The sequence below is a fragment of the Dipteris shenzhenensis genome, chromosome 21 (genome assembly GCF_047967505.1).
Source record: "Dipteris shenzhenensis isolate YYH24624 ecotype China chromosome 21, Dip_SZ_1.0, whole genome shotgun sequence".
NCBI lineage: Eukaryota > Viridiplantae > Streptophyta > Polypodiopsida > Gleicheniales > Dipteridaceae > Dipteris > Dipteris shenzhenensis.
Genome location: NC_141616.1, coordinates 16,232,115 through 16,304,203, shown reverse-complemented (window position 1 = coordinate 16,304,203; position 72,089 = coordinate 16,232,115). Strand labels below are relative to the sequence as shown.

At 40.9% G+C, this 72,089-nt stretch overlaps 1 protein-coding gene across 1 annotated transcript; it reads left to right on the top strand.

Annotated features, from left to right (window-relative positions):
• The first annotated feature begins 37,117 nt into the window (after positions 1–37,117).
• LOC147888553 (tropinone reductase homolog At2g30670-like) lies at positions 37,118–38,515 on the top strand. The gene is made up of 5 exons (XM_087392852.1): positions 37,118–37,265; positions 37,380–37,587; positions 37,696–37,918; positions 38,012–38,118; positions 38,223–38,515. The coding sequence occupies exons 1-5, from the start codon at positions 37,174–37,176 to the stop codon at positions 38,394–38,396; spliced, it is 804 nt and encodes a 267-aa protein (XP_087248978.1). The 5' UTR covers positions 37,118–37,173; the 3' UTR covers positions 38,397–38,515.
• The last annotated feature ends 33,574 nt before the right edge of the window (positions 38,516–72,089 follow it).

The following is a 72,089-nucleotide window of genomic DNA, read 5'->3' as shown; positions in this document are numbered from 1 at the left end:
TTTGCCATCTTTGATATCTCCACAAAAAAGCGTGCGGGACAATTCACTACAATCCTCGCCTGGCAGGTGCGGTAGTAGTTCTTTCTTTGGGCCGTGCTGTTATCATCATTAGATGTGAATATTTTAGCAGCATATATTGAATGTTGTCCAGATAGTATCCAGTAGTGGCACTTGGTTAAATCCTTTTTATCTACCCTTTCCAAGGGCTGCTTTGTTTCAGGATTGAAAGGCATTAAATCCGCTACAGCAGCAGGAGGCCTAGAGTTATAACCGAAGTCTGCAGCAAGCTTCTCCACATGCTCTTTGTTCAACCCTCTATATACATAGCTTGGAGGAGCTTTTTGACATCTTGTAACTGGAATTGAAAATGTTGCATGCAACCCGAATGGGTAGTATTTTTCATATTCCACCAAGCCTGATGGTTTCTTTTGCCCTTTCTTTCCTATGACCTTTCCACTTGGCTCCAATTCACTACCACTGCTTCTTTCCACAACTGCTAGCATACCCTCTGGAGGTGTTCCTTCTTGTGGTACATCAACTATAGTTAGCTTTCCTTTCTTTGCCCCTTCTCCGCTACCACCTGGTGCTTGAACCACAGTCGATTTTCCTTTCTTTGTTCCTTCCCCACTATCTTCCCCACTCTTACGCTTCTTTAATGTTGCTGAAACTTTGCGATATGATTCAATGATTGTTGTCACTGTGTCAATTTCATTTCCATCAATTGATTCAACACTTATCCAGCCTCTTGAGTGCATGTTGTCATCTACATCAGACTTCATACGAGATGCTTCATAATCATTGGGATCCAAGAGAAACTTCTTATTTTGATTTATAATGATCAACAATCCAATATCTCCCTCTTTTCCAACCACATCTTCAGTGATTTGATGTACTGATCCAACACAAGTGTATGCACTTTTATTAGGTAACAAAACAAATAAGTGAACTCGTGTCAACTGTGCTCCCTCAATACTATATATGTCAAAGTACCAAGGTATGCTTTCTTCTGCAAATCCACTTATAATTTTCTCAACCTTCTTCACATTTGTGTCTTTCCTGTAAAAAAACCCAAGCAATATATAAACTATCATCTTTATAATCTTTAATGTTAGACAAAACACATTATCGATAAACATATCTGAAATAGAATCTAGAATTGACACTAGACATAGTAGTAGATTTGGAAAGCACCAGATTCTAGGGAGATTTGGCCGTGCGGCCAAATCTTATGGGCTTCTTTTAAAGCACTGGAAGGGGAGGTTTGGATGTGTGGCCAAATCATATGGGCTTCTTTCAAAGCACCAAAGTTTGGGGAGATTTGGCCTTGTCTCCAGATCTTGTGGGCTTCTTCCAAAGCAATAGGGTCTGGGGAGATTTGGCTATGCAACCAAATCTTGCTAGCTTCTTTCAAATCAGTTAAATCTTTCTAGCTTCTTTTAAATCACTTGGATTTAGGGAGATTTGGCCGCACAAGTTTGGGGAGATTTGGCCTTGTCTCCAGATCTTGTGGGCTTCTTCCAAAGCAATAGGGTCTGGGGAGATGTTGCTGTGCAACCAAATCTTGCTAGCTTCTTTTAAATCAGTTAAATCTTTCTAGCTTCTTTTAAATCACTTGGATTTAGGGAGATTTGGTCGTGCGGCCAAATCTTGCTAGCTTCTTTCTAATCACGAGGGTCTATGGAGATTTGGCCGTGCAGCCAAATCTTTTCAAAGCACCAGAGTTTGGTGAGATTTGTGTGTGGTCAAATCTTGCTAGCTTCTTTCTAATCATAAGGGTCTATGGAGATTTGGCCATGCGGCCAATTCTTTTCAAAGCACAGGTTTAGGAAGATTTGGCCATGCAGCCAAATCTTTTCAAAGCGCTAGGTTTGGGGAGATTTGGCCGTGCAGCCAAATCTTTTCAAAGCACCAAGTTTTCAAAGCACTAAGGTTTGGGGAGACTTGGCTACGATGTGAAATCTTTCTAGCTTTTTATAAGTCATGAGGGTTTAGGGAGATTTGACTGTGCGGCTAGCTTCTTTCTCATCATAAGGGTCTAGGGAGATTTGGCCGTGTGGCCAAATCTTTTCAAAGCAACAAGATTTGGGGAGATTTGGTTGTGATGCCAAATCTTTCTAGCTTCTTTTAAATCACCTAGGTCTAAAGAGATTTGGCCATGTGGCCTAATCTTGCTAGCTTCTTTCTAATCACGAGGGTCTAGAAAGATTTGGCCATGCGGCCAAATCTTGCTATCTTCTTTCTAATCATGAGTATCTAGGAAGATTTGGCTATGTGGACAAATCTTTTCAAAGCAGCAAGGTTTAGGAAGATTTAGTTGTGATGCCAAATCTTTATAGCTTCTTCAAATCACCAAGGTCTAGGAAGATTTGGCCGTATGGCCAAATCTTGTATGTTTTGAAAGAAGCCAAGAAGATTTGGCCGCATGGCCAAATCTCCCCATTTAAAATTCAAAATTCAAATCTTAAGATTCAAATTTCAAATCTGAAAATTTCAAAACTCAAAATTCAAAATCTGAGATTCAAAATTTAAAATTCAAAATTCAAAATTGAAATTTTGAATCTTAGATACAAAATTCAAATTTCAAATTTCAAGATCTGAAAGTCAAATCATATAATAAAGACCCTACTTTCAAATCACACTTCGAGATTCCTACTTTTACAAGACTCTTTCTTTCAAATCGTGGTGTTTCAAAATGGAAAAAATGGAGAAGATGCAAGAATTAGGTACACTTTCGATTTCTTTCTTTTTCTTACTTGGATGATTGAGTAGCCATTGTTGTTCGTGAGCTTGTGCTATTTGGATTTCAAGCAATTGTAGGAGCTATAGAGAGAGTAGCTCTAGCAATTGTAGGAGTTTTCTTTCTTGCTGGCAAACGGAAGAGGAGTCGAAGGGGAGAAGCACGGAGAGGAGAGCACCAGAGGGGAGCGAATGTCCGCTTTCGATTTGCAGCTCAGTCTGGAAAGATAAGTCCTAAATGTATGAAGAGCAACTTGTCAAAAGCATACGGAGCGAATGTCCACTCCGGGGCACGCAAAAATTTTCGTCAAGAGGAGCGGCAGAAAGTTTCATCAAGAGGGCGTACAAGAGGGGATGGACTAGGAGAGGGGAGCGCAAAGAGGGGATTCCATGGCACATAGAAGGTTTTGCCAAGGGACAGGCAGAAGGATGAAGGAGCGGCAGAAGGATGGAGGACGCGTAGAAGGATGAAGGAGCGACAGAAGGATGAAGGGCGCGCAGAAGGATGAAGGGCACACAAAAGGATGAAGGAGTGGCAAAAGTGATGGTGGATATTCGAGGAAGCAAGGGGAGCAGCAAAAGTGGCAGTGGAGACCTCGAATCAAGGAAGCAAGGGGAGCGCAGGGAGCGCGGAGGCAAGGGGAGCACAGGGAGCACGGAGGCAGGACAAGAAGCAAGGGGAGCACAGAGGCAGAAATCTGGGCCGAAGATGAGGTCGCAGTTGGAGCGAAGAAGGATTTGGGCGGGCCGAGGAAGAAGAAGCAACCCCCCCCCAAAAGCATGTTTTGGGGGGAAGGAGCAATCCACCCAAAAGCATGTAGAGTTAAAAAAAAAAAAAAAGACCTCTTTCTAATCCAACTATTGTGTGTGGAATCTATGGAGAGTTGAATTGGTAATGGAATTTTAAAACCTACATAGTTAAGTACACATTGTTAGGACAAAACTGGGATGGGGAGCCTCCCGGGACCTCTCATTTTGACATAGTTTTGAACTTTTTTGCTTGCAATTAGCTAAGCAAGGGTGGAGGAGTGTTTTCCAAGAACTACCCCATCTAAGACGTTGTCCTAAAGCTCTCAAACCACCCTACATACACATTGGAGATCTAGGAAGGGAGAGAACAAGGTGAGCCTAGCACTTGATCCCCCATGAAGACGAATTCAATTCCTTCTCATAGGTTTACTTTTTATGCTTGGTTTAAAAGGTTTGTTTAGATTTGCCTTTTAAAGTTTTGGTTTTTTAATAGTTTTAGATTTTCTAGTTTGCTTTTACAGTAATAGTATGATTTTAAACTGTAATAGCGTGAATCATGAAAAGCATGTCCGATTTTTTTGAAAGTAGGATCTCTAGATTTGAATTTCAAAATTTGAAACTTGAAACTTGAAATTTGAATTTTTTATTTTAAATTTTGAATTTTGAATTTTGAACTTTAAATTTTAAATTTTAAAATCTAGATTTTCAATTTTTAAATTTAACGTTTGAAGATTTGTCCATGTGGCCAAATCTTCCTAGTGATTTGAAAGAAGATTTGGCCATGTGGCCAAATCTTCCTAGTGATTTCAAAGAAGCTGGCAACATTTGGCAGCATGGCAAAATCTTCCCAAACCCTAATGCTTTGAAAGATTTTGTGGCCAAATCTCCTAGAACCTGGTGATTTGAAAGCAGCATGCAAGAGGAGGTTGCACGGCCAAAACTCTCCATACCCTAGTGCTTTGAAAGAAGCCTACAAGATTTGGCCACATGACCAAATCTCCCCAAGTTTGAAAACAAATCTTCTCAGTGCTTTGAAAGAAGTCACCAAGGTCTCTAAGGATTTGGCCGTGCATCCAAATCTTGCTAGCTTCTTTGAAAGCACCAAGGTCTGAGCAGATTTGGCCGTGTGGCCAAATCTTATTGCTTCTTTCAAAGCACTACTGTCTTAGGAGATTTGGCCATGTGGCCAAATCTTTTTGGCTCCTTTCAAAGCACCAAGGTCTGCGGAGATTTAACCATGTGGCCAAATCTTGTGGGCTTCTTTCAAAGCACCAAGGTCTAAGTAGATTTGGATGTGTGGATAAATCTTGATGGCTTCTTGAAAGCACCAGCATCTCGGGAAATTTGTTTGTGTGGACAAATCTTGCTATCTCCATTTCAAAGCACCATGGTTTGTGAAGATTTGGCCATGTAGCCAAATTTTGCTGCCTAAAATTCAAAGTACCAAGGTTTAGGAAGATTTGGTCTTGCAATGAAATCTTGTAAAGCATTTTCATCCTAAGTCACAGCATCAGATATCAATATTGAACTATAACAAATGCTAGGTACTATGCAGGTGCCACATTGAAAGTGGGGGTTAAAGTCAACTTGCTTGTCAGTGGAAAGATTGTTGCCATTGGGACAATATTCTCTACATCACATGATGACATGTGCCAAGGTGTGCCCTTGGGAGAAAACAATGTATGAGTGGCGATCGATATTTGTATGGATGAAAGTGCACTTCTTCCATTTCCTACAATGGATGCATTCTTAGTCTATGAGGCTTTGGGTGGTGTTGTTCGTTGGAAAGCACGATCAATGAGTTGTGTGGACAATGTCAATGGAGCTATTGTACCAATGAATGATATAACATTAGATACCATTGACGTTGAACCTCTATGTGAATATGATGAGTTTTCCATTCGAGAATCATGGAAGGACAAGAAAGTCTTAATATGGGATGAGCAGAAAACCAAGAGCATTGCAGAGGGTGTTGTTTTGTATGTCTACCCATTTGAACCTATAAATTTTGAGATGCTTGGTGAAGGTAATCTAGGTGTGGGAATTGAAAAGTATCATAGTGATGTATCAGGCATCAATACTATCCACTTAATAAAATGGCCCATTGCACAAATAACCTTTTTAGATGGAACTTCATTAAGAATCGATGACACCATGAATTCTTCAAGTGGTTCTGGGAAAAAGCACATGGAAGATGAGGACCCAATGGAAAAATCCACAAAAAAGAGGCATTACTGCATGATAAAGAGAAAAGCTAAAAAACATGGCATGCCATTAGCATCATGTAGACTCACAAGGGATGCAGTCATAAAAGTATCTATGATTGATTGTTGTACACAAAATTGTTGTCAATTTGCCGATCGTCAAATGATATCCAAATTACGCATAGAGTATTGGGGCCAAAGTTTGGAGGCTTGCACCAATTATGTATATGACACTCTTGGGATTGCTTGTCGAAAAGATGACAATGGCTCGGGGGGGTCACTCATCATATGTAACCCTATCACGTGAGTTCAACAGAAGGATATTTTTTATTTCTAAAATTTACAGAAATAAATATACATAAGGGACTATTTTAAATAGTTTTGGAAAAAATTTACAGATTTGTATAGAAAAGGGGTACATTTTATTAATGAAAAATTTACAGATAAGGGATTTTAGAAATATGCCTTGAACGCACGTGGTATAGAGGGTTTATACATAGTGACCCCCCCGAGGACAATGGGCAGTTCAAATATGTCTTTTCATTGAATGGTATTCAAGTTTGTTGTAGAGCATGGTATGAAATGCATGGTATTCCAAAAACAACATTTTATCGATACAGGGAGCAATTTGAAATTGGTATACGAAGGTGCATACATGGTAATAAAGGAATCGTGCGGAGAGGTTGGGACCACACAGAACTGGGTAGAGCCATAATCCAAGATTTTGTGGATAACAATTCTGAGCATATGCCACACAAAAGTAGAACACTTCAGGATGGATCAAGGGAAACACAGTTGGTGATACCGGATGTATACAAGCAGGTTGATATTCTCTATGAAGTTAACATGCAATTAAAGCATAGTTTGGGTTGTAAAGAGATGTCAACTTCCACATTCAACCGCATATGGAACTCTGAATTCAAGCATGTAACTTTGTCAAAAACAAGTGAATTCTCTAAGTGTGGTTTATGTAGTGCAATCAAGGCTCAGCTTGCAGCGACAAAATGCCAAAATGAACGTAATAAGTTGATGGAAGATAGAAGAAAACACATGTTACAACAAAAAAGTTGTAGAAATGTGTACTACACTTGGCGCAGATTTTCTGAAATGTATCCTCAGACATACTTGTGCATTATCCATGATAAGATGGACCAAAAGAAGATAGCCATCCCTAGATTACGCAATCGTTCAAAGGACACAGACAAGTCCTTTCAGCTCCCAGTGGCTTTGACTAGCATGATAACACATGGACATGGTCAAGGATGTTATGGTCACTTTTCTTTATCCTTGTGGCCGTCGGATCCTAACTTCACGATTGGTTCATTGGCTTTGTGTTTGAGAAATCTTGAAACATTTGATAACCATGCACTTGGAGATTTAGTACATGATGGGATGCCAAGGTCTGACAATGCTCTGCTAAATGCATTAACCTCAAGAGAAGCATTGGATTCTTACTATGTTCCTAATGGCAAGCAACAACTTCATCTTAGAGCAGTGGGTGGAACATTAAAAGACCTTGGACTTGGAAGTTCCCATCAAGAAAATCCTTATAAGAAACTACCCGAACACCTATTGTTGCAGTTGGATAATTGTGGTTCTGAAAACAAGAATAGGTACTTGTTTGCATACCTATCATTACTTGTTGCTCGAGGGATTTTCAAGTCAATTCAATTGGGATTCTTGATGGTTGGGCATACACATGAGGATATTGATGCAATGTTTAGCAGGTTTTCAGAGAGGTTAAGAACTAGCCAAACATTGACATTTGCACATCTCATGGATACTTTTAGACAATGTGAGGAGTCTTCTCCAATGCCATTTTTGGTAACGGAAGTCCCTGATTTCAAGAGCTATGTTGATGGATGCCTATGCGATGGGAAAGATTCTTTAGTGGGACACTCAAAGCCTCTCCAATTTCGGTTCTTTATGCGAAATGAAGTTCCTATCATGCAATATGAAGTGCATCCACGATCATTAGATTGGCAACCAAGTGAAGGTGGCATTGAGTTGTGGAAGAGACATCCGGATGGTCATCCAATGCTACCAAGTGGAGAGCCGCCTTATGTAACCATGTTCAAGTATGTGAAGGATCACTTAGATGTGATAGTTGGTATCAAGGAGTATGTACGCTTTTGGGAAAAATGGGCACACCTGCAAGGTCCAGATGCATCTTTCACAAAGTTTTACAAGCCAGTAGTGAAGTATTGGAAGAACATGATTGATGAGCTTGATAAACCAAACAATAGTGTAGAGGGCATGTACGAGAGATTTTGGCCAAAGACGCAACATATTGATTGTGTGCAAGTATTTGATAATGAAAACGATGAGTTTCAAGGAATTGAAGAGTTGAATGATCATTACTATGGACCTCAAAGGAAAAAGCCAAAACAATCATTTGATCCAATGGTTGACGTACAAAAAGGACACTTTCTTTTGGTCCGACCAGCAGAAAAAATTTACCCAATTTGGCTAGGCATTGCTCAAACTGATGTACAGAAGGATAATAAATCTAAAAATTTCAAGAAGGTTTTCATACAATATTGGGCACCTATATGCAAAAGACACAATGCAGAAATTGAGGAGGTGTATGCAGATTGTTGGAACAAGATTTGGATGTGCAATAAAGGTGATCCTCCACGTTGGGAATCTGTTGATGCTATTGTATGGTCATGGGTTCCAAAATGTAACCTCTCAAAGAAGGTTTCCTCGAAAAGCAGCAACCTCCCCATCAAGGTGAAGATACCAACCATTGCACGCAAGCGAGCTTTATCCAATTTGGCTCATAGAACAGATTCTGACTCTGATGCTGACTCCATAATGGAGTGAAGGTACTTGAAAAGCATGACTTTTTTTTCCTTGCACAACAATAATTTATTTGAATACTGACAAATATTTGGAAGGTATGACATTGATCTTTTTTCTTTATCTTTTTTTTTGCAGACCATTGCTTTGTGGTTGCAAGTTTTGCACACTCGACAAAATATCAAGGACTAGTGTTGCATTCTTACTTTTTCTCCAACTAAACTAAAATGGTGTTTTTGAACACCACCTATTTTTGAGAAGAGGCAAAAAATGCTTCATTAAACTCAAACATATGATGTTTTTTTCTCGGCTAATGCAGAACAGGCACACTCCAAATTGTGAATTTCATATACACGGCCAAATCCAGGGAGAAAGTCAATGGAGTGCACTCAATGCATTGTAATTGTAACCCCTAAAAAAATACCATGCATTGGTCGAAACCTCAACATTTGACATTTTATTTATGTTGATGCAAACCATGCACATTTGCAAGATTTGGATGGACTCCCAAATCTATGGGAAAAATCAATGAAAAACATTGAATGTTACATAATTACAACCCCTCAAAAGTTCCCAAATTATCAGGATTTTCCCAAATTCTCTAATATGGTGTTAGAGGAGAAAAAGAGAGGAAGTGAAACTAGAAAAAGTGGGATAAAAGAGAGAAAAAAAGAGAAGGAAAGAGAGGAGAAAAGAGAGGAAAATAGAGGAAAAGAGAGGAGAAAAAAGAGAGAAAAAGAGAGGAGATAAGAGAGAAAAAGAGAGGAGAAAAGAGACGAAAAGAGAGGATAAAAGAGAGTCACAATTCAAACATACATAGGCTTTGAATAATGATGATTCTCAAAAAAAAAAAACCAAATAATGCATCAAATTAATGTAGGAGCTAACCTCACTAAGACTGAGACACTTGTATCTGACCACCCATACTTTGCTTGTAGATTTAAGATTGAGATTATGCTTATGCTCTTTTCCCCTCTTCTTTTTCTCTTCTTTGAATCTCTTTTCCCCTCTTCCTTCTCTTATTTTCCACTCTCTTTTTTCCTCTCTTTTTCTCCTCTTTTCATAAGAATATGTATTTGCCTATGCTTATGCTTATGCATGAGCATTTGCTCATATGGTCATGCATAAGCACAAGCTTATGCTTTCTCTCTTTTTCTCATATGCTTATATGCTCATGCATATGCTTTATTTATTTTTCTCTTATGCTTATGCTCTTTTGCCCTCTTCCTTCTCTTATGCTTATGCACTTTTCCTCTCTTCTTTTTCCCTTCTTTTAATCTTTTCTCCCCTCTTTCTTCCCTTCTTTTTCCCTCTTCTTTTCCCCCTCTTTCAATCTCTTTTCCCCTCTTCCTTCTGTTATGCTTATGTTCTTTTCCCCTCTTCTTTTTTCCCCTCTTTCAATCTCTTTTCCCCTCTTTCAATCTCTTTTTCCTCTCTTTCAATCCCTTTTCCCCTCTTCCTTCTCTTATGCTTGTGCTCTTTTCCCCTCTTCTTTTTCCCCTCTTTCAATCTCTTTTTCTCCTCTTATGCTTATGCTGATGAGTATGAAAACCCTCGTAGGAGGAGACATCATGATCTCTATTCTCTAGAGGACTTTGATTCCACTCAAGCAACAACTCAGGGGCCTACCCCTATGACTACCCCTAGCCCGACTCCTCTCGGACATAGCACTGTGACTACCCCTTAGAAAATTCTTTGCTAGTAGCCCATGGCTTTGTCAAAAGTCCCGATAAGTTTGTCGCACAGATGACCGGTATAGAGGCAGCGAGATTCTTTGCTCTACTATCCCAGAGGACCTCAGCAAATCCCTCTCCTACATCGACGGTTGGACCTACTATCCAGCCGTCTCCTCTAGCCCCTTCGACTAAGGGATCATCACTTAGGCATGCCCGTCATAAGGGAAGGAAGAGTAGGAGGGGTCGCTTATGTTGTGTTGACTTGAGAGATGTAGACGAGTCAGCACACTCACATCCCTATAGGTCTCCACTTGGTCCCGAGACCCACTACCAGTTAGGTCCCTTGCCCTCTCCTACTCCCACTACTACTCCTCGCTCTGTAAGTGCTCGCACAAATACCACTCGCTCTGACTTTGCCACTACCATGAGTCCTCCTTACTTGGTCAAGGACATGTCCTATGAAATCACGGTTGCTGGAGAGATAATAGAAAATAAAAAGGGCTCAGCAGTCATGGCCACCATGAGGCGGTTGATGAGCCACCACTTCAAGAGCGGCATAGCTACTGATTGGCAGTACCAAGTTGAGGGAAAGAAGCAGGCGATGATTTGAAAAGACAATATTCTAACCCTTCCAATTGAGAGTTCAATTCAGATTACATGAAAGAGTGCATGGGGGTCCTTTTGAAGCATCGCAGGTCAACCTTGCATACTTCCATCGCAAAGGGGAAGGCTAAACCTAGCCGGGTAGATAAAGATGATTGGAATTTTTTCAAGAAGCTATACAGGGACCATCCCAAACATTTCAAGGGTCAGAGAAGGGCTGCAAGGAGACAGTTGGACTCCATAGGTACTTCACACTTTGGTGCAGGTGGATGATTGGCATTTGAGGCAACCATGGTAAGTCTACTTCTTCTCATTTAATGTATTATTCTATTTGTTTTACTACATATTGCATGCACTTTATCTAACTCTTGTAAATTAGGCCCACAGCAAGCTACGATGGGTTTCCTTCTTATAGACACAGAGACGAGACCCGTATTTTGCATAGGAACAAAGCCGTGGTTTATTGATGGGCAGGAGGCACTGGGAGCGATGGTTGATTGGGCTGAGGTGGCTACTCACATGGTATAAGTCTACTCCTACTTGTAATCTCACCTTTTAAACTGTTTTATTCTTTAAGTTCCAATCTAATTTCCAATTAATATGGTTTTACTCTTAGAATCAAAGCTCGAACTTCCCATCAGCGGAGGTGAGCAGTGATGATGAGGGATTAGGCTTACACAGCTTCGATGAGGGCTAGGGATCAGGCGCAGCTCACGAGGGCCAGGAATTAGGCAGAGCTCATGAGGGCCAAGGATCAAGCCAGTGTGATAAGGATGAGGATGAGGATGAGGATGACAATTCGGATGAGCAATAGTAGTAGTACTAGTATTACTAGTAGTTTGCATATACTTTGCCATGTATATGCTTTTCTATATCGGCTCGTTTGAGCAATTTTCTATCACCCTTTTCGAAAGGATAATTTTGTAGCAAACAATGTTGTATATCTTCGACATGTATATGCTTTTGTTGCTCGGTTCATTTGAGCAATTTTTTATCACCCTTTCCACAAGGGAAATTCTATTTAAAAAAAAATTCTTTTGTAATTACTAAATAAAAAACATTAGTGGGGCGATTGCTGTGGCCCTTTTTAGCCCCACTAATGTTTTTTTAAAGCTTTTGTTAACTGTCGCTTTATAGCAACACTAATAAATGTCGCTATATAGCGACGTTTGCAAGTGTGGCTATATAGCGACATTTATTAGTGTTGCTATAAAGTGACTGTTCTTTTTGGACACTTATAGTGACGTAAATACCGACCTTTGCACCCATTAAAAAAAAACTTTTTAGTGCAAAAAAGGTTGGTATTTCCATCAAAAAAGGGCCAATGCCTTGTAGTGACACCTTCCCCAATCAATAATGATCACCCGCATATAGATTTCCCATCTGGTGTGAAATCCAGCACATAGTTTATGACATTTAAATTAGTGTTTTTGAACCCCCTGTCATGCACTGCATTCATTGCACTAGTAACAGCTGCACAAATGGCAAGAGCATTCTTATAGAATAGGTGTGCTTGCATTTGACTCCGTGTATCATGCCACACATTGCGAGGTTGCTCACGAGGGTTGCCTCGCCTTGCCCAATTCAGATAGTCATGATACATGGAAGGTAGGCTCATGAGCATGTCATGAATATGACCTCCATTGAAGTATGGACTGATTAACCAAAGATCACTAACGTGTGTGTAACCAATTGCGTGACACACGGCCCTATGCATTATAGTCATTGCAAGCTTTTTCTTCAATGATCTATGTGCATGTGTAGTATCATGCCTCAACTTCTTGCCAGCATAAGATAGGGTTGGCTTGAAACCTGGCACACCCTCTATCTTAACCCAGTACACTTTTCCTTCCACTCCCCTGCCTAATTCCTTAAGAATTGTCAATGCAACTTGTGGGAAGTGTACCGTTGTAGAGCACATGGTGGCAAACTTCTTGCATAGGTCTATTTGTGCCTTACTGTCTTGACTTCTCGTGTTTATTCTTTTTGAGGAGCCACTAGCAACTTGGGTATAATTTGATAGTCTACTAACCGCACCTTTTTCCTTTTGATTTTTCCTATGAATGGAAGCGTGGGATTCTTTCCATTCTACAAGCCACCTATCCCACTTCGACCTTGCTGCATTTGTCAAGGGCTCTAACTGCTTTACCATTTCCCATTGTACAACTATATCACCTAGCACTCTAGGTAGGAAATTTAGTACAACCTCTTTCTCCTGTGTCTCCTCCACATCTCTATGCCTCATCTAGCTATAGTCAAATTGAGCAAGTATGCGCTGATGCATTTCATCCAGCTTAGACTTGGTATGTGGAATATCTCTTATTTGCTCCTCACACAATGTGATAATATGTTGAACGCACACCCTATAGACAAGGTGTTGCAACTCGATTCTCCAAGTGTCTCTCTCTCTCTTTGAAGGGGTGGCTACCATGAGGAACGGAGAGGTATAGATCTCATTCACACAACAATCATTACGTAAGCACTTGTGAGGTTCTGCTACCACAATGGGTCACGATGTGTACATACAATGCATAACCGTTAAGTAATTGAGACATCTAGGCCCATTCATAATGCATTACATTAACATTCAACATTCATTACAGAAACAAATGTGAAAAAATCAAGAACTAAAATTGAGATCTACGAACATTCTAACATGAATTTCTAATAGATAATTATAACATGGACCCTAAAAGCAATAGCGCGCCTCATACAAATTACTCCAAGAAACCCTATCAGGCTATCGAAGAAGGATAGGCTATAAAAGATGAAACAAGAAAACATATAACAGCAATCATGATGTAATGAACCAAGATGATCTAGATCAACATTGTGCGATCACACATCTTGAGCTCGTTGGAAAGGTTGTCGTCGAGATGAATCTAGCTGGCCAAATCAAGCTATCATTCGGACAATAATCGGCTCTATTGACAACTACGTACTATACACATACATAATATAATGTCACTCGAGGCAAGATGAATCCAACCGGCCGAAGCGAGTCATCATCCGGCCCCAATTGATAAACATCACACATGGAAATACATATAAGCAAGCATAAATAAGCATCACACATATTCCTCTCTCTCTATTCCTCTCTCAAAAGGGACGAGGTGAATCAAGCCCGTCGAAGCGAGCCATCACCCAGCCTTAATCATGATACTACTAGAACATCATTCAAGGTGAGATGAATCCAACTGGCTGAACGACTCATCATCTGGCCCCGAGTGAAACACATGATGCAAGCACACACACAAAAGCAAGCAAGCACAAACATATGACATGTTTCTCTCTCTTTTCTCTCAATTGAGGCAAGGTGAATCTAACCGGCCAAAGCGAGCCATCCTATTTAAATATAGCCATTAGTTTAGTTACATGAGAAGTATAAAGGTTGCTTTGTACAAAACATGAGAGTATTTTAGCCCATTTATATTAACATAATGAGTATATTAATCTATTTACATGACAATTGTGGAGGCTGCTTTATATATAACAATTTTGAGTTTACTTAGGAGTTCATGTTGCCTATTTATGATGACCATACTAATTAAGTACTTCAAAGAAAAAAGCTTATACTAAAAGCATTTGTTGATGCTTTTTGTAAAAAATCATATGTGCGCATCAACCTAAGGGGAAGAACTACGTGTTGGTTTCATTGGGAGGTGTGGAAGAGAGGAAATCATTTTTTGTTTCCCCTTATTTTGTTATTGAGTAAGGGCTCCCCTCAGGGAGGTCACTCACAAATATGTATGCATAGCATGCGGGTTCAACCGAAAGGATTTTAAAACTATTCTTTTTTCATATTTTAATAGACTCAAGAATACCATTTAAAGGGGTATTCACATGATATTGAGAATGTTAAAGGGGACTTTTAAATTAGGCCTTGAATGCACATGATATTGAGGATTTACATGTAGTGAACCCCTCGAGGGGCTCCCCCATACACCCACCTCCCCACCCTTATTTTGTTATTGAGTGGTGAGCTTTAGAATAACCATGGGTATCTTAAAATTTGGGAATAAATTTTTATGTCATTTATTCAAGATGGTTTTTGAATGCTAGGAGGGGGTGTGCTAAAGATACATTTCCACGGGTGGGGATATGTGACTTTCCTTGGGGACTAGAATAGAGAGTGAGAGCAAGAGACATCATGGCCAAGGCCATGTAAAGCATTGCACCTTGTTTAAAGAGGCATCGCAAAGCTTCACATGGCCTTTGCCACGAGTGAAAGCCACAAGTGGTGGGGCAACTACCTATGGGGGCAACAATGCACATTCAATCCTCTTTCTGCCTAGGGTAGGGTGCCCCTAGATGGGACTAAATGGGTGGGTGAGTGGGTGTGTGAGTGTCAAAATGAAAACAAGGTTGTAGTCCCACTAAGGCCCTGCTTTTGGAATGTTATTGTAGCTGTAAGTGTAAGTAGCTGGATAAATATTTCCAATAACTTGTAAAAGGGAAACAAAGGTGTAAATTGAAAGGAAAGGGAAAGAGGAAAAAGCACTTAGTGAACGTGAATGAATATGGGATGAGTGAAAAGAGAGGAGAGAAAAGAGGAGATGGACCATTAAATATGAGTGCGGACTCAATAAGAAACCTTCCTTTAAAGAATATTTATTGAAGGTGGTGTGATACAAGCTAAAAGACAAACTAATACACTACCTCTCCCAAACTTGATCCACACAAAGTCCTAAGGCCCTCACAAAGAGACAAAAACCTAAACTTAAAACTCACCTAAAGTACCACTAATCCTAACACTAACCACCTATAGGTTAACATGCCAACTTAACCAAAGGGCAGTACTAAGAGACAATGAGAGTAGTCATCTCTAGAGATAAATTTCCAGCAAAAGACAAAAGCACATAGGATCTTCACAAGAGGACCCAAACTTGACCTTAAGAACACATTAGAAATCCCTGAACAACCACTAACCCTAAGATTAATCAACATTTCAAATGGTCAACTAGACCAAATGGACTAACATTTGCAACTTGGACCTAGTTAGCAATAAATAAGCACATACATCCCTTAGGACCCTTTCAAGGGCCCAAAAAGAGGGGATGCTTTAATGGTGAAAGGGGTGGTGCCAACGATACATGTGGCTACCTTTTGGACTAGATGAGAAGGTAGAGACATGTGGCCATCCCTAGTGGCTAGAACATGTCTGAGAGCAAGAGACATTTCACATGGGTAGGGATATGTGGGTATCCTTGGTGAAACAGGGTGTACATTTTTGCATGGGTAGGGAAATGTGGCTATCCCCAATGAAACGAGGTGTACATTTTCACAAGAAGATAGACTAGAGAGATTCATACGAAGAGATCTCTTTGTACATTTTCAAATTGTTTAAAGAGCGGATGCATTTTGATGAGAAGGTCCAAAAGTTGGCAGTCACTAAATTAGGCAGGTGATCGAACATTTTTTTTTTCAAAATTCGTGTCAGATTTGGCTGGAGTTTTTAGAGCACGAGCAACGGCTCATACTATCTCTTATGCAATCATCCTTCCTTTAGCTTTAGCTCTATGTTATTCCCCCCCCCATCCCATCTGCACAGGCTCTCTGTCCCCCTAAAGGAGCTCCACCTCACCATGGGTGAGGCAGGCCCTTCCACAGAGATGTTGGAAGAGTCTCCTGCTTCACGCCATCCGCCAAGTACTCCCACAGTCTTTTCCCCTCGCCTCGACTTGGAGCATGAAGCCTTCCAAGGTTAGGAATTTCTAGGAGATGACATCTCCTACAAAGCCAAAGAGGCTGACTACCCTAGCTTGAGACTCTAGCCCGATCCAAAACGATGGCGGCCATGGAAATTCAGCCCAATATGATGTTTGGAACCTCCCTCAGGAATCCTTGCATACCTGGGGATCCTTCCTTCCCTCCTCTAAAGGGGAACCCTGTGTTCCAACCCTTTTTAGCCCCTTTGAGACCCTTCTATAATTCCCAACCTTCGCACAATGATAGCTTCCTCTTCAACAGCCCGACACTTGGGAGCTTCAAGACTCCAATCCCACCCTAGCCCCCCTTCTTGGGTGAAAGCCAACAAATTCATTCCAGGACAGCAGATGGCTATTCTATAGGGAATCTCCAAGTGAACATGTACTCTGCATCAGAAGTCTCCCAAGCTCAAGGAAAATATACAACGAGTAAGCAAGCCTGAGGAAAGAGCAACGAACCTGCAACATCGAAGGGAGGTATGGCTTCTGTTCAAATCCCTTCCAACCTTCTATTCAGCTGGTCCAAAATGTACCAGGAACGTGCACTCGTTGGTCTATGCCATGGCCCTTGCCCTCTTGCGGAAGTCGTTCGTCAGTGGACTCGACAAAATCAAACTCTTAGAGGAAACAAGGTATTATCTACATAGTATTTGCCTAATAACTTCTTCCTTTTTCTATTTGAGAGCCAAAAAGTTGTGCTGAATGTGTTGGGGGGGGGACAGTGGATGGTTTGCAATTCCCCTATGTCTTTGTTCAAATGGAACGAAGATTTTGACCCTATGGGCCCAAAACCCACCCGAATGCCACTCTGGGTAGAATTCCCTAATTTGCTATCACAATTTTAACACTATGAAGTGAAAATATGACACCATATGAAAAGAGTTTGTTGAATTCAACATATAAGTGGTGTATAGATACACCATTTTTTTGAAAATAAAGAGTTTGTTGAATTCAATATATAAGTGGTGTATAGATACACCCTTTTTTTGAAAAACAAACCATACAATAAATTATCTTATTCGTGGTGTATAGATACACCATTTGTATGGAAAAAATCATACAAAACATTATCTTATGCATCTAAATCTCGTTCAGAGTCATCAAATTCATGTAATGTATTTGCACTTGATGGGTCAAGTCTTGCCAAATGATGTTTAATATGGACACGACTTGGATCAAGGATTGTGATACATTTTTCAACATTGTATCCATGCTTCTTTTTAAAACTTCATGTCCTCAATTTCCAGCAATGAATAATGCTACTAACTTCCACCTCTGTTAATCCCTCATTATTTGGAACCCATTCACATTTCTTTTGCAAGCATCCCTCATAGAGTTGTTTTATTGTATATCTTCTCGGGAGATTTTTCAATGGCTTTGGTTCATACCATAAAGCTATAAATGTTATAGGAGTTCCCTTGTCATCCCTTTCTATCTTAGGAACCTTTGCAACCCAAATTGGGCCACCTTGGTCATCCAACTCTGAACCTGGATCAGATGCCCAAACTGCAACAAATAGACCCTCTTCAATCTCATTAGATGGTATAAACTCTGGTAAGGGTTTGTCTCCCTTGTTGCCATAATATTTTTGAGGTGAAAGGCATTCGTCTACTTCCTCCATATCTACTAACATATTTATATCCAAAGGAAAACTTGGTGACCTAAAAGGATTCACAGTATTCAATGCTCATTAAGTTTTCTTGTCTTTCTAAAGATTGGATAAGTGCTTCAATTGATTTAATTGTCTCCAAATTCTTAGTTGATTGCTCACGATATTTTTGCATCATACTTTGAAGATGCTTAAAGGCTTTCAAGCCTTTCATTTCATCTATGTCAAGTGATTTGTTTTTTGCAAGAACAAATCTAGTTTCCTCCAATGGAATTATTCGTTGTAATAAAGCATATGACTCACTCCATAAATGATCTCCATCTACTGAGTAGTGCTTCCATTTCATCACTGGAATATTGTTATGCATGCACTACAAGGCATAGGCCATTTTTCGACGGAAATACCGACGCTTTTTACATTAAAATTTTTTTTTTTCACGGGTGCAAAGGTCGCTATCAAAGTCGTTAAAATCGTCGGAAAAGGAGCGTCGCTATAAACCGTCGCTATATAGCGACGCTGATAATCCTCGCTATATAGCGACGATCCAAATGTCGCTATATAGCGACGATAAAAACGTCGCTATATAGCGACTCTGTTAATCGTCGCTATATAGCGACACTGGTAAACGTCGCTATATAGCGACGATTAACAGAAGTTAAAAAAAAGGGTTAGTGGGGCTAAACAGGGCTTCTTTTTTGGCCCTGTTTAGCCCCACTAACCCTTTTTTTTTTTTTGTAATTACAAAAGAAAGTTTTTTATAACAAAATTTCCCTTGCTTGCAGGGTGATACAAAATTGTTCTTGTGAACGATGAGGAAGAAATGCATATACATATACAACTGTGTTTGAAACAAAATTACCCTGTGAAAGGGCGATACAAAATGGCTCTAACGAGCGGATATACAAAATGCTACTACCACTACTAATCCGAATCCGAATCCGAATCGTCTTGTTGGGCTGTTCCCTGGTCCTCGGCACCTGCATCTTCTCCCTCGTCCCCGACACCTGCGTCTTCTCCCTCGTCATCGGCACCTGCGTCCTATCCTTGCCCCTGTTGATCGCTCGTCTCTGATGATGGGACGCTTGAGCTTTGACCCTGAGAGTGAACCATATAAATCGAAAATTAGATTGGAACTTAAATTAAAAAGTGAGATTACAAGTAGGAGTAAACTTATACCGTGCGAGCAGCCACCTCAGCCCAATCGACTGTCGCTCCCATTGCCTCTTGCTCAATGAACCACGGCTTGGTTCCTATCCGAAATGCGCGCCGCGTCTCTGCATCCGTAGGAAGACGACCCATCGCAGCTTGCTGTGGATCCAATTTACGAGAGTTAGAGTTAGCTAAAGTGCATGTAATATGTAAGTAAAACAAATAGAACAATACATTAAATGGAAAGAAGTAAACTTACCACGGTTGCCTCGAACACATACCGTCCGCCTGCACCAAAGTGCGAAGTACCTACGACATCCAGCCATATCTTCGCAGCCCTCCTCTGACCCTCGAACATTTCAGGATGGTCCCTATGTTGCTTCTTGAAGTACTTCCAATCAGCTTTGTCTGCCCAGCTGGGTTTAGCCAACCCCTTTGTAATGGAAGTACGCATGGTTGATCTGCGATGCTTTAGGACCAAACCCATGCGCTCGAGCATATAACTGTTATTAAACTCCACATTTGGCGGATTAGGATATCTTTGTTTTAACTCATCGATCATCGCCTGCTTCTTTTGGCCATCTTGATACCGCCAATCGATATTTATGCCGCTCTTGAAGTGATGACTCATCAACCGCCTCATGGCAGCCATCACTGCTTTGCCCTTTTTGTCTTCTATTATCTCTCCGGTAGATGTGATTTGATAGGAGAGATCCCCTGATGAGTAAGGGGGACTGACGGTAGCAGAGTCTGAAGGAGTGGAAGCTGCGCGACCGCTTCCGGATCGAGGAGTAGCTGTGGGAGTAGGAGAGGGAAAGGGACCTGACTGATACTGTGTCTTCGGACCAAGTGGAGACCTAAAGGAGCGTGAGTGTGCTGACTCGTCTACATCTCCTGAGTCAGCACACTCACACTCCACCCATCCTACTCTTCCTTCCCTTGCGGGAGGCATGCGCAGGTGATGATCCCGTGGTCGAAGGGGCGCGAGGGGATGGCTGGGCTGTACGTCCACCCGTCGGTGTAGGGGAAGAAATTGCGGAGGTCCTCTGAGAGAGCAGAGAGAAGAATCTCGCTGCCTCCTCATCGCTCATCTGCGCTACAAACTCATCGGGAGTCCCAACAAAGCCATGCACGGCTAGCAAAGGAGTCCCCTGAGGGGTAGTCGCAGTGCTACATGGAAGAGGGGTCGGACCAGGGGTAGTCACAGTGCTAGGACCGAGAGGAGTCGGACCAGGGGTAGTCCTCGGGGTAGTCGCCTGAGAGGAATCAAAGTCCTCTGGAGCATATAGATCGTGAGCTCTCCTCCTACGAGGCTGTCCGTACTCGTCCGATGAGCGACATGATCCCATGTCTAACATAGACACAAACACGAAAACAGAAAACAAATAAACAAACATGAGCATTCTCATAGGCATAGGCATAGGCAAGAAGAAAGAAGAGGGAAAGGAAAGAAGAGAGAAAGGAAAGAGGGAAAGAAGAGGGAAAGATAAGAGGGAAAGAAGATGTAAAGGAAAGAAAAGAATGAGAATGAGGAAATAGAGAATGAGAGAAAGGGAAAGAGATGAGGGAAAATAGAGAATGAGAGAAGGGGGAAATGAGAGAAGGGGGAAATAGAGTGGGAAATAGAGAATGAGCTTATGCAGAAATAGAGAATGAGCTTATGCTTCTCTCATTCTCTATTTCTGCATAAGCTCACGCATAAGCATGAGCTTATGCGGAAACTTAAGCATAAGCTCATGCACATGCATGAGCATAAGCATGAGAAGGATGAGTTTCCGCATGCTTATGCTCATGCGGAAAAAGAGAAGGAGCTTATGCAGAAAAAGAGAAGGAGAGAAGCATAAGCTTCTCTCATTCTCTATTTCCGCATAAGCTCCTTCTCTTTTTCCGCATGAGCTTATGCTTATGCTCATGGGTGAGCATGAGCTTATGCTCATGTTTCCGCATATGCTCACGCAAAAGAGAAAGAGAAAGAGCTTATGCGGAAAAAGAGAAAGAGCTTATGCGGAAACTCATTCTCTATTTCCGCATAAGCTCCTTCTCTTTTTCCGCATGAGCTTATGCGGATGCTCATGGGTGAGCATGAGCTTATGCTCATGTTTCCGCATATGCGGAAATAGAGAAGGAGAGAAGCATAAGCTCATGCTCATGCATAAGCTCTTGCAGAAACTTGCGGAAACTTGCGCATAAGCTCTTGCGGAAACTTGCGCATAAGCTCATGCTCATGCATGAGCATAAGCATGAGCATAAGCTCATGCTCATGCATGAGCATAAGCATGAGCATAAGCTCATGCTCATGCATAAGCATAAGCATAAGCTCATGCTTATGCTCATGCGGAAATAGAGAAGGAGCTTATGCGGAATGAGAGAAGGAGCTTATGCGGAAAAAGAGAATGAGAGAAGCATATGCTTCTCTCATTCTCTATTTTCGCATAAGCTCTTGCGGAAACTTACGCATAAGCTCATGCTCATGAATGAGCATAAGCATCAACTTATGCTTATGCTTATGCATAAGCATAAGCATAAGCTCATGCTTATGCTCATGCGGAAAAAGAGAAGGAGCTTATGCGGAAAAAGAGAAGGAGCTCATGCGGAAACTTGCGGAAACTTGCGCATAAGCTCTTGCGGAAACTGGCGCATAAGCTCATGCTCATGCATGAGCATAAGCATGCGGAAACTTGCGGAAACTTGCAGATAAGCTCTTGCGAAAACTTGCGCATAAGCTCATGCTCATGCATGAGCATAAGCATGAGCTTATGCTTATGCTTGCGGAAACTTGCGGAAACTTGCGGAAACTTGCGCATAAGCTCATGCTCATGCATGAGAATAAGCATGAGCTTATGCGTATGCTTATGCTTATGCTTATGCATAAGCATAAGCATAAGCTCATGCTTATGCTCATGCAGAAATAGAGAAGGAGCTTATGCGGAATGAGAGAAGGAGCATATGCGGAAAAAGAGAATGAGAGAAGCATATGCTTCTCTCATTCTCTATTTCCGCATAAGCTCTTGCGGAAACTTACGCATAAGCTCATGCTCATGAATGAGCATAAGCATGAGCTTATGCTTATGCTTATGCATAAGCATAAGCATAAGCTCATGCTTATGCTCATGCGGAAATAGAGAAGGAGCTTATGCGGAATGAGAGAAGGAGCTTATGCGGAAAAAGAGAATGAGAGAAGCATAAGCTTCTCTCATTCTCTATTTCCGCATAAGCTTAATCGGAAACTTACGCATAAGCTCATGCTCATGAATGAGCATAAGCTCATGCTTATGCTCATGCAGAAATAGAGAAGGAGCTTATGCGGAATGAGAGAAGGAGATTATGCAGAAAAAGAGAATGAGACAAGCATATGCTTCTCTCATTCTCTATTTCCGCATAAGCTCTTGCGGAAACTTATGCATAAGCTCATGCTCATGAATGAGCATAAGCATGAGCTTATGCTTATGCTTATGCATAAGCATAAGCATAAGCTCATGCTTATGCTCATGCGGAAAAAGAGAAGGAGCTTATGCGGAAAAAGAGAAGGAGCTCATGCGGAAACTTGCGCAAACTTGCGGAAACTTGCGCATAAGCTCTTGCGGAAACTTGCGCATAAGCTCATGCTCATGCATGAGCGGAAACTTGCGGAAACTTGCGGATAAGCTCTTGCGGAAACTTGCGCATAAGCTCATGCTCATGCATGAGCATAAGCATGAGCTTATGCTTATGCTTATGCTTATGCTTGCGGAAACTTGCGGAAACTTGCGCATAAGCTCTTGCGGAAACTTGCGCATAAGCTCATGCTCATGCATGAGCATAAGCATGAGCTTATGCTTATACTTATGCTTATGCTTATGCATAAGCATAAGCATAAGCTCATGCTTATGCTCATGCGGAAATAGAGAAGGAGCTTATGCGGAATGAGAGAAGGCGCTTATGCGGAAAAAGAGAATGAGAGAAGCATATGCTTCTCTCATTCTCTATTTCCGCATAAGCTCTTGCGGAAACTTACGCATAAGCTCATGCTCATGAATGAGCATAAGCATGAGCTTATGCTTATGCTTATGCATAAGCATAAGCATAAGCTCATGCTTATGCTCATGCGAAAATAGAGAAGGAGCTTATGCAGAATGAGAGAAGGAGCTTATGCGGAAAAAGAGAATGAGAGAAGCATATGCTTCTCTCATTCTCTATTTCCGCATAAGCTCTTGCGGAAACTTACGCATAAGCTCATGCTCATGAATGAGCATAAGCATGAGCTTATGCTTATGCTTATTAAGCTCATGCTTATGCTCATGCGGAAATAGAGAAGGAGCTTATGCGGAAAAAGAGAATGAGAGAAGCATAAGCTTCTCTCATTCTCTATTTCCGCATAAGCTTAATCGGAAACTTACGCATAAGCTCATGCTCATGAATGAGCATAAGCTCATGCTTATGCTCATGCGGAAATAGAGAAGGAGCTTATGCGGAATGAGAGAAGGAGCTTATGTGGAAAAAGAGAATGAGAGAAGCATAAGCTTCTCTCATTCTCTATTTCCGCATAAGCTTATGCGGAAACTTACGCATAAGCTCATGCTCATGCGGAAATAGAGAAGGAGCTTATGCGGAATGAGAGAAGGAGCTTATGCGGAAAAAGAGAATGAGAGAAGCATATGCTTCTCTCATTCTCTATTTTCGCATAAGCTCTTGCGGAAACTTACGCATAAGCTCATGCTCATGAATGAGCATAAGCATGAGCTTATGCTTATGCTTATGCATAAGCATAAGCATAAGCTCATGCTTATGCTCATGCGGAAATAGAGAAGGAGCTTATGCGGAATGAGAGAAGGAGCTTATGCGGAAAAAGAGAATGAGAGAAGCATAAGCTTCTCTCATTCTCTATTTCCACATAAGCTTAATCGGAAACTTACGCATAAGCTCATGCTCATGAATGAGCATAAGCTCATGGTTATGCTCATGCGGAAATAGAGAAGGAGCTTATGCGGAATGAGAGAAGGAGCTTATGCGAAAAAAGAGAATGAGAGAAGCATAAGCTTCTCTCATTCTCTATTTCCGCATAAGCTTATGCGGAAACTTACGCATAAGCTCATGCTCATGAATGAGCATAAGCATGAGCTTATGCTCATGCGAAAATAGAGAAGGAGCTTATGCGGAATGAGAGAAGGAGCTTATGCGAAAACTTACACATAAGCTCATGCTCATGAATGAGCATAAGCATGAGCTTATGCTTATGCTTATGCTTATGCTTATGCATAAGCATAAGCATAAGCTCATGCTTATGGTCATGCGGAAAAAGAGAAGGAGCTTGTGCAGAAAAAGAGAATGAGAGAAGCATATGCTTCTCTCATTCTCTATTTCCGCATAAGCTCTTGCGGAAAAAGAGCTTATGCGAATGAGAGAAGGGGGAAATAGAGAAGGGGGAATGAGAGAAGCATAAGCATAAGAGAATAAGAGGGATGCGGAAATAGAGAATAAGGGGGAAAGGAAAGAGAGAAGGGAAAAGAGAGAGGGGGAAAGAGAGAAGGGGGAAAGAGAGAATAAGAGAAGATGGAAAAAAGAGAAGGGGGAAAATGAGAAAAAGAGAAGGGGGAAGAGAGGGTTCCTACGCCCATCACTGCAGCTAGCGCTTAAGGCGCTAGCTGCAGGCCAATGCAAATAACAAAAAGCTTAAATGGAAAGAAGAGGAAGCACTTACCTGTAAAAGTATGTCCCGCTCGGTGTAGTGGACTGGGCCCACAAAAGAGAGAGTATGTCCCGCTCGGTGTAGTGGACTGGCCCTACAAAAGAGAGAAAACAACCCATTTTTTCAAATAAGATGTTAGTGGAAAGAGGAGATCACAAAAGCAACTTCTTGAAAGGAGACAAGGAAAGAGAAGATTGAGGAGACAAGGAAAGGAGGAGATTGAGGAGAAGAGAAGGAAGAGAAGGAAGAGAAATACAGGAAGAAGAGGTGAGTTTCTTTCTTTCTTTCTTGAAATTTCGTTTTTTGTTTGAATCCTTTCTAATCAAGCATGAAAACTAGTTTAAAACTTTAGCAATACAAGTAGAAACACTCACAAAACCAAAGCTAACAAACAAACAACCTACATTGTTGAAAGAAACTCACCTTTTGAAGAACTTTCTTTCTGGAAACCAAAGAGGGAAAAAGGAGAGAGAGGGTGCACAAGAGGTAGGAGAAGGGTGAGGAGTGGGAAATAGGGTAGGAGGTTGCTTGGAATAGATAGGAGGTCAGTGAAAATAGGTGGGAGGAGATTTTGGAGAGCTTACTTGAGAGATTAGGAAAGCTTTGAGCAAAACGCCGCGGGTTTCGGCATTTCGGGTTTTAACCCACAGCATCGCTATATAGCGACGCTTATTCGTCGCTATATAGCGACGTTTTTAATTTAAAACGTCGCTATATAGCGACGCTTTAAATTAAAATCGTCGCTATATAGCGAAGGAACAGAGCGTCGCTATATAGCGACACTTACTGTTTATTTTTTAATGTGGCCTCTTGTGAAGCTCAAACATGCTATGCCTATAATTGTCAATATCTCCTCTTACTACATAGCCTTACTATATAGGATTTTTTGTTTCAATCCTTACTATATAGCGATGTCATTCTTTTTATATAGCCTCAAGAGAAGCTCAAATTAAACATGCTATGCTCATAATTGTGTACATCTCCTCTTCATGCTTATGTTTTGGTTTTATAAGTGTAGATGGAAGGGACGAGTGGAAGCTCATCCGATGATGCGCCAACGCCCGGGAGCACAAAGTGGCTTACGGAGAGGTTATATTGTCATTGCACTCATTGCAAGCGAGAAGTACGACATCAACGTCGTATTATCATGCGCCACTTGCGGATGTATGGGGAGGAGCCGGAACCAGTACCCCCCATTGGTGTTGCACATGTTGATGGATCATCGGTAAGTCAAAGCTATTTAAGTTCGCAATCTTATTGTATACCCGGAATTAGAAGATCTTCTATTTACACGAATGAGCTTATGACAGGATGATGAGGGTGACGAGGGTACACATATACCTTCTCACTTTCAACAAGACTATAGTCTCCCAGATGACGACGAGGGTATGGTCGACATGATGGATTCCATTTTTAGGGGCACTACATCCCACGTACACGTGATGTCAGAGTCTGAGGTGAAAATGCGAGAGTTGCAATCAATTACAATAAAAGGGTGCTTACAAGAAGATGTTAGAAATGCTATATTCAAGATCTGTGGTATTGTGAGGTATGCTTACTATCAATTCGCATTATGTATTTTCTTCATGGACATGTGAAATAGGTGGATATCTCAAATATCTTACATATGCATGGACATGTGAAATAGGTGGATATCTCAAAAAGAGATCTCTATATCGAGCATCGAGAAGGCTAGGGTGGAATCCATCGAAGCCGTATGCTTGCTTGAGAAGAACTTTCCCTCAAGCATTATGACAACTCAAGTCCACTTGCTTGTGCACATAGTTGATGAGGTGGCTATAGCAGGTACCGTTCATAATCGATGGATGTTTTTTCTCGAGCGGTTTATGAAAACTTTAAAGGGGTTTGTAAGACAAAGAGCAAGACCAGAAGCAAGCATGGCAGAGGGATGGCTTGTGCAAGAGTCATTAGTATATATCACAGAGTTTCTTGCATCCACGGATCCTGATATGCCGCAAGCTTGGCACAACAAGGATGATGATCGCATCATTGGCGAGGTCCCCCAAGGAAAAGGGATTGAAAGAAAGATGAGCGAAGAGCAAATGGAGAAATTCAATAAGTTTTGTATCCTCAATAGCCCTGAGATGCAGAAGTGGATTGAGAGATATGAAGTGGCCAAAGCAGAAAGAATAAATGCAAGGACGAGATTCAGAGTAATGTACAGGCGATCACAACCATATCCACAAGATCTGGCTCTTCTCCCTACTCACATGTCACTTGATTGGCTACAACTAGCTATACGTAAAGCCGAACGTGATGGAGAGACAATAAACGAGCGCGAGCGGGAGTTATCATCTGGATGTATGGTGCATGTAAGTTTCTTATCTCTTGATGTAATTAAGTAATTATTTGTGGCAATATATGCTATAAAATAGGTGCATCTTCATTGTTTTAATGATGCTCTTTTACAGTACAAAAAGTACAGTGCATTATGGTCATATGGACGACATTTTCGCATAGAATGCATCGATTCAAAGAGAGTCACGTATGATTGTGGAGTCATGGCTAACTTCACACAAGATAGCCGAGCAAGTGCTTCGGATACCAATCTTCTCTCCTCACAGTTGGATTAGTGTGGAACCATACGCGACATCTATGAAATTGATTTCAGACGATTTACTATTTTCATTCTTGATGTAAAATGGTTTAGAACTACTTACAACGGTCCCCATGCAACTGTGAGAAAAGATGGTAGCGGTCTCTTTGCAATAGACTCCACCAAACATTGGACCGATGAAAGTGATACTTTTGTTCTTCCCGAGCACTGTGAGCAGGTGCATACTAATGATTTAATTAGTCGAAGCTTTCGTTTTTTAAGTCCATTGATATATATATAATTGACGACATTTGGCACATGATTTTTCATCTTCAATATAGGTGGTTTTTCATCCGGATCGTTCTGATCCAAGATGGTGGTACGTGATCCAAGTTGCACCACGAAGTAAGCAGATTTTTGAAGATCGAGATGTGGATATGGAGATGCCACTACCAATGCCGGATCCAATTGATGAATCTAGCGAAGAAGATGTAGATCACCATATGAGGCAAGAGGAAGATGCGCATAATGACATCGCACGGGAGGAGGATGGAGATCACGATATTGATGAGGAAGACAACAATCGTCAAGATCAATCACCACACTTAAGCTTAATTGAAGAAGATGATCAAATACTTTTAGGTGAACGTACGATGCTAGAGTACGATGATGATATAGGAGATCAACTCGGTATAGAGTTGGAGATAGACTTGCTTGGCGCCTTAGACTTGGCTCAAGATGAAACAGTTGATATAAATGCTCTTATTTAATTTGATTTTTCTCATCTCAAACTTGGACATGAATATATGAGCTTCAAAGGCTTGATGTACATGCTCTCATTTTTTAATTCTCTATGAGCTCAAACATGTATGAAAATTTAAAAAATTTTGTCATTGGAAGAAAATAAATTTTAAGGCTAAAAAAAAAAAAAAAACTCTCTGTAAAACGTCGCTATAATTTAGTGTCTCAGTGTCGCTATATAGCGACCTTTAAAAGTCGCTATATAGCGACTTTTACTAACGTCGCTATATAGCGACTTTTGAAAGTCGCTATATAGCGACTTTTAGTAATGTCGCTATATAGCGACGCTTATTAAAAGTCGCTATATAGCGACGATTTACGACACCCGATTTTTATACCGACGATTAACGCTAAGCGGGCGCTAATCGTCGGTACGTAAACGTCGCAATAGAATGCGTGTGTAGTAGTGATGTGAAACTGAAAGTAGTGTGGATTTGTGTGTCCTATTAGGGCATCATCTACTGTTTGTAAATGTGGCTCTATGAATGCTCTCCAATCTACCATCCTCTCTAAGATAGCCACTTCTGATTCTTCCTTGCGAGAACCTCCAATTTTTTTCCCAATTTGAAATAGCATATCCTCCATTGTCAAAACATCCATTGCCTTCAACTCACCAGAGATAACACTGAAGATTTGATCTATGTCTTCATGTGTATGGATGACAAAAAGAAATCCAACTTCCACTTCTTCAAATATTTTCAAATCAACTAGCATAGAGCATAAAGCAAATATATATTTATTATTGTTCTCTCTCCAACAATTATCAGCTTGTATTCACAATGTGTTAGGCAAACATTCGTGAGCATCTCTGACCTTTCGTATTGCTTTCATGATTAATGTAACAACCTGGTTACTATCATGGTCATGCAAACTATCAATCCATACATCACAAAAGATTCGGTATCCATGTACTAATACTCCACACAAGTGTGTTTTTAGTCCATGTTTGCCCTCCAATGCCGGTGGGATACGTCTATATCATGGCAAAGTGGTTGTATTCTGGTCCATGCCATCAATGCTGATGCACATGGACTTATCGACATGTGAAATAGCTTCCTCTCTCCAAGAAGCATACAACTTTCGAGCATCCTGCACATGACGTAAATGGATATATCTTCCTCGCTGCTGCTCACATTTACTATGTTTAATGGCATTTTTTATTCATCACATGTCTTACATTTTGACATCCTTTGCTTTGATGGTGTCTTGACATGGCAAAAATCTCTACGCCAAATTTCGTACAAGGTTGATCGTGAAATCATGCTCTCATCTCTGTCTTGTAAAGTTTTATTGATAGTTTCTAGGATGACCTTCTTTTTCATTTCCAAAGGAAGATGTTGTTGGCATTCGACACATCCATCTAGCATTGTTTGTTGAAGATGAGGCTGTGGTAATGCATGGTCTTCAAGAACTTGCTTTAATGTTGCGGTTGCATTTATAGTGCTTCCATGGCATTTAAGCTTGTAGGTATTTCCATGAATTGTATGAATAACTTTTTCTTTCACCTCTGCCTAGATGGTCCAGTATGTGCCATGTGATAGTCCAGTTAACCATCGATATCCTCGATTGCAAATGGGTCTCCCATTAACCATGGGTTTCAATCTAGGTTTACAGTGTCTTGTGCTCAAATCGTGATTAGTGCCTTGATGAAGAAAGCATGAAAACTCTTGAAGAAGATAGTTATGTATATTAGGTGTTGTCTTACTCCAAATACCAAGGCCTATGGCTGCACAATCATCTTTCCCAACTTTTCTAATGCAAAGTCTCTTGCAACAAACTCGCATAAGCATCCTTTCCATATTCTCCTCAGATAGCATCACATGTCTCTTTGGTTCTGGAATTGATGCCATGATTCTTTGCCTCTTCACACTCACATACTTTCTTTTTGTAAATAGTGTCTTGCATTTTCTAGTTGTAAGACCATCAAACCTCGAATCCATTTCCCTTGAATCTTCATCTTTATAATCAAATGCTATGTGGGATTGAGAATTATTTGATACCTTATAATATCTTGGAAATGGCAATTTGGTAGACATGTTCATTGATGTCAATTTGTTGCCAATGCCTCTTGAATTTTGTGGTTGAACTATTTCTCCTTCGTTACTCAAGATTCTCCCATCTATATTCTCTGGCATGCTAGCAACAATATTACGAACAACATGACGAGTCTCAGATTCTCTGGCCCTTTTGCCTTGTGTTCGAGTGGTAACATCATGATCATTGTCACTAATATCATCAATTCCTATTATTGCATCACTTATCCCATCGATCTTTGCATGTATTTTTCTTTGTAGTCCCATCTTATTATTCTCAACATAGGACAATTCTTCTATATCAATAAGCATGTTTGAGTCACTTGCAGCACTCTATACCAGTGAGCTTGGTCGAGTCGCTTGCAACACAAGATAAGTCTTCTATATCAGTGATCCTGTTCGAGTCACTTGCAACACATGACAAGTCTTCTATACCAGTGAGCCTATTCGAGTCACTTGCAACACAAGACAAGTCTTCTATACCAGTGAATATATTTGAGTCACTTGCAACACAAGAAACCTTTTCTACATCAACATCTGTTACTATAATGTCCTCAATACCTGTGAGCATGCCACTTTGATACTCTTGATTACTACTATAGCTTCTTATCAATTTGGATCCCATTTGTGTTATAGTCTTTTTCTTCTGATAATATTCTGTTGTGTCTTCCATGACATTGAAGGAAACTGTCTTGGGCAAACTTGATTTCAAGAAAGCTAACCCCCATTTACAAGTACTATGAACTTGTAGTTGAGACGTAGTATTATGGACGTCTAATTTTGAAGTACTATCCATTGCATTTTGAATGACACCTGCACTAGTCAACTTAATTATCTCCACTATACAAAGAAAACTCTGAGCATAGCCCTTAAAGTTGCCAATTGCTAAAACTTCTCTGGAGCAAGATAACATCTCTACTTTTTCCCCCTCAAAATAAGTTTTCTTGATATCATGAAAGTATGTCTTTGGAACAATTTTGTCTTGGTTCTAGAGTGTTCTGTGTGCTTGCATTGTTGGTAAACTAAAAGGAAAGGAAAGAGTGGACACAAACTCAGAATACTTGCATTATAGAATGAAGAAGAGTGAGGTCCTTTTAAAGTAGGCACCTCATACATGTTCACTGACATCACTAATGACTTCAGAGCTCCACAATCATCTCCTCAATCTACTCCTAGATTCTCTCAATCATCCTATGTGGCTCTCCACCACCTAATTGTGCTTGTGGGCACCTAACTGTGCCTCTAGCACTCACACAGAGAAACCAAGGTGTGCCTGAGGCATACACCTTGAGATATCCCATCAAACCCCCCCTCAAGGGAATGCCTCAGGCTATGTCAAGGATACATCTAGTATCATAGTTTCTCATGCCATCTCATGGTGGTCAAGGATAAATCTATGGCTAGGTTCTTATGCTAGCAAGGGTTCCCATGGGTGAAAGGTAAACAAAGGGATACAAAAAGACCTTCCAATGGTTATCTCCCCTGCATGTACATGCACACAATGTCTGCAGGAGGTACCATGGAGCAAAACATACACATGGCCTACATCATAAGGTGACTAGAGGTGTTTACAAAACACAAAAAACACAATAGTTTATTTTCATTCATTTTGGAGGACCTTGACATAAAAAGAGAGATCTTGGAGGCTCATCAACTGAAAGTAGATTTGCATTTTCTGTCTTTGCTTTGGCTCTGCGAAACTTCTCATGATGGTTGTTCTTGCCACAGTGTTTGCATGGATTAATTTTGAAGCAGTCCTTTGAAAGGTGATTTGTCTTTCCACAGTGATTGCAAGGGGTAAACTTGCCCTTCTGGACTTTTACAGCATAAACAGTGTCATTGCCTTTCCTGAGCTCCATATGCCTTTCTTCTTCTTGGAGAGCAGAGATAATACCTTCAAGATTAGGATTAGGAAGATTTTTCAAAGTGGTAACTATGTGATCATAATATTTAGGCACGGAGGAGGGGGGCTGCCCGCACGGTGGACGGGGGAAGATCCCCGCCCCCGCTGCACGGCCGATGGGCCGCTTCAAATCTTTTATTGACTACTTTTTAAAATTGAAAGATTATTAGTATATAATCTACATAATTTTAAATGTTATTAATGTATAATATTAATTATTTATATATTTATTAGAATTTATATAATAATTAATTTATATTTATATTAGTTTTTAAGTTAATAATATATAGAATGCAATATATTCACTAATTGTTCATTGTTTTAAGAGTAAGTATTATATAAAGCACATATGCTAGAAGACCTCCCTTTCAAGTTAAATTTTCTATAGTTAATATATTTATATAATAATTATATAATATTTATATTAATTTATAGATTAATAATATATATTTTTAGCAAAATTATATTTTAACATTAGTTAATAAAAATTTATTATACTATGGAGTAAAAATATTATAAATGGATTTCTTATATTTATAAAGTGTCATGAGAATTTTGTTTTAAAGTTGTTGCATATGCAATAGGTAGGGACGTTTAAGTGGTTTTGAGATTGAGAGAGAAATTTGTAATAAAGTGTCGTGAGAAGAGTTTTTTGGAGAGATTTATGATTAAATTTTGTTTTGAAGTTGTTGCATACGCAATAGGTAGGGAGGTTTGAGTGGTTTTGAGGTTGAGAGAGAAATGTGTAATAGATTGTTTTTTTTTTTGGAGAAGTTTTTTGGAGAGATTTATGATTAAATTTTGTTTTGAAGTTGTTGCGTATGCAATAGGTAGGGAGGTTGGAGTGGTTTTGAGCTTGAGAGAGAAATTTGTAATAAATTGTTTTGTTTTGTTGATGAGTTTTTTGGAGAGATTTATGATTAAATTTTGTTTTGAAGTTGTTGCGTACGCAATAGGTAGGGTTTGAGTGGTTTTGAGGTTGAGAGAGAAATTTATAATAGATTGTTTTTTTTTTTGGAGGAGTTTTTTGGAGAGATTTATGATTAAATTTTGTTTTGAAGTTGTTGCATACACAATAGGTAGGGAGGTTTGAGTGGTTTTGAGGTTGAGAGAGAAATTTGTAATAGATTGTTTTTTTTTTTTTTGGAGAGATTTATGATTAAATTTTGTTTTGAAGTTGTTGCGTACGCAATAGGTAGGGAGGTTTGAGTGGTTTTGAGGTTGAGAGAGAAATTTCTAATAGAATAGGTTAGGAGAGAAATTTTTGAAAATAGGTTGTGAGAGTTTAAGGTAAAGAGGAAAATTTGTGGGAAAAAAGATTTAATGCAAAAATGGTTTTTTAAGTTGTTGTGTACATACAAGTTTTTGAGAAAAGGATCGGATTTGAAAAAAAATTCAAATTTATAAAAACTTGATTCTTAGAACTTCTTGCGTACGCAATAGGTTAGAAATGAACTCACCAGCAAGTCAGATTGAGAAGATTTGGCCCTCCTAATTTGAAGCTCCCTTTTCTCCCTCCCAAGCATGGGCTTGTGCTGTGAAATCAACCCAGCAGTTCCTGAGAGAGACTAAAAGATCTATCCAACAAATTAGGTAGCTCAGGAAGAAAGCCAAGTATGACTCCCTCAAAACCCTTGAAACTAGAATGCTTGCTGGAGATCGAGAAGCCCTCTTTGACATCCTTCAAGCCAAGGCTGATCTCAAAAGGGAAGAGCTTATTGAGGGCAACCAAATTAAGAAGTACACTAGGAATTGTTGGGTTGGTAAAGCCGATAGACCCTTGAATGAGATGTTTTGGACCCTTAAACATAAGTCTAGAAGAGACCTCCTTCCCCTTATGCAGAAAAAAGATGGTCTCTTCATCTCTTCCCAAGAGGAGAATAAAGAGTACATAAGAAGCTATTTCTCTAAAATTTTGAGTAGTGATCCTTGTTACTCTCTTGAGAAGACCAGGGCCCGGGCTACTATAGCCCACTGTAGAAAAGATTTTGTCCCAGAGGAGCTGAACAACATTCTCAACTGGGACCTCTCCGAAACTGAAATAAAGTACACCATTGACCTACTAAAAAAAGGCAAAAGTTTGGGCCCTGATGGCCTTCTGAACGAATTCTTCCAAACCCTTCGGGATTGTATCACTTCTCCCCTTTCAAATGGTGTGGAATGAGTCCCTCAAGTATGGCTCTCTCCCTCTTTCTGTTAACGAGGGAGTCATCAAGATTATTCATAAAAGAGAAGAAAAACACCTTCTTAATAACTGGAGACCAATTACTTGTCTTAACACTGCTTACAAGATATATGCCAAAGCCTTTGCTCTGAGACTCTCCAACCACTTAAACTCCTAGATCCGAAAGGAACAGAAGGGGTTTATCAAGGGAAGGTACATTCTTGATGCAATCATCAGCATGTGGGAGAGTATTGAGCATGCCCAGTCTACCAACCAAGACTTTATGTTTTTTAAGGTTGACTTTGCAAGGCTTATGATAGGTTGGACTGGGATTTTGTCTTTCAATCCCTTCATGACATGGGCTTGTGAAGAAAATTTATTAAATTTGTCGTGGTTCTATTTGGCAATGCAAGATCTAGAGTTTCCATTAATGGTTCTTTGTCTGACCCCTTCCCTCTCAAGAGATCCATCAGGCAGGGCTACCCTTTAACCCCCCTCCTCTTTGCCATCTCTACTGATGCCCTTGGTTGGCTTGTCCAGGAAAAGATGGACCAAGGCACCCTAAAAGGAATTGCCATTCTTGGTAGCCCCATTGACCTCTGCCTGCATCTTTTTGTTGATGATACCAATGCTCACATCCATAACGATGACCAATCAATCGCTCTTTCTAGGATTTTTTGGGAACTTTCTGTTTGGCCAGTGGCAGCCAAGTTAACCATTCCAAGACTGGAATCAATACTATGAACAAACTCCCCCTTGACTGGCTCCTGCAGCAGGGTTGCAAAATGATTAGGGGTGGTGATATCTTTAGGCTCCTTGGTATCCCGATGGGATTTGGTGTCTCCATACACCAAAGATGGGAGTGGGTCCTTGACAAGCTGAAAGCCAAGCTCGATAAGTGGAAAGGGATGCAATTCAACATGGCCTCTAGAGTTGTGGTCCTCAAACACAGTGATTCCTACAACCATATATTTCCTCTCCTATTAGAGGCCTTCTAATGCTGACCTAAAGTCCTTTAATAGATTGTGCAGGAACTTCTTGTGGTGTGGAGACAGGAGCATCTACAAACTTCCCAAAGTGGTCTGGGAATTCTGCACCACTCCCAAAGAGAAGGGAGGCCTTGGGATCCCTAATCTTTGTGAGCTATCTAACAGGATGGCTGCTAAATGGAGGCTAAATGGGTCATCAGAAGTCTTCTCTCCCCTAATGACAACTGATCCCCTTTGCTCCATAGGCACAACATGGACTTTAGACTGAAGGATTGCCCTACCTAGAAAAATTTGGACACTATCCCCCTCATCTGCAGCCCTCTCAAAATCACTCCGAAAGGCTCCTAGTTGGTGAAGGGGATTTGGAACTCTTGGAACAAGTTCAAAGAGCAACTTATCGTCAAAAGATACTCCAATCACATTTGCTCATGGGCCCACTTCGACTCTGTTTGGTTCAGCTCTCAACTTTAGAACTTCTTCTCTGGAGATCTGAAACATGCTTATAAACTGCACAAGAAGGGCATTCGGCTCTGGGGGCACATATGGGACTATGCCAATAGGAGATGGAAGGATAAAAGGAGTCTTAAAATTCTATTCAAACTGTCTAACTTTGAGTATCTTCTTGTGTAGGAAAGGATAGACCTTTGGGACTCTAGGGCTCCTCTAGGGCAGCAAGGATCCACTTCAAAGGAGAATTCAAAATTCAGTCTTTTAAATGGCAACAAGGGAGTCAGCTTCTCCCCCTCCCCGGGCCTAGTCTTCATCAATTGAATTATAGTCTTCAATTTAAACTTAATAGACGATGGAAAATCAATTGGAATGTAAGACAATGGGAATTTAGGTTCAGCAACTACTGAAAAAGGGACATCAGCCCCAAAAAGTCTTGCCTGCTTTGGTTAATCTTACATCATGCTATGTGGACCTCCATGAGGGCTTTAAGGATAGGAAAGGGAGATGGTAAATGTTGCCGCTGCAAAACTGAAAATGAATCTCTCCAACATTTGTTTATGGGATGCAACTTTAACATTCCTGTACTAAATTGGTTTAACAAACTCATGTCTTCCATCCATCCTTCTTCTATTTCAGCTAAGGAACTCCTAGGAGAAATCTATGGATTGCCAACAACTCTTTGGAATAGTGTAAGAGCACCCTGCTTGTGGAATGTTTGGATTAGCCATAACAAAATGCTCTTTCAAGGTACTCATAAAGATATGCTGCATCCTCTAATCCATGACATTTGTAAGCAGATTGAACAAGTCCTCTTTCAAAGACGTGAGGAAGAAGATGCAGGCCCTGGAGCAGAAGATGAAATGCCACACGTACAAAGAACAAGATCCCAAGCTGGCTCATATGGAGGAGAATCGGGTCAAACAAGAAGAAATCCTCGTAGCCCTGTCACTACTCAAAAATCAGATCTTAAGTTTGTTGTAGACTGTGCTAGCAAAATCCTCTTGAGATGAGAGACAATTGCACCTCCCTTTTGAATAGGACTTCTCTTTTTGGTAATCCCCCCAGCATGTTGGGGTTGTTAACTATGCTTCCGGGCAGCGCTGTAATCTTTTTCTTTTCTTCCAATTTATTATAATCGTAGCTTTTCGAGAAAAAAAAAAGTGACTCTACATCCACGATTCCACGAGTTTCATGCTGGTGGAACATTCGACATCCGCACGGCTCTTATTTACATGGTCATGCGTGACATCAGAAGAAGAAACTCTTTGTTTGATTCCGTGTCTTCCACTCTTCATACTTTTTCGTGGTTGATTCACATTAAATGACCGGTATTTAGCTGCATCATGCATTCAATACAGTAGAGACCTGTTCATCATGGATAGCCGTCCTTTCTCATCTTCTCTGTCAGCTCGTTGGAGCTTGCAAGGGCGCACAGCACTGGTTACTGGTGGTACTCGAGGCATTGGGTAACCCCACACGCACTTTCTTTTCTGACTTCTTGTTTGCGGTTATACGGTGCGTCAGGAAAAGAACCTTGCTGTGTTGCAGCTCAGCTCATCCGTTGCATTGCCATCCCGCAGGAAGGCCATAGTGGAGGAGCTGGCCGGTCTGGGAGCATCAGTGTATACCTGTGCCCGCACAGCAGCTCATATGGAAGAACGCCTAAAGGAATGGAAAGACGCTGGATTTGCTGTAGAGGGTTCAATTTGCGATGCAACTTCAGCCGAGTCACGCATCCAACTGGTACAAGAAGTTTCTAGGCATTTCGACGGGAAGTTGGATATTCTGGTAGGCTACCTCTTAGCGCTAGATCCTCACGCACAAGCTCTGCTTAATTTGGGAGCTCTCAAACATGCAATGTTCTTGTAAGTTTATGCTGTTCAATACTGACCGCAGGTTCACAACGTGGGCGGAACTACCAACCCAAAGCCAACCACAGATGTCCCGAAAGAAGATTATGATTTCGTCATGGCAACAAACTTGGAATCCGCTTTCCACTTATCGCAGCTCAGCCATTCTTTGCTAAAGGCTTCCGAGAGAGGACGAATGGTGTTCATCAGCTCCGTCGGCAGTTTCATTACCGCTGCAATCCCTTGTACAGTATATCAACTCGCAAAAGGTACCCTTCGCAGTTCTCCTCTCCCTCTGTCACTGGGATCCCGGTACTCGACGAATAGTTGAATGAACTAAATGCCAGTGCATGATTTTGCAGCCGGGATGAATCAGTTGACCAGGGCGCTGGCAGTGGAGTGGGTCAAGGATGGCATCTTGGTGAACGCCGTGGCTCCGGGAGTCATAGCAACGGAGCTCGCGGCTGAGGTGATGCACGCACCATTAGTTTCGAAGGCTTTCTTTCTCCGTTTTCTCGTTTCTTTTGATTATCAGATTGCTGATGTGCTGAGTACGGAGATGATGTCATGCAGGTGTTAGCCGGGCAGTCGGAGAAGATTGTGAAAGACATTCCATTGGGGCGAACAGGAGAGCCCCAAGAGGTGGCTGCAGCTGTGGCGTTCTTGTGCATGCCTTGTTCATCCTTCGTCATGGGTTCCATGCTGGTGGTTGACGGTGGAACCGCAATTCGCCCTGCCTTTTCCTGATGGTCTTACGACATCGCTTTTGCAACTTTTGCGATTAACTCATACAGTCTCAGCAAGCACTATTTATATTCAACGTTTTGAAACGTTTGGTTAAAACAAAAAAACTAGTGTAAAACCCCCGGCAAGCCACGTTGGAAAAATTTATGATCATGTGATCATAATTGTTTCTTCTAAAAAATTATTTTAATGATTAAAGAACAAATTAGTTCTAATTCTTATGAAATTTACATTTTTTCATAATAATAAATTTCAAACACTTCCATATATATTCCATTGTTTGAATTTATTGTCCTAGAGAGTTAATTTATATATCTTGAAAGTATTAATTTATACATCTTGAACTGTACTTTCAAGATCATTGATTCTATTGTTTTGATAATCTACTAAGTGCTTATACATATTTATCTAATCCTCTTAATACTTTACAATTTTATTTTTACTTTTTTTGGCTGCTAATAGCAACTTTGATCGTTGTTTTGAAATCAAAGTTGTAACTTTCTTTAGATCTTTGAGTTGCTGTTGTATCTTTAAATCTACGTTTTTCACTTTTTTAATATTTAATGTCTTATGTGTCATAGATCTTTGACACCTTCTTGATGCATAATTTTTTATTTTCACCATTTTTGAATTTGTTGAAAAATAATTATTTTGAAGTTATGCAAGTTAGATTTTGCATGTAATTGAAAAACTCATAGTTTATTCTATTACTTATACTTCTTATTTGAAGATATCACTTTTTCATTTCGAGAAAATTGATTAAATAGAGTTTTTTGGGACATTGAACAAGTCTTTAATATTTACTTTTTACGTAAAATTTGGATTTCTCTCATTCCTACATAGCTATATATTTTTATCCAACCATTTGGTATGAAAGATTCATGAACAATGTGTAAATCAAAATCTTTTGAATAGTTATGTCTCAGTTATGTAGGTGATATGTTATTTTTTTAACCTTGGAATAGTTTATGATAACAAATATGCTGATGCAATTACAAATTACATCATCATAGTTTATTAATCTAAGAGAATGCGCCTGTAGAAAGCACACTATAGTTATCCATAGATGACCTTATTCAAGGCGTCTGCCTGTGAAGCAATTTGCGAAGGACTAGAGATAGGACATGCATGGTAACCTGATGTAGTGAGACCTAAACAACAGGTGCAATTACATAAGCAGGGTGGGTTTAGGGTGGTGCCACATCAATTGCCCACTCATAATTAAAAGTTCAATGCTTACTTGAACACTCGCCATAGCCTGGGAAGTCATGCATCGTCCACATCAAGACTACTTCACAGTTGAAGTATTGTGACGAGGGAGGCTTGCTCATGTCATGCACCTCGATACTTCTCCAAAGTACCTCCACTTCATCAATCAAAGGCTCCATATAAACATTTGGATTTTTGACTTTATGTTTCCTTGGAATTAGAAAGGATAACATAACATGCGTCCTCTCTTAATTGCCATAGAGGGTGGAAGAAACTCGAACCGAGCTCTGATACCATGTGAAGAGAGTGGGACAGAAGGAAGGAGTCTCACTTGTAGCTTTCTCACATACACAATGGGGGAATATACACAAAGGTGGAGGCTTAAAAGAGTTTTCCTCTTCTTAGTTGTGAAAGCCAAAAGAACTCTACATACAAAAGAATAGGTGAACCTTATATGTGGGTCTCAAACCAAACTCAGCTAACTAAGATGGCATATTAACTGAGCCACTAACTAGAGAACATAAAGATAGCTGTCATCCAGCTATTATTCATGGGCAGTGTACCATCTTTATCTGCAGCTAACAAGTCGATGACATAAATGCACAGCGGTCACCCTGGCATATCATGAGTGGAGCTCGATATCTCAACAAGCATAAGCCTACAAACAAGGAGAAAGAGGAGGAAGAGAAATACCAAAAAGAGAAGAGGTGAGTCTTCTTTCTTTTACCAAATCTCATTTTTTGTCCTTAACCTATGAAAATCAAGCATGATGATATTTCAAGAGGTTCTTGCAAGAGCATGGCATAAGCAACAGTATTCATGCGGTCATACCCCACAGCAAGATGGACTTACAGAAAGGAAAAACAGACATATTGGAGAGGTATCTCATGCCATGCTCAACAAAAAAGACCTGCCAGATTATTACTGGGTTGAAGCAGTTGCTACAGTAGTCTACATAATGAACAGGAATCCCACTGCAGCAATACATGGCATGATGCTAGAGGAGAGATATACTGGTAGGAAATATTGACATGACTTCTTTGTTGCTTTGATAGTTCATCCTCCCAATTACAATAAAAGGGTGCTTACAAGAAGATAATAGAAATGCTATATTCAAGATCTGTGGTATTGTGAGGTTATATGCTTACTATCAAATACATTGATTGTATTTTCTTCAATTTAAGCTGATTAATATGTAGACTGATTATGAAAATATCTTACATGGACATGCGAAATAGGTGGATATCTCAAAAAGAGATCTCCATATCGAGCATTGAGAAGGCTAGGGTGGAATCCATCGAAGCCGTATGCTTGCTTGAGAAGCACTTTCCCTCGAGCATTATGACAACTCAAGTCCACTTGCTTGTGCACATAGTTGATGAGGTGGCTATTGCAGGTACCATTCATAGTCAATGGATGTTTTTTCTCGAGCGGTTTATGAAAACTTTGAAGAGATTTGTAAGACAAAGAAAGACTAGAAGCACGAGCTTCCTTATTAAGGTCAGTTACAAATCAATCATGTCTTGGATCCCATGCATATCTTCAAGAATGTGGGGGCTACTATTTGGGCACACTTGGTTGGTTCTAAAGACTTGAGAGGAGTGCGAGAAGACTTGCATGCTATGAATAGGATGTCTCATTTGTGGCCCCAAGTGCATGCTTCAGGAAAAGTTTCCCCCCTGAAAGCAACGTGGATACTCTCTACGAGGGAGGAGGCAGCAGTCAAGGCAGATATTGCTTCTTTTCAAGCATTGATAGGGTACATGCGTTGCTTGAAAGAAGCATTTTCAAAAGGACAATAAGCTTAGTGGGCTCAAGTCCCATGATTGGCACAAGGTCTTACAGGTATTCTAAGCTATAGAATTAGTGTACCGATAATTGTGATGCATTAGCGTAATGATGATTATGCAATAGACTCCACCAAACATTGGACCGATGAAAGTGATACTTTTGTTCTTCCCGAGCACTATGAGCAAGTGCATACTAATGATTTAATTAATCGAAGCTTTCATTTTTAAAGATCCATTGATACATGTATTTGAGCATAATTTCATATATATAATTCACAACATTTGGCACCCATCTTCAATATAGGTGGTTTTTCATCCGGATCGTTCTGATCCAAGATGGTGGTACGTGATCCAAGTTGCACCATGAAGTAAGCAAATTTTTGAAGATAGGGATGTGGATATGGAGATGCCACTACCAATGCCGGATCCAATTGATCTTGATGAATCTAGCGAAGAAGATGAAGATCACAATATGAGCCAAGAGGAAGATGCGCATAATGACATCGCATGGGAGGAAGATGGAGATCATGATATTGAAGAAGAAGACAACGATCATCAAGAATCACCAAACGTTATTGAAGAAGATGATAAAGTACTTTTAGGTGAACATACAATGGTAGAGTACGATGATGATATAGCAGATCAACTCGGTATAGAGTTGGAGATAGACTTGTTTGGCGCCTTAGACTTGGCTCAAGATGAAACAGTTGATGTAAATGCTCTTCATTGATTTTTTTCATCTCAAACTTGGACATGAATATATGAGCTTCAAAGGCTTGATGTACATGCTCTCATATTTTTATTCTCTCAAAAGATCAAACATGTATGAAAATTTAAAAAAATTTGTCATTGGAAAAAACTAACTTTTAAGGCCTATATGAGTAAAAAACCTCTCTGAAAAACGTAGCTATAAAATAGTATCTCAGTGTCGCTATATAGCGATACTTAAAAGTCGCTATATAGCGACTTTTGTAATAGTCGCTATATAGCAACATTTGCCGAAAGTCACTGTATAGCGATGCTTTATGGGATCTGCTTTTCATACCGATGATTAGCGCCCTGCGCATGCTAAATGTCAGTACTTAAACATCGTAATAGGATCCGTGTGTTGAAGTGGTATTCCCCCATTGTGTATGTGAGAAAGCTGCAAGTGAGACTTCTTACTTCTCTCATACTCTCTTCAGAGTAAGGAGCTCAAGAAAGCAAACCAAGTTCCCAATGTCTTGGTAAGAGGATTAGTGTTGACATTATTTTTTTGATTATAGGCCATTTCAAGGCTCGTTTTGGTGGCAGAAGTTTTTCACAAGCACTTAGAAAAGTGCCCTATTTTTGTTGTGTGACCACTGTTCCACAGGTCGGTGAAAAGTTGCCACAAAAGTTGCATTGTATGCCTATGTGCAGAGATATTGGGAGTGACAAAATCATTCTTATCTCCTGTTAATGCAAAATCATCACTAGGAAGTGACTATGTGGTCAAATACCACTTTCGTCAGTTTTGCAACTTTGCCCTTGTGAGAATATTTTTGCAATGTTTTATAATGGCGTCTGATGCTCTTTCATAGATAGTCATTGAAAAGCTTGACAAGAATAACTTCCAAGCATGGAAGTTTAGAATGATGAATTTCCTTAAGGGAAAAAGCTATTGGGAGTTCATTACTAGAGATGAACAAGAACAAGTCCCAATCAACAGGAGTTATAGGAATTTAAAGGCTAGCATGAGAGAGCTAGAAAAGTTATGTAATGGCTGTCTATTAGTATTTCAGATTTTATGATTGTGCATATTCAGGATGCAAGCACATCGAAGGAGGTGTGGGATACTTTGACAAAAATGTATAGCACAAATACACAAGCCAGGAAACTATAGCTCAAGCAAGAGTTGCATAATGTGTAGAGAGAAAATATGAGCATCAATGACTACCACATGAAGGTGAAGAAGATTGCAGATGCACTTGCTTCTATTGGGTCGCCAATGGAAGATGATGATTTAGTTTCTATGACCTTGAATGTTCTAGGAAAGGATTATGCACATTTTCATACATCCATTGCCGTCCATGAGAATTTTCCTGATTTTGAGGAGTTGATTGCTCTTCTAATTTCTGAAGAGCAAAGAAATGGTGGTACATCTTCTTCAGGAGGAACTTCAAAAGAAACTGTCTTCTACTCAAATGCTAGAAGAGGTAGAGGTAGAGGTAGAGCAGGCCGATCTGAAGGCCGTGGCAAAAATTAGAATATGCAGCAAATTTAAGAAAACCAGTCCTATGGAGGAGGACGTGGTAACTTTAGAGGCAGGGGGAGCCAAAGAGGTTGTGGTGGATGGCAGAGAGGTCAAAATGCTAACCTCATTAAGGCCAAGACACTTGTATCCGACCACCCATACTGTACTTGTAGATTCAAGATTGAGAGACAAGCACGTAGTTTAGACATCCTAGCACCCTCGTACAATTGTGTTGATTGCAACTCTTGCATTTTGACCTTAGACTCTGACATCATGTGTACGTGGGATGTAGTGCCCCTAAAAATGGAATCCATCATGTCGACCATACCCTCGTCATCATCCGAGAGACTATAGTCTTGCTGAAAGTGAGTAGGTATATGTGTACTCTCATCACCCTCCTCATCCTGTTTTAAGATTTCATGTAAATATAAGATCTTCTATTTCCTGGTATACAATAAGATTGCGAACTTTAATAGCTTTGACTTACCGATGGTCCATCAACATGTGTAACACCAACGGGGGGTACTGGTTCCGGCTCCTCCCCATACATCCACAAGTGGCGCATGATAATACGATGTTGATGTCATACTTCTCACTTGCAATGAGTGCAATGACAATATAACCTCTCCCTAAGCCACTTCGTGCTCCCGGGTTTTGGCACACCATCGGACGAGCTTCCACTCGTCCCTTCCATCTACACTTATAAAATCACAACATAAGCATGAAGAAGAGATATTAACAGTCATAAAATAGCATGTTTGAGCTTCTTTTGATGCTACAACAAAAAAGTGACTGTAAGTGTCGCTATATAGCGACCTTTTTGCTCTATTCTGTCGCTATATAGCGACGTTTTTAATTAAAAATGTCCCTATATAGCGACAAATTAGCATCGCTATATAGCGACACTGTGGGTTAAAACCTGAAACTCTAATCGCACAGTGTTTTCTTCATCCTATTTCGTAATCTCTCAAGTAAGCAAGCCAATATCTCCTCCCACCTATTTTCGATGACCTCCCACCTATTTCAAGCAACCTCCCACTCTATTTTCCACTCCTTAGCCTTCTCCTACCTCTTGTACTCCCGCTCTACCCTTTTCCCTCTTTGGTTTCTTGAAAGGAAGTTCTTCAAGAGGTGAGTTTGTTTCAACAATGTAGGTTTTTTGTTTGTTATCTTTAGTTTTGTGAGTGTTTCTTCTTGTATTGCTAAACCTGTAAACTAGTTTTCATGCTTGTTTTGAAAGGATTGAAACAAAAAATGAGATTTTAAGAAAGTAAGAAAACTCACCTCTTTTTTCTATATTTCTCTTCCTTCTCTTTCTCCTTATCTCCTCAATCTCCTCCTTTCCTTGTCTCCTCAATCTCCTCCCTTCAAGAAGTTGCTTTTGTAATCTCCTCCTTCCACTAACATCTTATTTGAAAAAATGGGTTGTTTTCTCTCTTTTGTAGGGCTAGTCCACTACACGAAGCGAGACATACTATTTCAAGTAAGTGCTTCCTCTTTTTTCATTTTATTATTTTTGTTATTTGCATTGGCTTGCAGCTAGTGCCTTAAGCGCTAGCTGTAGTGATGGGCGTAGGAACCCTCTCTTCCCCTCAAACTCTTTGCTTCTTCCCCCTTCTCTTACTCCCCTTCTCTATTTCCCCCTTCTCTCAGTCTCTATTTCTGCATAATCTTATGCTTATGCATGAGCTTATGTGGAAATAGAGAATGACAGAAACATAAGCTCATGCTTATGCTTCTCTCATTCTCTATTTTCGCATAAGCTCATGCTTATGCTTCTCTCTTTCCCCCTTCTCTATTTCCCCCCTTCTCTTTTTTCTGCATAAGCTCATGCTTATGCTTCTCTCTTTCCCCTTTCTCTATTTCCCCCTTCTCTCATTCTCTATTTCTGCATAAGCTCATTCTCTATTTCCGCATAAGCTCATGCTTATGCATCTCTCTTTCCCCCTTCTCTATTTCCCCCTTCTCTTTTTTCCCTCTCCTCTTATTCTCTCTTTCCCCCTTCTCTATTTCCCCCTTCTCTCTTTTCCCTTCTCTCTTTTCTTTCCCTCCCCCTTCTCTATTTCCCCCTTCTCTCATTCTGTATTTTCGCACAAGCGTATGCTTATGCATGAGCTTATGTGGAAATAGAGAATGAGAGAAACATAAGCTCATGCTTATGCTTCTCTCATTATCTATTTCTGCATAAGCTCATCTCTATTTCCGCATAAGCTCATGCTTATGCTTCTCTCATTCCCCCTTCTCTATTTCTGCATAAGCTCATACTTATGCTTCTCTCTTTCCCCCTTCTCTATTTCCCCCTTCTCTCATTCTCTATTTCCGCATACGCTTATGCTTATGCTTCTCACATTCCCCCTTCTCTATTTCCCCCTTCTCTCATTCTCTATTTCCGCATAAGCTTATGCGTATGCTTCTCTCATTCCTTCTCTCATTCCCCCTTCTCTATTTCCCCCTTCTCTATTTCTGCATAAGCTTATGCTTATGCATGAGCTTATGCGGAAATACAGAATGAGAGAACATAAGGTCATGCTTATGCTTCTCTCAATCTCTATTTTCGCATAAGCGCATTCTCTATTTCCGCATAAGCTTATGCTTATGCTTCTCTCATTCCCCCTTCTCTCTTTCCCCCTTCTCTATTTCCCCCTTCTCTCATTCCCTATTTCCGCATAAGCTCATTCTCTAGCTACCACATAAGCTCATGCTTATGCTTCTCTCATTACCCCTTCTCTATTTCCCCCCTTCTCTATTTCCACATAAGCTCATGCTTATGCTTCTCTCTTCCCCCCTTCTCTATTTCCCCCTTCTCTCATTCTATATTTCTGCATAGGTTTATGCTTATGCATGAGCTTATGTAGAAATAGAGAATGAGAGAAACATAAGCTCATGAGTATGCTTCTCTCATTCTCTATTTCCGCATAAGCTCATTCTATATTTTTGCATAAGCTCATGCTTATGCTTCTCTCATTCCCCCTTCTCTATTTCCGCATAAGCTCATGCTTATGCTTCTCTCTTTCCCCCTTCTCTATTTCCCCCTTCTCTCATTCTTTATTTCTGCATGAGCTTATGCTTATGCTTCTCTCATTCCCCCTTCTCTATTTCCCCCTTCTCTCTTTCCCCCTTCTCTCATTCTCTATTTCCGCATAAGCTTATGCAGATGCTTCTCTCATTCCCCCTTCTCTATTTCCCCCTTCTCTATTCCTGCATAAGCTCATGCTTATGCTTCTCTCTTTCCCCCTTCTCTATTTCCTCCTTCTCTCATTCTCTATTTCCCCCTTCTCTCATTCTCTATTCCTGCATAAGCTCATGCTTATGCTTCTCTCATTCCCCCTTCTCTATTTCCCCATAAGCTCATGCTTATGCTTCTCTCTTTCCCCCTTCTCTATTTCCCCCTTCTCTCATTCTCTATTTTGGCATAAGCTTATGCTTATGCTTCTCTCATTTCCCCTTCTCTCTTTCCCCCTTCTCTCATTCTCTATTTCCGCATAAGCTTATGCTTATGCTTCTCTCATTCCCTCTTCTCTATTTCCTCCTTCTCTATTTCTGCATAAGCTCATGCTTATGCTTCTCTCTTTCCCCCTTCTCTATTTCCCCCTTCTCTCATTCTCTATTTTTCCATAAGCTCATGCTTATGCTTCTCTCTTTCCCCCTTCTCTATTTCCCCCTTCTCTCATTCTCCATTTCCGCATAAGCTCATTCTCTAGCTTTCGCATAAGCTCATGCTTATGCTTCTGTCATTCTCTATTTCCGCATATGCATGAGCTTATGCGGAAATAGAGAATGAGAGAAGCATAAGCTCATTCACGCATGAGCTTATGCAGAAATAGAGAATGAGAGAAGCATAAGCTCTTGCTTATGCTTTTCTCATTCTCTATTTCCGCATAAGCTCATGCTTATGCTTCTCTCTTTCCCTCTTCTCTATTTCCCCCATCTCTCATTCTCTATTTCCGCATAGGCTCATTCTCTAGCTTCTCTCTTTCCCCCTTCTCTATTTCCCCCTTCTCTCATTCTCTATTTCTGCATAAGCATAAGCATGAGCTTATTCTCTCTAACTCTTATTCTCTATTTCCCTCTTCTTCCTCTTCTCTTTCCTTTCCCTCTTATTTCCTTTCCCTCCTTTCCCTCTTTCCTTTCCCTCTTCTTTCCTTTCCCTCTCTTTTCTTCTTGCCTATGCCTATGCCTATGCCTATGCTTATGTTTGTTTTTTTGTTTTTTGTTTTCTTGTTTGTGTCTATGTTAGACATGGGATCACATCGCTCATCCGATGAGTACGGACAGCCTCGCAGGAGAAGAGCTCATGATCTTTATGCTCCAGAGGACTTTGATTCCTCTCAGGTGACTACCCTTAGGACTACCCCTGGTCCGACTCCTCTTGGACCTAGCACTACGACTACCCCTCGTCCCACTCCTCTTCCACGTAGCACTGCGACTACCCCTCGGGGAACTCCTTTGCTAGCTGTGCATGGCTTTGTCGGGAGTCCCGACGAGTTTGTAGCATAGATGAGCAATGAGGAGGTAGCAAGATTCTTCTCTCTACTATCTCAGAGGACCTTAGCAATTCCCTCCCCTACATCGACGGGTGGACGTACTGCCCAATCGTCCCCTCATGCCCCTTCGACCATGGGGTCATCACCTACGCATGCCTCTCGCAAGGGAAGGAAGAGTAGGACGAGCGGCTCATGTTGTGCTAACTCAGGAGATGTAGATGAGTCAGCACACTCATGCTCCTTTAGGTCTCCACTTGGTCTGGAGACACAGTATCAGTCAGGTCCCTTTCTATCTCCTACTCCCACTGCTACTCCTCGCTCCGGAAGCGCTCGTGCAACTTCCACTCCTTTAGACTCTACTACCGTCAGTCTTTCTTACTCATCAGGGGATCTCTCCTATCAAATCACATCTGCCGGAGAGATAATAGAAGATAAAAAGGGCAAAGTAGTGATGGCCACCATGAGGAGGTTGATGAGTCATCACTTCAAGAGCGGCATAAATACAGATTGGCGGTATCAAGATGCCCAAAAGAAGTAGGCGGTCATCGATGAGTTAAAACAAAGATACCCTAATCCGCCAAATGTGGAGTTTAATGATGATTATATGCAAGAGCGCATGGGTTTGGTCTTGAAGCATCGTAGATCAACCTTGCATACTTCCATCACAAAGGGATTGTCTAAACATAGCTGGGCAGACAAAGCCGATTGGAAGTACTTCAAGAAGCAACAAAGGGACCATCCTGAATTGTTTGAGGGTCAAAGGAGGGCTACGAAGAGACAGCTGGATGTCGTAGGTACTTCGCACTTTGGTGCAAGCGGACGATATGTGTTCGAGGCAACATTGGTAAGTCTACTTCTTCTCATTTAATGTATTGTTCTATTTGTTTTACTACATATTACATGCACTTTAGCTTACTCTAACTCTCGAAAATTGGATCCACAGCAAGCTGTGATGGGTCGTCTTCCTACAGATGTAGAGACGTGACGCGCATTTCAGATAGGAACAAAGCCGTGGTTCATTGAGCAAGAGGCAATGGGAGCGACGGTTGATTGGGCTGAGGTGGCTACTTGCACGGTATAAGTTTACTCCTACTTGTAATCTCACTTTTTAATTTAAGTTCCAATCTAATTTTGGATTTATATGGTTCACTCTGAGGGTCAAAGCTCAAGTGTCCCATCATTGGAGGCGAGCAATCAACAGGGCCAAGGATCAGACGCAGGTGGCGAGGATGAGGGAGAAGACACAGGTGTCGAGGACCAAGGAACAGGCCAACAAGATGAGGATGATTCGGATTCGGATGAGTAGTAGTGGTAGTAGCATTTTGTATATCCGCTCGTTTGAGCAATTTTGTATCACCCTTTTGAAAGGATAATTTTGTTACAAACAATGTTGTATATGTCTGACATGTATATGCTTTTGTTGCTCATCATTTCACAAGAGCGATTTTGTATCACCCTTTTCGCAAGGGAAATTTTGTTATGAAAAAACTTTGTTTTGTAATTAAAAAACAAAAAAGGATTAGTGGGGCTAAAAAGGGCCAAAAGGAAGCCCTGTTTAGCCCCACTAACCCTTTTTTTTAACTTCTATTTACCAGTGTCGCTATATAGCGATGTTTACTAGTGTCGCTATATAGCGACGATTACTAGTGTCACTATATAGCTACATTCTTAGTGTCGCTATATAGCGACGTTTACCAATGTTGCTATATAGCGGCGCTTTAAAGCGACGGTCCTTTTCCAACGCTTTTAGCGACACTTATAGAGATGTTTGCGCTCATGGGAAAAAAAAATTTTAATGTAAAAAGCGTCGGTATTTTCGTCGAAAAATGGCCTATGCCTTGTAGTGGCTAGTGCTTAAGGCGCTAGCTGCAGGGCAATACAAATAACAAAAATAACAAATGGAAAAAAGAGGAAGCACTTACCTAAAATAGTACGTCCCGCTTGGTGTTGTGGACTGGCCCTACAAAAGAGAGGAAACATACCATTTTTCAAATAAGATGTTAGAGGAAGGAGGAGATTACAAAAGTAACTTCTTGAAAGGAGGAGATTGAGGAGACAAGGAGAAAGAGAAGGAAGAGAAATACAAAAAAGGGAAAGAAGAGGTGATTCTTCTTTCTTTCTTGAAATCTCATTTTTTGTTTCAATTCTTTGAAAACAAGCATGAAAACTAGTTTACAAGTTTACCAATACAAGGAGAAGCACTCACAAAACTAAAGCTAACAAATAAATAACCTACCTTGTTGAAATAGACTCACCTCTTGAAAAACATCCTTTCAAGAAACTAAAGAGGGAGAAGGGTGGAGAGGGAGCACAAGAGCTAGGAGAAGGGTGAGGAGTGGAGAATAGAGTGGGAGGTTGTCAGAAATAGGTGGGAGGTCATCAAAAATAGGTGGGAGGAGAGATTGCCTTGCTTACTTGAAAGATCAGAGAGTGCTAAAGAAAGCATTGCACGTAGCATCGGGTTTCGATTTTAATCCATAGTATCACTATATAGCGATGCTTTTCCTCTCTATATAGCGATGTTTTTAATTAAAAGCATCGCTATATAGCAATGGAACAAAGCAAAACGTCGCTATATAGCGACGCTTTAAGACGCTTTTTGTCCTAAATTGAAGGGAAGCTCATAGATGCTATTTTATAACTGTTAATATATTTTCTTGCAACTTATGTTGTGATTTTATAAGTGTAGATGGAAGGGATGAGTCGAAGCTCGTCTGATGATGCACCAATGCCCGAGAGCACAAAGTGGCTTATGGAGAGGTTATACTGTCATTGCACTCATTGCAAGCGAGAAGTACGACATTAACATCGTATTATCATGCACCACTTGCAGATGTATGGGGAGGAGCCCGAACCAGTACCCATCATTGGTGTTGCACGTATTGATGGACTATCGGTAAGTCAAAGCTATTTAAGTCCGCAGTCTTATTGGATAGCAGGAAATACAAGATCTTATATTTACACAAAATCTTAAAACAAGATGAGGAGGCTGAAGAGGGTAAGCATATACCTTCACACTTTGAGCAAGACTATAGTCTCCCGGATGATGACGAGGGTATGGTCGACATGATGGATTCTATTTTTAGGGGCACTACATCCCATGTACACGTGATGTCAGAGTCTAAGGTCAAAATGCGAGAGTTGCAATCAACACAATTGTACGAGGATGCTAGGATGTCTAAGCTACGTGCTTGTCTCTCAATCTTGAATCTACAAGTAAAGTATGGGTGGTTGGATACAAGTGTCTCAGCCTTAATGAGGTTAGCTCTTGCTTTAGTTTGACTCATTATTTGGATATTGTTTGTTTTGAGAATCATCATTTGGATACAGGAAGAGGAGTTTGAAGAGGAGGTTGCAAGGGAGGAGAGGTGAAAGAAGTTCAAAGTGGAAAAGTGGCCATGGAGCCATGTCTAGGAGGCCAGTGTAGGGTCCTCCAAAGATTAAGAGGTGCAAAAAATCAGGCATGAAGGCACTTCAGGAGATTCACAGGTTCCAAACCACTGTGAACAATCTCATTCCCTGTGCATCCTTATAGCATGTTGTACATGAAGTAGCACAACATTACAAGGATGATGTGTGTTTCACTTCAAGCGCTATGGCAACAATTCAGGAGGCGACAAAGCAGATGACAGTAGGTCTTTTTAAAGACGCAAACTTATGTGCTATCCATGCCAAAAGAGTAACAATGATGGACAAGGAACTTGCACTCGCTATACCGAATCATCATTGTTCGAAGCTTATGTATGTTTGAATTGTCATAGGTTGCTCCAGAAGATGTGGCCTGCACCAAATGCCATGCCCGCATCAAGAGATGAAGCCAAAAAGTTGCTAACAATGATGGGTATGGATTATGATACCAGCCATGCTTGCCGTAATGATTGTATTCTCTTTCATCGTGAGCATGGAGATTTTGTAGGGTGAGCAACGATATAGAGATGACTTGCAGGGTGAGTAGATACCGAAAAGCTCTTGAGACACTTTCCCATCATTGCAAGAATAAAACACATGTTCCGATGCAAATCCATATAGCGGATTTGATGGGCATGCATCTCATCAGTCCACTGATGACACATTGAGGATTCCCGCAAATTGTGCAGCTTGGAAGCACATAGATAATCAGTGGCCGGACTTTGCGAGGGAGCCACACAACTTACATCTTGGGCTCACCATGGATGGCGTGAATCCTTTCGGGTTACGCTTGACATCTTGGATGACATGGCCCATAGTCGTGGTGAATTACAATATCCCACCATGGCTAACAATAAAAAAGGGACACCTCATGCTTGCACTACTTGTGCCAGGAAAGTACAAGGCAAAAAATATGGACATGTACATGGCACCTTTGATAGAGGAGTTACAGATATTATGGAGAGGAGTGCAGGTCTTTGATATTTCTAGAGCTCCTAGACATACCAATGATATTTTGGTCAGGGTATCTTGATGTGGACCATGCATAACTACATGGAGAGTACGCAGGTACGGGGTTGTGACTCTACATGTATAATGAGGGATTATGCTTTTATGACTCTCTTTCACACGCATGTCTTATACTAACACATTCATGCACGTGTGCAGGACTTGTTACAAGTGGGTACCATGCTTGTCCTGTTTTTGGACCGGGTTTGAAATCGCTAGCATGCTACTCCAAACATATGAGGAAAAATGTTTATGAAGGTCATGCTCAATACCTTATTCTCGACCATCTCGCACGTGGAGGTTAGCTTGATCCACCACCATCATATTTGAAGGCAAGTGACTGGATTCAAGCTTAGAGGGCGAATGGAGAGGAACCTCCTCTTGGTATGAAAAGGCTATCGATCTTTCACGAACTTCCTTATTGGGGTCAGTTACAAATCAATCATCTCTTGGATCCCATGCATATATTCAAGAATGTGGGGGCTACTATTTGGGCACACTTGGTTGGCTCCAAAGACTTGAGAGGAGTGCAAGAAGACTTGTGTGCTATGAATAGGATGTCTCTTTTGTGGCCCCAAGTGCATGCTTCGGGAAAAGTTGTCCTCCCGAAAGCAACGTGGATCCTCTCTATAAGGGAGGAGGCAGTGATCAAGGCAGACATTGCCTCTTTTCAAACACCGACAGGGTACATGCGTTGGTTTCTTGAAAGGAGCATTTTCAAAGGACAATAAGCTTAGTGGCCTCAAGTCCCATGATTGGCACAAGGTCTTACAGGTATTCTAAGTAGAATAAGTGTACCGATAATCATGATGCATTAGCATAATTATGATTATGTTATATTGTTGACATGACTTCTTTGTTGCTTTGATAGTTCATCCTCCCAATTACAATAAAAGGGTGCTTATAAGAAGATGTTAGAAATGCTATATTCAAGATCTATGGCATTGTGAGGTATGCTTACTATCAAATCGCATTAATTGCATTTTCTTCAATTTAAGCTGATAAATCTGTAGAGTGATTATGAAAATATCTTAAATGGACATGTGAAATAGGTGGATATCTCAAAAAGAGATCTCCATATCGAGCATTGAGAAGGCTAGGGTGGAATCCATCAAAGCTGTATGCTTGCTTAAGAAGCACTTTCCCTCGAGCATTATGACAACTCAAGTCCACTTGCTTGTGCACATAGTTAATGAGGTGGCTATTGCAGGTACCGTTCATAGTCGATGGATGTTTTTTCGTGAGCAGTTTATGAAAACTTTAAAGGGATTTGTAAGACAAAGAGCAAGACCAGAAGCAAGCATGGCAGAGGGATGGCTTGTGCAAGAGTCATTAGTATATATCACAGAGTTTCTTGCATCCACGAATCCCGATATGCCGCAAGCTTGGCATAACAAGGATGATGATCGCATCATTGGCGAGGTTCCCCAAGGAAAAGGGATTGAAAGAAAGATGAGCGAAGAGCAAATGGAGAAATTCAATAAGTTTTGTATCCTCAATAGCCCTGAGATGCAAAAGTGGATTGAGAGATATGAAGTGGCCAAAGCAGAAAGAATAAATGCAAGGACGAGATTCAGAGTAATGTATAGGAATCGCAACCATATCCATGGGATCTGGCTCTTCTTCCCACTCACATGTCACTTGAATGGCTACAACTGGCTCTACATAAAGCCAAACGCGATGGAGAGACAATAAATGAGCTCGAGCGAGAGTTATCATCTGGATGTATGGTGCATGCAAGTTTCTTACCTTTTGACGCAATTAAGTAATTATTTGTGGCAATATACGCTATAAAATAGATGCATCTTCATTGTTATAATGATGCTCTTTTATAGTACAAAAAGTACAGTGCATTATGGTCATATGGATAACATTTTCACGTGGAACGCATCGATTCAAAGAGAGTCTTGTATGATTGTGGAGTCATGGCTAACTTCACACAAGATAGTCGAGCAAGTGCTTCGGATACCAATCTTCTCTCCTCACAGTTGGATTATTGTGGAACCATACGCGACATCTATGAAGTTGATTTCAGACGATTCAGTATTTTCATTCTTGATGTAAAATGGTTTGGAACTATTTACAACAGTTCCCATGCGATAATGAGAAAAGATAGTGGTGGTTTCTTTGCAATAGATTCCACCAAACATTGGACCGATGAAAGTGATACTTTTGTTCTTCCCGAGCACTGTGAGCAGGTACATACTAATGATTTAATTAATCGAAGCTTTAGTTTTAATGAGCCATTGATACATGTACTTGAGCATAATTTCATATATATAATTGATGACATTTGGCACCCATCTTCAATATAGGTGGTTTTTCATCCGGATCGTTTTGATCCAAGATGGTGGTACGTGATCCAAGTTGCACCACGAAGTAAGATAATTTTTGAAGATGGAGATGTGGATATGGAGATGCCACTACCAATGTCAGATCCAATTGATCCCAATAAATCTAGCGAAGAAGATGAAGATCACAATATGAGCCAAGAGGAAGATGCGCATAATGACACCACACGGGAGGAAGATGGAGATCACGATATTGAGGAAGAAGACAACGATCATCAAGAATCACCACACTTTATTGAAGAAGATGATTAAGTACTTTTAGGTGAACGTACGATGCTAGAGTACGATGATGATATAGGAGATCAACTCGGTATAGAGTTGGAGATAGACTTGTTTGGCACTTTAGACTTGGCTCAAGATGAAACAGTTGATGTAAATGCTCTTAATTGATTTTTTTCATCTCAAACTTGGACATGAATATATGAGCTTCAAAGGCTTGATGTACATGCTGTCATATTTTTATTATCTATGAGATGATAAATTTTTATTTTTATTACTAACTTTTAAGGCCTATATGAGGAAAAAACCTCTCTAGAAAACGTCGCTATAAAATAGTATCTCAGTGTCGCTATATAGCGACACTCATAAGTCGCTATATAGCAACTTTTTTAATAGTCGCTATATGGCGACGTTTGTCTAGCATCGCTATATAGCAATGCTTTACGAAATGCTCTTTTCATACCGATGATTAGCACCCTGCACGTGCTAAACGTCGGTACGTAAATGTTGCAATAGGATCCATGTGTAGTAGTGTTTGTGCAGTGGGGTGGAAACTCCTTCTGAGAAGAGTTATCTTTAGATTCTTCCACGTGCTGGTTAGGTGGTTGCTGATGTACATCCTCTGTAGGCTTGAAATCGACCTATTGGAATGGTACCACCTCCTTGTACATCAACTCCTTGTGCTCCATTGATGTCCCTTCCTCCTCGTGCATTGGCTCAAGCTCATGCTGCTTTGATGTCCATGCCTCCTCATGCATGGGCTTGGGCTTTTTTGGTAGCTCTGCCTCGAAAGGATCAACTGTGGCTTCTCCTTCCACATCCTTTGAGAATTGTTCAAGATTGTTCTTCTAAATCAATGTGCAAATGATGGTCTCTTTTTTTGAGATTCTTCTTCAGTAGTATCATTGCACGCAGCCATTTCATGAGGGTTGGTTCTTCATCTCATCTACTTTTTATAAAACTCATCATTAATCTTTTCATGGTAACCATTCAAATATTTGAAAAAAACATAGATTAGTGATGAGTTCTTTATGAGAGGCTGCCAAAACACTATCGAAAGAGATGTGGATCTATATGGAGAGAGAATCTATATGGAGAGTTTAATGCAACGTCTTCTCAATTATTTGAAAGGACTTTTTTATTTTTGACACACCTGTAGTCTTGAATTGATAGATATATGTATTTCATTGCTTTCTCCATATTTTAGAAGAGAGATAAAAGATAAAATAGTGAATTATCTGTGAACTAAACATTGGGGGGATTGAGATACCTAGAGTGAACAGCAACGAGGGTCTCATCAGCCAACTTTTTTGGATGGTCTTTGTAGTGAATAAAGCAATCTCTGTAGTTGTTAGCAATTACAGAGCGCATGAAGGCCATGATGTCCTTCCCCCGTGCATCCATCAAGATGCCTCCTATCTGAGTGATGTCATAGTAAATCATACCATCACCCTCTAGCATGCCTAAATCATCTAAATCAACCCCGTCCCCACCACTACCCCCCCCAAAGCAAGCTGCCATGCATCCCCCACTGCTCTCCCTACTATGCCTGCTACCCTATCGTGTTGAGCTAGTACACTGGCCACTCATAGCTAGAGAAGCGACTCTTAATTGCACGGGAGTATGCCTGCCACTCATAGCTGGAGAAGTGACTATCGATGGCACGGGAGTACACCGATGGCTCTGCAAGGTAGAAGGACCTCCTGACCACAGGGGGGAAGAAGGGGCTCATCGGCTCTATAGCTGGCTGGGCTGTCTTGACTTTGTTGGTGTAATCTCAGCTGGTGTGGGATGGGGGTGGTTTGGAGTCTTTACTGCCGACTCCTGGGGGGTGTTTGTAGTACCCATCATGTATGTGTATAACTCTGTAGGAGTGGGAGGGTGCCCCAAAATATTAGGGGGAGGTCGAGAAGAGCTGGCGAAGCGTGGACAAACAACAGCCAGGTGCCCAAAGCCGTGACACCTCAGACACTATCCTGGCTGTCCGGTGACTACCATGCTCTCGGTGATGCTGCCAGCATCTGTCACGATCTCAATCACTGTAGGGAGAGTCGCAGGCTCCACCACAGCCACACGGACTCGGGGGGCTCCTGCTGTAGTCATCGCATCGGCAAAAGTATCGTGCATAACCCAGCCAAAGTGGGAGCCCAGGTCCCTGACAATCGACTGCAGCTCAGTAGTAAGACCTGGAAAAACTAGCGTCACTGGATGGCGAGGTATACGGAACCGAGCATCGAAATCCGCTACGCTGAATCCATGTTACCACGGGACTATCATGATAATCTTTCCATCCACTGACGTGGGGGAGCCAGCAATCAGGTTGCTCGCAGCTTTCGCCTTGGAGAGTTTGAGCCAGAAGATGCCCCTTCCCATAAGGGCCACCTCCTCAATATGGCCGTCCTCTAGCATGAGAGTGGACTGGAGCCAGTCCCTGATGGCTGATCTGGAGGGGGAATGTCCAATGACTCTGCCATAAACAGAGGTAAGGGCAAATCCATTGGCAACCTCTTGAACCCGAGATGATTGTTGCTCTGTCAGGATGACGCGGTAGGCATTTGGAGAGGGAGGGTCCGACTAGGCCTCCGGTACCGGGCAGGGAGCCGCCATACCACCAAGACAAACTGCGAGGCTTCCAATGAGGAAGAGGTTGCCACCCAGAAAAAAGGGGGGGATAGATGCGGGAGGGTGGAGCCTGGGTGTGCGGAAGACGGGTGCGGAGGCGAAAAGCGAGAAGGATGGAGGGCGGAGGGCGGAGGAAGCGGGATGGGAGGACAGGAAGCGGAGGTGGCGCGGGGTGGAGGAGTGGGGAAGGAGAGCGGGTGAGGTGAGGAGGCGGGAACGGGAGTGGGGGAGAGGCGGAGCAGGGCGAGAGGACGGAAGGGGGGCGGGGTGAAAGGGTGGGGCGGAAGGGGCGGGGTGGAGCAAAGGGGCAGGGGGGGCAGGGGCAGAGGGTGGGAAGGGAAGGCGGGGGTGGAGCAGAAGGGCGGAGGGGCAAGAGGGGGCGGGGGCAGTAAGGCGAGGGGCAGGGGGGGCGGAACGGGAGGTGGGGGGAGCAGAGTGGCGGCAGGGCAGGGTGGAGCGGAGGGGCGAGGGGGGGATGGGACGGAGTGGCGAAGGGGTGGGCGTAGCGAGGGGGGGCGGAGTGAGGCACGGGTGAGGCGAGGTGCGAGGGGTGAGGGCGGAGAGGCAGCGGTGAGGGGGTGAGGCGGAGGTGCAAGGGGGTGAGCGGAGGTGCGAGGGGGTGAGGTCGGAGGGCAGGGGGTGAGGCGGAGGTGAGGCAAGGGTTGCGAGGGAGGGCGCGGCGATAGCGGCGAGTGAGGGGAGGTGAGGGCAGAGAGGTAGGGGCGGGAGAGGTCGAGGCGAGGAGGAGGGGCTAAGGGAGGTAGAGGTACGGAAGGGGAGGGGGAGACTCGCAGGAGCAAGGGCAAATGTTGCCCGCCATCTTTGACCTCCTTTGTGTAGTCTCTATGCTGCATCTCTCTGCATCAAACTGTCCACATTCTAACATGTCATCTATCCACAAGTTGTCACTTGTCATCTACATGCAACTCACCACCTATCATTTACATGCAAATATCCCATGCTAATTTAGGTTTGTGACTACCTGGCCAACATTGTCTTGGTGTGAACAATGTGCTCATTCTTGGAGGTGGCTATAGCTACTCCTAATTAAACTCAAAAAATTGTATTTATGTTAATTGGGTGGGTCATCTGAGACCTACATTGGACTCCCACAATCATTCATATGTTTTGCATTGATTTTAAAACAAGTGGTTAAAAGTTAATCCTAAACAAAGAAAAGTGTATTTCCTTGTGCAACCATCACGCTGGTTCTATTTTAGTGCAGGTCATAATTAATCCTAAACTAAGAAAAATGTATTTTCTTGCAATCACCACACTGGTTCCAAATTTAAACATTTTTCTTCGTGTTGTCTCTATGCTACATCTTTGTAAATCAAACTATCTCTAGTCTATCCTATCATCTACCCTCATCTCACGACCTATCATCTATTCTGCCCTGATCTAGATTTGTGACCACTTCACTAACGTTGGCTTGGTGTGACCACAACATTGGTTCTTGGAGTTATTTTAGTTGTGGGACACCAACACAGATCTCATATACATTTCACATACGTTTCTCATATACTTAGTCTTTTTGTTCATATATTTCACACTGAGGGGTCCCTTTCATGTTGATATGGACGTTCAGGAGTCGCTCCAGGGGTAGGGGCCATATGGACATGCCATGTATGTCTAGTGGCATGCCACTTATGTATTTCCTTGTGCAATTACCACTGTGCTAGTTTTTGAAATCAAGTAAAGTGTAGTTCCTAATCTAGGATCGAGATAGCAATGCATTTGAGATTCTCTCTTTTATTGGAATCTGCTTTTCACCATAGGTTTGAATGAATATATAGATTTAGCTGTAGCCCTCATGTGGAGTATTTTCCCTCTCCACTAAATATACCATCTTTTTGCTTATTCCATAATGTTTCTTGCGCTTTGTGACAATGTACACAAAGGTTATTTAATAGCAAAAAACCAAATTTAGTACTGCAAGCATGGCAATCCATGGTAATAGGCATTATGAGAACAGGAGAAATGCTTCTAGACATCTATGTTTCCTATGCCTCATTGCATCAAGCCTCCTCTTGCAATTCTTATTATCATCAATTATTGTGTTTGTAGTTCTATGCCTAATTCTAGCCACACAATAATCTCTATGCACATTATTTGAAAGCCACAAGAGACATCATGGGATAGACTAAGTGGGGCATATTATGAGATAGAATTAACTTCACAATAGGATAATTCTGAATTTCCAACTACAGCCACCTCTGTAGATTCATTCAAACTAAAGGAGGTCAAAAGCACTCTCCAAAAGAAATAATCTCCCTATTACATTGCTAGCTTGATCATGAACTTGTCTCTTTCTTCTATCATTCACAAATATGGTTTGGAATATTTCTTATAGGGTTTGGTGGATAAATTAATCCTAAACCAAGGAAAATGAATTTCCTTCACACCAAAACTAGCCAAGAAATTAAACTAAACTAATTTAACCTTGGAAAGAAAGGAATTTCAACCACCGGTCTGGTTATCAATTATTTTGGTTGCAAAATATATCTCTATTTTTTATTTCTAAAATTAAACAATAACAAAACTTAGTTTAGGACAATCACATTAACTAATGAATTATATATTGTCGTTGTTAAAACCACCAGGCTAGTTTTGGATGATCACAATCCAAGCTAGGCTATGTATGACCCAAAATAGCCTAGAAACTAAACTATTAAACTATTGTAACTACTAGTAAACAAAACTATTTTAACTACTTGGAAACATAGCAATTTTAACTACCAAACTGGTCATCAATTTTTTCAATTGCCACATGCTAACATTCAACAGGTGGAACATGGAGAATTTTAATAATGATGGAGCACAGAGCCTAGAAATGAAACTAAACTAATTTTTCTACTCTCATAAACTAAACTAACTTAACTACTTGGAAACACAACACCATCAAAATGCTCATCAATTGCCACCATGATAGCATTCAATAGATGGGACATGGAGACTTATAATAATGATGGAGAAGAGAGCCCAAAAATTAAACTAAAGTAGTTTATCTACTTATAAATTAGACTATTAAACTACTTGGAAAACAACACCACCAGGTAGTCATCAATTGCCACCATGCTAGCATTCAATAGGCAAGAAATGGAGACTTATAGTAATGATGGAGCAGATATAAAAATGATAGTGTGGTAAGGATTAAGTGGTAGGTGTCGGAGCTCAATCAAGATTAAGTGTGGTGACTTAATGTCACTGGTTTTTAGCCACCAGGCTTAAAGCCAAGTAAATAGCCATTGGGCTCCTAATGGTTGGCATGATGAGATGACCATCAAATCAAAACAAATTTTGCAACTCTCTTCAAAGGGGATTCGGGTTTCGAGGTTTCCCCTTTTCAAAATGAAGTGCCATGTTGGAAAAAGTTTCTTATGATGCCTCTTTCGAAATGATCAAGCAACTAATTGTTTACTAGCAATTTGATCAAAAGAGCTTAACTAGAAGGATGACAAGCTCATCGCATGGGGGGGGGGGTATTGGCTATTTAAGTGCCATATAGCCTCGTCGACTTCACATTGCTCCACCACCATCACCCACCCTCATCTCCACCACTTTTGCTACTTCATGCTGGTCTACCCTCATCTCTACCACCTCGTCCACTTCACACAGTTGCACCCTCATCTCCCACCCTCATCTCCTACTCCATCATCTTCCACCCTCATTCCACCACCTTTTTTGACTTCACACTACTCTACTGTCATCTTTAGCACCCTTGTGGACTTTACATAGCTCCACCCTCCTCCTACTGGCCCTTCTCTCCACCTTCAAGCTATGCCCCACCTTTAGTTGATTTCGTTCTTATTCCTAGCTATCACCAAAGTAGTGGCAGTTCTTATCCCATGATTGTAGAGTGTCTCAAATTCTAATGGACCTTAATTGGATTGGAAATTTTATTGATTTTGTCCACAGAGAACTATGTTTGAGTCCTACATCCTCATATGATGTTTATTTATGGATTCTATATGGGCCACACAACTAGGTTGTCCAAGCCACGAAAATTATCTTTTAGGAAATTTTGTGACATTAGATGCAATAGAAATGAGACGAAGATCATTTTTAAAAAATTTGAGTGGTATTAACTAGAAAAGAAATCAAGGCATGAGGCTAGACTCTAGGCAATGTGATGCTCAAGGGCCATGGGGGAAAGGGAATGTGGGGGGAGAAGTGTTGACATGGGTGGGGAAAAGAGATTAAGGGGTGTGGGAATGAAGTGAGAGACTATGGCACAAGGGGGAAGGGAGAGGGGGAAGAGGAGCATGTACATTGTGGGAGGTGGAATGTAGATATTGAGACATCAAGGAAAAAGAATCATGCTTTATTTGAAAGGAAGGATGGGGGAAATCAAAATACTAGCATTGTGGCTAGACAAGAATGAGCATGTCACATGATCAAGGAATAGCCCCCTCCTTTTATACCCAAGAGAGGGGGTCTCTCCCAATAAATGCATCCTCCCCCATGCATGGTGTGTGTGGAGGAATCTCCCATGTGGGCTAGGTGGGTACGCACTCTCAATTGTGTGCGACAACCCTTTGCCTCATTTTTCCACATAAATCAAACCCCATATTCCATGTCTAAGAAACTCCCTTGGTCAATTCTCAATTTTATAATGTGTTCAAACATTTAGGAGGACAAGTGAAGGGTTGGCACAAGGAATCTTGCCACCTCATCGTACTGTCCCCATTATTTAACTTGCATTCTTGGCCTACCTACACCCCCCCACATGGGCCTATCCTACATGGAGGGAATAATCCAATATAATATCGATCTCCACCTATTTTATATTACTTTTCCCATGGTCCTTGGGCCATGTGTACTAAATGTAGGCATGGGGCTGCCTAGGTGGAGGGGTGGCACATCGAGGAACCATGCCACCTCAACATTTGATAATATTACTACCATGGATTATGTACAACACACCTATGGGTTCTCTTACATGGAAGGGTGGCACATGGTCATGCCCTCCCACCTCAACCCGAGGCCCTATGCACACCATATTTAATTATACTATTGCCACACATATAAGCACACACACATATTTATGCCTTTTACCTTGGTTAAATCGATCCATAGCAGTGGCTCATTAGCTCATAAGTAGTACATGTCAAGTAAGCATTTTTTGGTACCTAGCTCACCAATAGCTGAGTTGATCTTAGATAGCCATGCCTATAGATGCACTATTAGATGCATCTATGGATGCACTCTGATAGTCTTATGTGTTCTTCCCTTTCCCATTTTCTTTTCCTTCTCTTTCCCTTCCCCTTCCCCTTCCACTTCCACTTCCAAGAAAAGGATTGCATATTGAATGATGGAAATAAGTGATTGCATGAATGAAGAAAGGGATTGCATGAATGATGGAAAGGGATTGCATGATTGAAGAAAGGGATTGCATGAATGATGGAAAGGGAAAGCATGATTGAAGAAAGGGATTGCATGAATGATGGAAAGGGAATCTAATTCCTTCTGTCTATTTTCCTCTCTTTCCTTCTCTTTTTGTCTCTCTTTTTCTCTCTTATCTCCTCTCTTTCCTTCTCTTTTCGTCTCTTTTCTCATCTCTTTCCTTCTTTTCTCCTCTCTTTCCTTCTCTCTTTTTCTCTCTTTTATCCTCACCTTTTCTCTCTTTTTCGTTCTCTCTTTTATCCTCTCTTTCCTTCTCTTTTCGTGGTAATTTTCCTCTCTTATCTCCTCTCTTTTTCTCTCTTTTTTCTCCTCTCTTTTCTTCTAATTTCCTCTCTTTTCTCCTCTCTTTCCTTCTCTCTCTTTTATCCCCTCTTTCCTTCACCTCGTCTCTCTTTTTCCTCCTCTCTTTTATCCTCTCTTTCTTTCTCTTTTTGTCTCTCTTTTTCTCTCTTATCTCCTCTCTTTCCTTCTCTTTTCGTCTCTTTTCTCATCTCTTTCCTGCTCTCTTTTTCTCTCTTTCCCTCCTCTCTTTTCTCTCTTATCTCCTTTCTTTTTTCTCCTCTCTTTTCCTCTCTTTTTCTCTCTTTCCTTCTTTATTTTTCTTTTGCATCTCGTGACAAGCGCATGCTCGATGGTAATCTTCTTCTTTTCTTTTCTGTAGTCCATCATGTGGCTAGGAAGCTCTCATATGGAGGGGGAGAGCACCTCTCAAATGAGTTTGCAAGGTTCTTACAAAGCATGGCATAAAGCAACAATTTTGTGATTGCTGCTGTGAATTCTGTGCAGCATTACCATTTTGTGCATCTACATCATCAATCACATTTACTGGTTTATACCAGCTACTCATCTCATCCAAAACAACATCTTTGCTCACTGTAAACTTACAAGTAGAAGGGTTATAGCATCTATACCTTTTCTGCTGCAAAGAATAACCAATCAAGATGTAATTCTCAGCTTTTAGATCCAACTTGGATCTCAACTCATCTCGCACATGAACATAGGCAATGCAACCAAAAACTTTGAAATGAGAACTATCTGGTTTCCTACCAGTATACCTCTCCTCTAGTGTCATGCCATGTATTGCTATAGTGGGAGTCCTGTTCATTATGTAGACTGCTGTAACAACTGCTGTAGCCCAATAATAATTTGGTAGATCTTTTTTGTTGAGCATGGCACGAGATACCTCTCCAATATGCATGTTTTTCCTTTCTGTAAGTCCATTTTAGTGTGCCGTACGACTGCATGAATATTGCTGCTTTATGCCATGCTCCTATAGGAACCTTGCAAACTCATTTGAGAGGTACTCTCCCCCTCCATCTGACCTTAGGAATTTTATTTGCAGGCCTGTTTCTTTCTCAACCATAGCTTTAAAAGCTTTGAAATGCCCAAACAGTTCACTTTTCTTTTTCATAAAATACACCCAAACTTTTCTGCTATAGTCATCAATAAAAGTGACAAAATAATTATAGCCTCCAATAGTTACAGCTTTAATAGTCCACACATGAGAGTGGATTAATTCCAATGGCCTCTTACTCTCTTGAACATGTCTAGAAAATGGTTTATGTGCCTATTTTCCAAATTGATAGGCCTCACATAACTTATGCATTTCTACAACCTTGAACTTAGGCAATCTTGCAACAATATTTTGGGCCTGCATTAATTTAAGTCGCTATACATTAACATGACCAATGCGTTTATGCCAGATATTAATATCTGCAACTACACCAGTCCCATGTGCAAACATTGCTGCACTCAATTCATGCATGTCTACAGCAACATAAACGTCCTGCCCTTCTTCTTCCCTTTTGCTATCAAGCGACCTTTATTTTTCATATCCTCAACAAAGCATCCATGAGGATTAAATCTGACTTGCAAGCCCTACTCAACCATTTGACCAACAGAAACCAGGTTCTTGGTAATATTTGGGACATGAAATATATCAAACATGTATTTCTTTTTCCCATCCTGCATAGACAAATGAATTTTACCAATCTGCACAATAGGATGTGCAGTATCATCACCAGTCTCCACAAATCCTGGTCTTTCCATTTTCCTTGCATCTTGCATCCATTCTGCATGACCAATCATTTGTTTTGACACACTTGAGTCAACATATGACACATCATTGCTTTCTTTTGCACTTGTCACAGAATTGGTCATGTGCTGCACCATAAACAAATGCTCATTTTTGTCATCACCCTATCTACTAGAGGATGCATAATCGCCTTGCTGCCTGCTTGCTACAATTTTTCAGTCATGATGTCATTTTGCTTTTTATAGGAGTCTTTAGCCATATGACCCATTTTACCACAGTAGTAGCATTCAACTGACATGACTTCATTGTTGCTTTGATAGTTCATCCTCCCAATTAGAATAAAAGGGTGCTTACAAGAAGATGTTAGAAATGCTATATTTAAGATCTGTGGTATTGTGAGGTATGCTTACTATCAAATCACATTATGTATTCTCTTCATGGACATGTGAAATGGGTGGATATCTCAAATATCTTACATATGCATGGACATGTGAAATATGTGGATATCTCAAAAAGAGATCTCTATATCAAGCATCGAGAAGGCTAGGGTGGAATCCATCAAAGCCGTATGATTGCTTGAGAAGCACTTTCCCTCGAGCATTATGACAACTCAAGTCCACTTTCTTGTGCACATAGTTGATGAGGTGGCTATTGCAGGTACCATTCATAGTCGATGGATGTTTTTTCTCGAGCGGTTTATGAAAACCTTGAAGGGATTTGTAAGACAAAGAGCAAGACCAGAAGCAAGCATGGTAGAGGGATGGCTTGTGCAAGAGTCAATAGTATATATCACGGAGTTTCTTGAATCCACAGATCCCGATATGCTGCAAGTTTGGCATAACAAGTATGATGATTGCATCGTTGGTGAGGTTCCCTAAGGAAAAGGGACTAAAAGAAAGATGAGCGAAGAGCAAATGGAGAAATTCAATAAGTTTTGTATCCTCAATAGCCCTGAGATGCAAAAGTGGATTGAGAGATATGAAGTGGCCAAAGCAGAAAGAATAAATGCAAGGACAAGATTTAGAGTAATGTACATGAGATCGCAATCATATCCACGGGATCTAGCTCTTCTCCCCACTCACATGTCACTTAATTGGCTACAACTGGCTCTACGTAAAGCCAAACGTGATGGAGAGACAATAAATGAGCGTGAGCGAGAGTTATCATCTGGATATATGATGCATGTAAGTTTCTTACCTCTTGACATAATTAAGTAATTATTTGTGGCAATATACGCTATAAAATAGATGCGTCTTCATTGTTTCAATGATGCTCTTTTACAGTACAAAAAGTATAGTGCATAATGGTCATATGGATGACATTTTCATGTGGAATGCATCGATTCAAAGAGAGTCATGTATGATTGTGGAGTCATGGCTAACTTCACACAAGATGGCCGAGCAAGTGCTTCGGATACCAATCTTCTCTCCTCACAGTTGGATTATTGTTGAACCATACATGAAATCTATGAAGTTGATTTCAGACGATTTAGTATTTTCATTCTTGATGTAAAATGGTTTAGAACTACTTACAATGGTCCCCATGCAACAGTGAGAAAAGATAGTAGTGGTCTCTTTGCAATAGACTCCACCAAACATTGGACCGATGAAAGTGATACTTTTGTTCTTCCCAAGCACTATGAGCAAGTGCATACTAATGATTTAATTAGTCGAAGCTTTCGCTTTTAAAGTCCATTGATACATGTACTTGAGCATAATTTCATATATATAATTGACAACATTTGGCACCCATCTTCAATATAGGTGGTTTTTCATTCGGATCGTTCTGATCCAAGATGGTGGTACGTGATCCAAGTTGCACCACCAGGTAAGCAAATTTTTGAAGATCGAGATGTGGATATGGAGATGCCACTACCAATTCCGGATCCAATTAATGAATCTAGCGAAGAAGATGTAGATAACCATATGAGCCAAGAGGAAGATGTGCATAATGACATCGCACGGGAGGAGGATGGAGATCACAATATTGAGGAAGAAGACAACAATCATCAAGAATCACCACACTTAAGCTTTATTGAAGAATATGATCAAATACTTTTAGGTGAACGTACGATGCTAGAGTACGATGATGATATAGGAGATCAATTTGGTATAGAGTTGGATATAGACTTGTTTGGCACCTTAGACTTGGCTCAAGATGAAACAGTTGATGTAAATTCTCTTATTTAATTTTTGTCATCTCAAACTTGCACATGAATATATGAGCTTCAAAGGCTTGATGTACATGCTCTCATTTTTTTATTCTCTATGAGCTCAAACATGTATGAAAATTTAAAAAAATTTGTCATTGGAAAAAACTAACTTTTAAGGCCTATTAAAAAAAAAAATCTCTTTGTAAAAACGTCGCTATAAATTTGTATATCAGTGTCGCTATATAGCGACACTTAAAAGTCGCTACATAGTGATCTTTATAAAAGTTGCTATATAGAGACTTTTTCGAAAAAGTCGCTATATAGCGATGATTTAGGAAACCGCTTTTCATACCGACGATTAACGCTAAGCAGGCACTAAACGTCGGTATGTAAACATCGCAATAGGATCCGTGTGTAGTAGTGAGCTGCAATGATGGGCGTAGAAACCCTCTCTCCTTCAATCTTTCGATCTCTTTCCTCCTCTTTTCCCCTCTTTCTTTTCCCTCTTCTTCTCTCTTTCTTTCCCTCTTCTTCTCTCTTTTCCTCTTTTTCCCTCTTTCCTTTCCCTCTTCTTCTCTCTTTCCCTCTTTCCTTTCCCTCTTCTTCTCTCTTTCTTTCCCTCTTTTTCCCTCTCTCCTTTCCCTCTTCTTCTCTCTTTCTCCCTTCTCTTATGCTCATGCATAAGCATAAGCATGAGCATATGTCTCTTTTTCCCTCTTTCCTTTCCCTCTTCTTCTCTCTTTCTCCCTTCTCTTATGCTCATGCATGCTTATGCATGAGCATAAGAGAAGTAGACATATGCTCATGCATAAGCATGAGCATATGTCTCTTTTTCCCTCTTCTTCTCTCTTTCTTTCCCTCTTTCTCATTTTCAATCTCTCTTTTCTTTCCCTCTTTTTTCCTCTTTCAATCCTTCTTCTTTCCTCTTTCAATCCCTTTTCTTCTCTTTTTCAATCCCTCTTCTTCTCTCTTTTTCCCTCTTTCTTTTCCCTCTTCTTCTCTCTTTCTTTTCCTCTTTCTCATTTTCAATCTCTCTTTTCTTTCCCTCTTTTTCCCTCTTCCAATCCTTCTTCTTCCCTCTTTCAATACCTCTTCTTCTCTCTTTCAATCCCTCTTCTTCTCTCTTTTTCCCTCTTTCCTTTCCCTCTTCTTCTCTCTTTCTCCCTTCTCTTATGCTCATGCATAAGCATAAGCATGAGCATATGCTCATGCTTATGCTTATGCATGAGCATAAGAGAAGTAGACATATGTCTCTTTTTCCCTCTTTCTTTTCCCTCTTCTTCTCTCTTTCTTTCCCTCTTTTTCCCTCTTCTTCTCTCGTTCCCCCTTCTCTTATGCTCATGCATAAGCATAAGCATGAGCATATGCTCATGCTTATCATGAGCATAAGAGAAGTAGACATATGCTCATGACATATGCTCATGCATAAGCATAAGAGAAGTAGACATAAGCATGCATATGCTTATGCATGAGCATAAGAGAAGTAGACATATGCTCATGACATATGCTCATGCATAAGCATGAGCATATGTCTCTTTTTCCCTCTTTACCTTCTCTCTTTCCCTCTTCTTCTCTCTTTCTTTCAATCTTTTTCCCTCTTTCCTTTCCCTATTCTTCTCTCCTTCCCTCTTTCCTTTCCCTCTTCTTCTCTCTTTCTTTCCCTCTTTTTCCCTCTTTCCTTTCCCTCTTCTTCTCTCTTTCCCCCTTCTCTTATGCTAATGCATAAGCATATGCATGCTCATGCTTATGCTTATGCATGAGCATAAGAGAAGTAGACATATGCTCATGCATAAGCATGAGCATAAGAGAAGTAGACATATGCTCTTGCATAAGCATGAGCATATGTCTCTTTTTCCCTCTTTCCTTTCCCTCTTCTTCTCTCTTTCTTTCCCTCTTTCCCCTTTTCCAATATCTCTTTGCTTTCCCCTTTCTCTTATGCTCATGCATAAGCATAAGCATGAGCATATGTCTCCGTCTCTTATGCTTACGCTTATCATGCATATGCTCCTCTTTTCCTTTCCCTCTTCTTCCTCTTTTCCTTTCCCTATTCCTATGCCTATGCCTATGCTTATGTTTGTTTTTTGTTTTTTGTTTTTGTGTTTGTGTCTATGTTAGACATGGGATCACGTCGCACATCCAATGAGTACGGACAACCTCGCAGCAGGAGAGCTCACGATCTATATGCTATAGAGGACTTTGATTCCTCTCAGGCAACTACCCTGAGGACTACCCGACTTCTCTCGGACCTAGCACTGTGACTACCCTTGGTTCGATTCCTCTTAGACGTAGCATTGTGACTACCCCTCAGGGAACTCCTTTTATAGCTGTGCATCGCTTTATCGGGGGTCCCGACGAGTTTGTAGCATAGATGAGCAACGAGAAAGCAGCGAGATTCTTCTCTCTGCTATCTCAGTGGACCTTAGCAATTCCCTCCCCTACATCGATGGTTGGATGTACTGCCCAGCCATCCCCTCATGCCCCTTCGAGTGAGGGGTTATCACCTATGCCTGCCTCTCATAAGGGAAGGAAGAGTAGGAAGGGAAGCTTATGTTGTGCTGACTCGGGAGATGTAGATGAGTCAGCACACTCACATTCCTACAGGTCTCCACTTGTTTCGGAGACAAGGTATCAGTCAGGTCCCTTGCTCTCTCCTACTCCCACTGCTACTCCTCACTTCGGAAGTGCTACACAGCTTCCACTCCTTCTAACTCTGCTACCATCAGTCCTCCTTACTCATCAGGGGATCTCTCATATCAAATCACGGCTACCGGAGAGATAATAGAAGATAGAAAGAGCAAAGCAGTGATGGCCACCATGAGGCGGTTGATGAGCCATCACTTTAAGAGCGGCATTACTACCGATTGGTAGTATCAAGATGACCAAGAGAAGCAAGCGGTCATCAATGAATTAAAACAAAAATACCCTAAGCCGCCAAATTGGGAGTTTAATGAGGATTATATGCGAGAGCGCATGGGTTTGGTCTTGAAGCATCGTAGATCAACCTTGCATACTTCCATCACAAAGGGGTTGGCTAAACCCAGTTGGGTAGACAAAGCTGATTGGAAGTTCTTCAAGAAGCAGAATAGGGACAATCTTGAAATGTTTGAGGGTCAGAGGAGGGCTGCGAAGAGACAGCTCGACATCATAGGTACTTTGCACTTTGGTGCAGGCGGACGGTTGGCATTTGAGGCAACTATGGTAAGTTTACTTCTTCTCATTTAATGTATTGTTCTATTTGTTTTAATACATATTACATGCACTTTAGCTAACTCTAACTCTCGTAAATTGGATCCACAACAAGCTGCAATGGGTCGTCTTCCTACAAATGCAGAGACACGACGTGCACTTCACATAGGAACAAAGTCATGGTTTATTGAGCAAGAGGCAATGGGAGCAATGGTCAATTGGGCTGAGGTGGCTACTCACAGGGTATAAGTCTACTCCTACTTGTAATCTCACTTTTTAAATTGTTTTATTATTAAGTTCTAATCTAATTTTCCATTTTTATGGTTCACTCTTAGGGTCAAAGCTCAAGCGTCCCATCATCGGAGGCAAGCGATCACCATGGCCAAGGATCGGATGCACGTGACGAGGATCAGGAAGAAGGCACAGCTCACAAGGACCAAGGATCAAGCCAACAAGATGAGGACGAGGACGAGGACGATTCGAATGAGTAGTAGTAGTAGTGGTAGTAGTAGCAGTTTGCATTTTCTTCACAATGTATGTCATTTTGTATATTTGCTCGTTTGAGCAATTTTGTATCACCCTTTCGAAAGGGTAGTTTTGTAATAAACACTGTTGTATATGTTCGACATATATATGCTTTTGTTGCTCAATCATTTTATTTGAGTGATTTTGTAGCACCGTTTTCGCAAGGAAAATTTTGTTATAAAAAACTTTTTTTTGTAATTACAAAAAAAAAAAAATTAGTGTGGCTGAACAGGGCTTGCTATGGCCTTGTTTAACCCCACTAATCCTTTTTTTTTAGTTCTGTTAATCGTCATTATATAGCAATGTTTACCAGTGTCGCTATATAGAGACGATTATCAGTGTCACTATATAGCGATGTTTAACAGCGTCGCTATATAGTGACAATCTTAAACCCTAAACCTTAACCCTAAAATACAACCAAAATTTAATGAATTTTGTTAATTTGTGCAATAGGTTGAATATATCCCCCAACCTGTTGCTTGAGCAATAGGTTGGATATATCAAGCAACAGGTTGGGGGATATATCCAACCTGTTGCACAAATCAAGAATTTTCCTTATTTGTGCAACAATTTGATATACAGTTAGGGAATATATCCAACCTACAACTCAAAAATTTTCTTGATTTGTACAAGATTGGATATACCCCTAACTTGTTGCTCGAGCAACAGGTTGGGAGGTATATCATCCAACCTATTGCACAAATCAAGAATTTTCTTGATTTGTGCAACAGGTTGGATATACCTCCCAACCTGTTGCTTGAGCAACAGGTTGGAGGCCTGTTGTTGGATATATCCCCCAACCTGTTGCTTGAGCAATAGGTTGGGGTGTATATCCAACCTGTTGCACAAATCAAGAAAATTCCTTGATATTTGCAATAGGTTGAGTGCAGCATTAACCTATTCGACTTGCAACAGTTTGGAGGATATATCAATCCTATTGCACAAATTGAAAAAAATCATAAAATTTTGATTGTATTTTAGGATTAGGGTTTAGGGTTTAGTATTTAGAGTTAAGGACTTAGGGCTTAGGATTTAAGATTTAGTTGTTTAGGGTTTCGTATTTATGATTATGTTTTTAGGGTTTAG

Bases quoted from the DNA above. Each gene is read 5' to 3' on its own strand.
- LOC147888553 (XM_087392852.1), top strand. From the start codon at position 37,174: ATGGATAGCCGTCCTTTCTCATCTTCTCTGTCAGCTCGTTGGAGCTTG. The intron at 37,588-37,695 runs GTAGGCTACCTC...TACTGACCGCAG, and splicing joins ACGGGAAGTTGGATATTCTG to GTTCACAACGTGGGCGGAAC. The intron at 37,919-38,011 runs GTACCCTTCGCA...ATGATTTTGCAG, and splicing joins AGTATATCAACTCGCAAAAG to CCGGGATGAATCAGTTGACC.